Source organism: Nicotiana sylvestris, chromosome 4 (genome assembly GCF_000393655.2).
Source record: "Nicotiana sylvestris chromosome 4, ASM39365v2, whole genome shotgun sequence".
Taxonomy (NCBI): Eukaryota; Viridiplantae; Streptophyta; class Magnoliopsida; order Solanales; family Solanaceae; genus Nicotiana; species Nicotiana sylvestris.
In genome coordinates this window covers 130024434-130096522 of record NC_091060.1, presented here as the reverse complement: position 1 = coordinate 130096522, position 72089 = coordinate 130024434, and the positions used below count along the sequence as shown (strand labels likewise).

At 37.5% G+C, this 72089-nt stretch overlaps 1 protein-coding gene across 3 annotated transcripts; it reads right to left on the bottom strand.

The window, feature by feature from the left end:
- Positions 1-41001: 41001 nt before the first annotated feature.
- On the bottom strand, positions 41002-48920 carry LOC104240048 (probable protein phosphatase 2C 9). 3 transcript variants are annotated; one of them, XM_009794835.2, is made up of 6 exons: positions 48529-48909; positions 48319-48367; positions 47475-47714; positions 47092-47368; positions 41833-41987; positions 41002-41413 (listed from the first exon to the last, which is right to left on the bottom strand). In XM_009794835.2, exons 2-6 carry the CDS (start codon positions 48355-48357, stop codon positions 41276-41278), a joined length of 849 nt encoding a protein of 282 aa, XP_009793137.1. In that variant the 5' UTR covers positions 48358-48367; positions 48529-48909; the 3' UTR covers positions 41002-41275. The 3 variants fall into 3 exon arrangements, 2 of the variants coding, with proteins under 2 accessions (XP_009793137.1, XP_009793138.1); XM_009794836.2 differs by having other exon boundaries at positions 41363-41495; positions 48529-48917; XR_714290.2 differs by lacking the exon at positions 41002-41413 and adding an exon at positions 44601-44751 and having other exon boundaries at positions 41900-41987; positions 48529-48920.
- Between the last annotated feature and the right edge of the window lie 23169 nt (positions 48921-72089).

Here is a 72089-nt window from a genome sequence, read left to right as displayed (position 1 = left end):
CGAAATTGAGAATCAGAGGACTATAGATTGGAGCTCAAATTTAAAAGCGTGGTCCGCAAACATATTTCACGGCCGCGGTTAAAGATAGAGCTAAGGCGGTGGCTTTTCTGCTCCCAGCGGAATCAAATCCAGATCCAGCTCAGAAGAGAAGAATCGCGGTCCGCGCTTGCTTTTGCACGACCGCAAAAGTCCAAGCGCTGAGGCGACCAGTTTTTCGCTGTCAGCGGAATCTCCGAAGGTGAAATTTTGTCCGAAAAATTTAGTTATGTATAAATAGTTCTTTTTCAAATTTCTATGGTGTCTGTTATTTTGTGGAGCACGTGAAATGCCGCTTTTTGCTTTTTAGAGTAATTTTAGAACATCTTTAGCAATTAATTTTAGAATTTACTCTTATAATTACTTTTTATGGCTTATATTTCATCTCCATTTTTGATTTCTTCCATGATTATGAGTAGCTAAATCCATTAGCTAGGGTTATGACCCAACCCTAGTGTGGGTATTTAATGGGTCTTCAATTTTAGGGTTTAAATATTTATGGGTTAATGATATTTAGCTTGATTCATGTTTTAATTGTTGAATTGGTGGTTGCAAACACTGATTTGTGCCTTTTTGACTTAGACTCTTCTTGAGAAAGAGAGACTAAGTCTAGAAAATTCAGGCTAACAAGGAATTGGAGTGCATTCAAGAGATTGGTAGCCCCAATTAAAGGGTTAAACCTAGAGATAGTAATACCCGACTTGAGCCAATTTTGCTTGTATTGTTTGAACACCCAATTGGGCTTGAGAAAGCCAATTAGGGCAAAGTCGCTCAAACTACCGAGAGGTATAGAGTGGGTAATTATGTGCAATGGTTATATCATGACCCCAATTATAATAAGTTTGCCCTAAGTTTTAGACCCCGTTAGATATTCACCAAGGTGTAAGCCACTTCCCTAGTGCTTTTTTACCAATTGAGAAAACCCTTACAAAAATATCATACGTAGCTTATTTTCATTTTTAATTTGTGTTAAAAGTAGAATAGTAACCAAAACAAAGCATGATTGGAAGTGCAATTAAGAATTATATATGTCATGAGGTGCATTGGGAGCATCAGATCCGTGGAATTTTGGCTACTGTTATCAAAGGATGTTGTTATGGTCATGTGCGTTATATAGTGTATAGGGTGAATTCAGCAAAGGTATGCAATCATGTATCGGTGCATTGTGTAGTGATTGATACGGTATTCTGGATGTTGGGATTGGGCTCTAATCTTATTTGTTGGAATAGGAGAGAATATCTTCAGATTTTCTCGAGCTAATGTGCTCAATTGAGTGGTGGTAGCAGGGTAGGTGCATGAAGTGTTAACCAGTGATTTCAGATAACTCCAGCACAGTTCTCAGCATGTTTGTCACGACCCAAACCGAAGGGCCGCGACGGGCACCCGGTGCTTTACTCAATCGAGTACTAACGTAACATATCTTTCTTATCATGTTATCAAGAGTAAATGAGCTAGAAAACCCATCATGAGATAACAAGAATAAAACATAAGGGAATACTTAACATATGAAGACCCAACATGATATACAAACTAATATATGTGACATACGGGCCTATAAGGCCGACATGACCATTAGTAAACTCGAAACATAGGCCGACAAGGCCATACAAGTATCCATACACCTGACATCTGTCTACAAGCCTCTAAGAGTACATAAAATCATAAAGGTCGGGACAGGGCCCCGCCATACCAATCAATACATATCCAAAGCATACTGACCAAATAGGCAACTCCGGAGCAAGTGGAGTGCACCAACACCTTCGCTGAGCTGATAGCCTACTAGGAGGACTGTCAACCTATCAATCGGGACCTGCGGGCATGAAATGCAGCGTCCCCAGGCAAAAGGGACGTCAGTACGAATAAAGTACCGAGTATGTTAGGCAGGAAAGCATAAACAAGAACAGTAATGTAAAGAGAGAGATAGAGGAGATACAACCTGTAACATCAGAGTGCCTCTGGGGGTTACTGATATGAAATGCATAATACATATATATACATAAACTTTTTAAAACATTCGCCTCTGTGGGCATCATCATCATCATATCGTACCCGGCCTCAAAGAGGACTCGGTAAAAGCGTACCCGACCATCATAAGGTTCGGTAGAATCGTACCCGGCCACGTGGAGCTCGGTAAACCCAACTGATCAGTGGTTGCACAATAGGTGCCGTACCCGGCCGACTATAGCGCGGCTCGGTAGAGTAAAATAGATACTATATATAATGCATGCTAGACTCATGGAATCATCTTCTAAACCTTTTGGAGTGACTTAAGAACATTATGGACATCCCTACCATCAATATGAACCTTAGTAGGATTTAAGGATCATACACACTTGTTTAGAATAATTTTATAAGGAAAGAACAACATGGACAACCTTAGTTGCTAGGAGTAGAGTCATTATGAAATAGCGTATCGTTTATGTTCATTTCATTTTAGACCATGCCAAAAGAAAGAAGAAAGTGCCTTAACATACCTTAAACCCGTTGAGTCCTTAATCCCTTCCAAGCAACTCTTCAAACAAGTCAACTCAATCTATCATAGTATAAGGAGATTCAAAATCAGTGCTGAGCAAAGGCTAAGTCTATAATTTAAGCTAGTAGCTCGTTTACGTAAATTTGGGCAGCATCTCTCTTGTAACAAGGGCCTCCTCCAATACCATATACCAACAACAATGACCAGAGCAATCCATCAATACATAATTATCAATATCAAGACACCATATAACCACAACAAGTCACAACTACATTACGACGAGCGGCAAGCTCCGATTGGAATCCGTATACCCCTTATCAATCCTTATAGACTTCTTACTTCAACATAAAAGTATCATTAACTTGATAATGAAGTCATTAATCAATGATTCCAGCCTTATACCATATATTTATAACAACGAAAATAATCCACAACTTCAACTATCCCCAACTAGCAACTTTATTCACTAGTTCATGTCTAGCCCATCCATTTAACTTAATCAATATCAAGATAACCTTAGGAACAAGCAAGAACACAATATACATACCTCCTACAGTAACTTCACGTCAAAATCCAAGTTATATTCATTTTACAACAACCCTTAATAGCAATACAACACCATAGAAGTGACTTAAGCTAGTCCAAGTATTATCTTGTAGTTTATCATCCTAACAACTTAACCAACATACAAGCAAGATTAAGCACAATTAGTAGGCTGTTATACTCACCTTAGACAGCAGCAACAACTTGGAATTTCATCCAAATACAGCCCACAACAATCCTCAATGACAACACAACCTCAAAGAGGTGTTGTTCTTCACTAGAACTAAGTTTTGATGTTGAAATATGGTGTAATCACTTTGGAATCACTTCAAACCCTTGTGGTATATGTTTAGGAGGGTTAGGAGAAGTTTGGAGACGAATATTAGTTGAAAAATGAGCAAAAATAGGCGTCCAAATCGTTTATAAATTGAAGTAGGTCAACCACCGCCTAAGTGGGTCCCATTGGGAGCTGCTTGCGCGGTCTCGCGAAAACACGAATATCTCTCTACTACGATGTCATATTGACAAATGGTTTAATGCGTTAGAAACTAGACTCGTAGATATTCAATTTGGTAGGTAGAACACCCCATGATTCCAAGTATATTTGGAGAAATTCTCAGATACATTTGACCTAAATTTCAGCAAATTTATGAATGTAACTTGTGATGACCTTTGCCAACTCTTGTTCCACAACTTGCTTGCCTTCAAAATGTAGAAAATGAATATCATACGACTAAAATAACTCATAGAATAACCTCCTTATCATGTAAGAACCCTAGTCTCACCCCAAAGTACATGTTATAACATTCCAAACTTGTCGACTTTTGACGAAACTTATTTTCTTCAATTGGTTTAGCTTCTAAGATTTCCAACCCTCTTGGTACTCGTTATTCATGATCTTAAATATTTGTAACCTCCAAGGTAACATGATTAACTTACTTTATTTGCTTCCAAATAGAATCTCATTTCCGAGCTTACATCAATGACTTACGACGTACTCTCACGTATGAAAACTTGAGGTGTAACATTATTCCCCCCTTTGGAACATTCGTCCTCAAATGTTGACTGATGCGCTTATCAGTTTCATAAACTATGGCTCTTACGAATACTTTAATGCTCATCTTTCCATCTAAGCAACTGTTTTGTGAATAAATCCAAATACTTGGGCATTCCTCCCTTTTAGGCCTCTTTGTCACACCATAACATATGGTTGGAATTCTTCCAACATCTTAACATTTGATACCTTATTTCATGAGTATGTACGACTGTGTCCTTGTATGAGCGCCTAGAAACTCATCTTCTCTTTTTCCTCCATCATTTAGCCAATCTCTAAGCCTCACTTTATGAACATATACAGAATTATGACAAGCTGTCCCTCTAGGCATCTATAGGTGTACTGATGTCTTTCGCTTGGTACTTTATCGAACTTAAGACTATTTCTATCTCTTGTTTCATACCCTTGTATATCTATCCTTATGGATTTACTACATCTAGGTAGGTTATACTATACCATAAAACTTACTTCGGTTTATTATTACTGAGGTTTGCTACCCAACTCCAGGTTACTCTCTCGCTGCTTATCCTATATGTATAAATCTAAGTCCTTTAGTGCTTCCTCATTATTATTCATCTAAGAATAACAAACAAATATCATCTCGAACTTTGGAACTTGTACCCATCTATTGTTTATTCACCTTAATGTTGATCTATAATCTATCACTGATAACTTGCAACCTCTTATGTAATACACTGTCACTAGGGCTCACATCTTATCGGGGAACATATGAAGTGATTTTCCTGATCCACCTAGGGATAATACTATACTTCAATAACCGTATTTCATTGCATCCAAACGCGATTCATCTTATGGGGGTATTCTAATCTCGTGCAATTAATGAAATCCCATTCTCGTTAAATCATTACTCAATCAAAGGCCTAAGAATCATCCTCTTATCTATCACAATTACACCCTTATTCTACCGCCAGGGCAGCATTCCATCTCTTCTAAATGCACCTAGTCTCAGACTCCTCTGTGTTCATTCAGGTTGTACCGAGCTTTTTATTACATATGGAAATCATCAGCTCCCTTGTTTTGATGGGTTTAATCCCGAGGACATACATATTCTCGTCACCTTCTCACTCACCTTTTCATATCCTTACTCCTATCTACCTAAAACCTTGTTGCTCTACAATACTTTACCTTAGGACCTACACCGATCTATTTATACTACTCGCAACCTTCCTTCAACTTGCTAGCACCATAAATTTCCTTTCGTGCCTTCTCAATTGTCCTTAAATGTAAGCAATTACTTTTGTTGGTCGTTCTATCACTTGTTGCATGAATACTTGGCTTGTCATTTTTCCCACGAATACTATAATTTCCTGTACCTCATATGATTTCAAACATCACCTTTGATGGCTTTTTTTTTACCATTCATTAGCCATGATAGGTGCCACTTTCTTATGGAGTGTATACAATATTGTAGTGAGAATGTTGTTACAGGATCATTTACTCTTTAGCTCACTATGCTTAGGTGGAAACCTTCTTCCTTATTTCCTCAACTAGCCTTTCATTATAGTACTTAGGGAGACCTTCTGGCTCTCGTAAATTTGCGAGCTTGATATATCGTACACCCGAAGGTAATTTTCGTTATTCTTACTCGCCTATAATAATCCTTAGTTACATAAATTTATGCCTTTGTTCTCGTAGGGTTACTTCTAAGCTCAAATTTTTATTGTCTCCTTAGTGTCACTCTCTCTTATTTTCATAAACCTTAAAAATGGTACCTTTAACTGCCTCAACTCCTATCTGAAATTTTTTTCAAATGATTGTGATCTCGTATCTGCGAGACTGAATTCACTATGTTGCGATTCACTACATTTATATTGCATGATCTATTGATTTATCTGTGACCTCTTGTCTAGCCATAACTGGGCTCTTCCTGAATCAACTACTAATTATATATATATATATATATATATATATATATATATATATATATATATATATATATATATATATATATATTTATTCTGCATAATCCCTCTTGAGATATATCCTTTGTCTTAACTTATCTCTCACCACTAGCTCCTGATGTATCAAGTGTCCATTCACACTTATTTATCAATAACATCCTGGCCGGAAACTTTTATTGCCTCTCCCCGGTGTCGTGCTTGTATAATGTTCTGGAGTCGCAACATATCTGCAGGAACTGAATAAATGCAACATCATCCCTTTCTCCTTTTTACCACATTCTACCTTTACCATTCCATAGTTAACTGAACCGCTTAACTCCGACTTAATATCATATCACATCATATTCCCCCTTTAGGGGAGTACTAAGATTTAGTACTACGACGATCTACCTATAGTTGTTTTACCTTTTCATATTTAGTGTATTTTCACATTATCAATGACTTCTGAACTAGGGATAACTAAATTTCTTACGCACGAAGGTGACACCTACGGTAACTGGCACACTTAGTCCCTTAAGATTAACTCTGCTCAGAGTGCTTGATTTAGGTAAGCGACTTCCTAAATAACCTTTAAAGGTTATTCGTCTGTTGTTTATTCTATTATTTTTGGAGCACGATCTTTGAAATTCTCACGATGTCGACCATTATCAAATCCTCCGGTCCCTAATTCATGTTCGGTTTTATCTTGTTCACCAGCCCATACTGATTTTTATTACTCTGGGGTCTAACCTTTCCTCCTGGTAATCACGTTGAAGTCACCAACTCATTTCTCGAAATAAGAATATGATTTTATGGCTTATACTCTTTTATTGCCTTAAGGCTTGTCACCTCTTGTATTTTCCTTCACTTTGACTATAGACTCTGTCATCGTGTCATATTTTGATTTACTGTTATCACCCCTATATCACATCTTACTCATGATGCTTCATTTATTTTCTTCTTATTCTCCGGATAATATTCTTTTTGTCTATCACTTTATTCTGAAAACCTCAACAAAAAGTTCTTTCCCTATAAGCTCCCCTAGCTTCATCTCACTGGCTCTTGGGAATGCCTAACATTCTTTTTTTTACTCGGGGCTAGAGTCATACTAAGGTAAATATTTGTCCCTTCTAGGATCCCACTGCCTATCTTCTGAAATTTTTGAATATTCCAGTATTCGTATCTGATTGTACTACTCTAGAGTTCACCATCTGGGTGTCTTAGAAGGAGATCTATTACCACATTTGCACCATCTTTCGGAAACGTTAGTTAATGATAACAACCTATCCACAATTTTTGGGTTACTCTAACTCCAACTGGATCCTGATATCCCATCTTTCTCTTAAATAATATATGTTAGCTCCCATAGAACATAACTGAGATGGGTGTGGCCAATTGTACTTACCTCTGTCATTGATGGAGGTACCAAAATGCTTATATTTCTCTGCCTGTTTTGAAAATATTGATAATCTTCATTATCTGGGTGCCTCGTACCCCTTCACTTTACTTCTTTTACTTGTTAAAACTTGTATCTAGCTTCTGAATTCCTCATAGATTTTCACCATATTCGTGAATAGATATCCGTGCCTTAAGGCTCCTTATTAAGAAGCATACACATCTTAGTACACACATGATCTGTTGAAGACCTCATATTTACTCATCATAAGCATGATGTGAAATCGAGTTCCTCTGACTCAACTCTTCCACATCCACATGCAATCTCTTACCAACTGTCTTTGTGGATGTAGGTATCGTTGTATTACGACTAAAGTCGAATTTAGGAGTTTGAATTCTTACAACTGAGCTCTACTGCACGATCTAGAGTAAGAAGAAAGAGTGACAGACCTAAATGCCCTGTAGCCTCCTGCTTATAAGTGTGGTGCACAACACACCCATAAACAAGACTCTACTAGACACGGCTTGTAGACTCCCTAGGACAGAACTGCTCTGATACCACTTCTGTCACGACCCAAACCGAAGGGCCGCGACGGGCACCCGGTGCCTTACTCAACCGAGTACCAACGTAACATATCTTTCTTATCATGTTATCATGAGTAAATGAGCTAGAAAACTCGTCCTGAGATAACAAGAATAAAACATAAGGGAATAGTCAACATATGAAGACCCAACATGATATACAAACTAATATATGTGACATACGGGCCTATAAGGCCGACATGACCATTAGTAAACTCGAAACATAGGCCGACAAGGCCATACAATTATCCATACACCTGACATATGTCTACAAGCCTCTAAGAGTACATAAAATCATAAAGGTCGGGACAGGGCCCCGCCATATCAATCAATACATATCCAAAGCATACTGACCAAATAGGCAACTCCGGAGCAAGTGGAGTGCACCAACACCTTCGCTGAGCTGATAGCCTACTAGGAGGACTGTCAACCTATCAATCGGGACCTGCGGGCATGAAATGCAGCGTCCCCAGGCAAAAGGGACGTCAGTACGAATAAAGTACTGAGTATGTTAGGCAGGAAAGCATAACCAAGAACAGTAATGTAAAGAGAGATATAGAGGAGATACAACCTGTAACATCAGAGTGCCTCTGGGGGTTACTAATATGAAATGCATAATACATATATATACATAAACTTTTTAAAACATTCGCCTCTGTGGGCATCATCATCATCATATTGTACCCGGCCTCAAAGAGGACTCGGTAAAAGCGTACCCGACCATCATAAGGTTCGATAGAATCATACCCGGCCACGTGGAGCTCGGTAAACCCAACTGATCAGTGGTTGCACAATAGGTGTCGTACCCGGCCGACTATAGAGCGGCTCGATAGAGTAAAATAGATACTATATATAATGCATGCTAAACTCATGGAGTTACCTTCTAAACCTTTTGGAGTGACTTAAGATCACTATGGACATCCATACCCTCAATATGAACCTTAATAGGATTCAAGGATCATACACACTTGCTAGAATAATTTTATAAGGAAAGAACAACATGGACAACCTTAGTTGCTAGGAGTAGATCCGTTATGAAGTAGCGTATTCATTTCACTTTAGATCATGCCAAAAGAAAGAAGAAAGTGCCTTAACATACCTTAAACCCGTTGAGTCCTTAATCACTTCCAAGCAACTCTTCAAACAAGTCAACTCAATCTATCATAGTATAAGGAGATTCAAAATCAGTGCTGAGCAAAGGCTAAGTCTATAACTTAAGCTAGTAGCTCGTTTACGTAAATTTGGGCAGCATATCCCTTGTAACAAGGGCCTCCTCCAATACCATATACCAACAACAATGACCAGAGCAATACATCAATACATAATTATCAATATCAAGACACCATATAACCACAACAAGTCACAACTACATTACGACGAGCGGCAAGCTCCGATTGGAATCTGTATACCCCTTATCAATCCTTATAGACTTCTTACTTCAACATAAAAGTATCATTAACTTCATAATTAAGTCATTAATCAATGATTCCAGCCTTATACCGTATATTTATAACAACGAAAATAATCCACAACTTCAACTATCCCCAACTAGCAACTTTATTCACTAGTTCATGTGTAGCCCATCCATTTAACTTAATCAACATCAAGATAACCTTAGGCACAAGCAAGAACACAATATACATACCTCCTACAGTAACTTCACGTCAAAATCCAAGTTATATTCATTTTACAACAACCCTTAATAGCAATACAACACCATAGAAGTGACTTAAGCTAGTCCAAGTATTATCTTGTAGTTTATCATCCTAACAACTTAACCAACATACAAGCAAGATTAAGCACAATTAGTAGGCTGTTATACTCACCTTATACAGCAGCAACAACTTGGAATTTCATCCAAATACAGCCCACAACAATCCTCAATGACAACACAACCTCAAAGAGGTGTTGTTCTTCACTAGAACTAAGTTTTGATGTTGAAATATGGTGTAATCACTTTGGAATCACTTCAAACCCTTGTGGTATATGTTTAGGAGGGTTAGGAGAAGTTTGGAGACGAATATTAGTTGAAAAATGAGCAAAAATAGGCGTCCAAATCGTTTATAAATTGAAGTAGGTCAACCACCGCCTAAGTGGGTCCCATTGGGAGCTGCTTGCGCGGTCTCGCAAAAACACGAATATCTCTCTACTCCGATGTCGTATTGACAAACGGTTTAATGCGTTAGAAACTAGACTCGTAGATATTCAATTTGGTAGGTAGAACACCCCATTATTCCAAGTATATTTGGAGAAATTCTCAGATACATTTGACCTAAATTTCAGCAAATTTATGAATGTAACTTGTGATGACCTTTGCCAACTCTTGTTCCACAACTTGCTTGCCTTCAAAATGTAGAAAATGAATATCATACGACTAAAATAACTCATAGAATAACCTCCTTATCATGTAAGAACCCTAGTCTCACCCCAAAGTACATGTTATAACATTCCAAACTTGTCGACTTTTGACGAAACTTATTTTCTTCAATTGGTTTAGCTTCTAAGATTTCCAACCCTCTTGGTACTCGTTATTCATGATCTTAAATATTTGTAACCTCCAAGGTAACATGATTAACTTACTTTATTTGCTTCCAAATAGAATCTCATTTTCGAGCTTACATCAATGACTTACGACGTACTCTCACACATGAAAACTTGGGGTGTAACAATGTTCGAGGATGAACGTATGTTTAAGTGGGAGAGAATGTAACGACCCGACCGGTCGTTTTGAGCTCTAGCACGTCGTTCGGGGGTTTGAGACCATGAGCAGCTTCACTTTAGGTATTATAACTTGTACGCATGGTCGGAACTGAATTTCGAGAAGTTTGGAGTTGATTTGGAAGAAAATTCTTATTTCGGAAGCTTTAAGTTGGAAGAATTGATTAAGGATTGATTTTTGAGTAAACGACCTCAAAATTAGGATTTGAAGGTATCAGCATGTTCGTATGATGATTTTGGACTTGGGCGTATGTCCTGATCGGGTTTTGGTTAACCCGGGAGCATTTTGCCGCCTATTGTAGAGGTTAGCATTTTTGGAAGAATTCCACAAATTTGGGTTGAAGTACATTTCAGTGTTATCAATGTCTGTTTGAGATTTTGAATCCGAGAATAGCTCTGTATGGTGATTCTAGTATTGGGAGCGCGAACAGAAGTGGATTTAGAGGTCCGCAGATCATTTTGGAGTCATTTGGCTAAAGTTAGAAATTTGAAGGTTTTTGAGAAATTTGACCGGAAGTGGACTTTTTTGATATCGAAGTCGGATTCCGGTTGCAAAAGTTGGAATAGGTCCGTAATGTGAATATGACTTGTGTGTAAAATTTGAGATCAATCGGACGTGATTTGAGAGGTTTCAGCATCAAATATAAAAGTTTGAAGTTCTAAAGTTCATAAAGCTCGAATTGGGATGTGATTCATGATTTAGACGTTGTTTGATGTGATTTGAGTCCTGGAGCAGGTCCGCATTATGTTTTGGGATTGGTTGGTGTGATTGGACGGGGTTTTGGGGGCCTTGGGTAGATTTCGGATGGTTAATGGATCAATTTTGGAATTTGAGAAGAAGTGGAGCAGCTGCCTTCTGTTGTAACCGCACCTGCGGGACTTGGGCCGCATGTGCGAAGCCGTAGAAGCGGCCATGAGGGCCGCAGATGCGATTTTGGGCTGGAAGAAGTGCAGAGACCGCAGGTGCGGTCATCTCGCCGCAGAAGCGGGACCGCACCTGCGGAAGGGGAAGCGCGGAAGCGAAAACGGGGCAGCTTGTAGAGGATTGCAGAAGTAGTACTGAGGCCGCACCTGCGGAAACGCAGAAGCGGTCAAGTGACCGCAGGTGCGAAAATGCTGGAGGCAGTGAGGTTTCTTTAAAATCGAGGTTTGAGCTCATTTTCACTCCATTTCTTTCATGATAGACGATCTTGGAGCAACTTTTGGGTGCTATTTTCATCACCAAACATGAGGTAAGTAATTTATTCTAGTTTTGAGTTAAATACATGATTTAGATACGGATTAAAGTATGGAAATTAGTGAAAATTTGGTATTTTGAGGAAAAACCTAGAAATTGGTATTCTTGAATTTTGACCACGATTTTGGACATAAAATTGAGAGTAAATTATATATTTGAGTTTGTGGGGTAATGCATAAATTTTATCTTCAAAAAATTTCAGAATCCGGGCATGTGAGCCCGAGGGCGATTTTGTCAACTTTTTGATCGGGGTTAGAAATTGTTATAAATTGGATTATAATGAGTGTTTGAGCATATATTAATGGGTTTGCATAATTATTGGCTATTTTTGGAGCGTTGTGCATCGATTTAAGTCTTTGGAAGAGCGTGGAATGCCGGTTATGAAACTTCGGAGCGAGGTGGGCCTTCTTTCTAACCTTGTAAGAGGGAATTAACCCCATAGGTGAAATAATTAAATATGTGCTCCTATCTGTGGGGGCTACGTATGCACGAGGTGACGAGAGTCCGTGCATAGCTACTATCATGCTTAAGTCCGGATAGTTTAGGACCCAAAAGCATGCCTTACTTGTAATATTTGAAATCTTGTTGCCAATTAAAAGACTTAAAACATATCGAAAGTGTATATAAATTTCCAAAAGGCTAGATATCGTTTTCTTGGTTTTTAAAAGAGAAATTTCCTAATCTTAAATAATTGCTCCTTGGTGAATTCTTGATTGACTATTTGAATGTGTTTATCTATTGTGGGACAGGCCAAACGCCTCGGTAGATTAAATAGATGCATCTATGTTTCGTGTCATTCGACCCTCTATCAGTGCACATTTTAATATTATATTGGATCGGACCGTACGACTTCGGCATGATTTGTGCATGCTTGTATTTGCTCAACTTGCAAATTTATAAATGATGATATTGCCTTCCTGGCTTGAGATAATTGTATAAATGATGAAAATGAATTTGAAAATTCCCTATTAATAAAAGAATTGTTTACTTCCTTCATGCTATTGAGTTACATCCATTTTTATAAAAATCCTCGATTTACTATATTATCGGTATATTATTGGACCACTAGTAAGTGTCGAAGTCGACCTCTCGTTACTACTTCTTCGAGATTAGACGGGATACTTACTGGGTACGCGTTATTTTCGTACTCATACTACACTTGTTGTGCATTTTTGTTGCACAGGCACATGTATCTCTAGTGGCCTAGTGGGCATAGTAGCATGGTTGATACGGAAACTTAGGTGAGCTACATCTCTCGAGACGACTTCCAGCCAGCAGAGTCTCTTTTAGAATATTGTATTTACTGTCTGTCCAAATTTGTATTCCGGACAGTTATTGTACTTCATTTGATTTCCTAGTGATAGCTCATGCACTTGTGACACCGGGTTCTGGGGTGATTACGGGATATTCAGTATTGAAAATTGTAAATACTTTTATTTATTTTGTGAATATTACTTTTACTAGTTAAATTAAAGAAAATTTATGATTTCAAAAATATTAAAATGAGAGTTTAATTAATTATTAAGTGTTGGCTTGTCTGACAATGGTGTCCGGCGCCATCACGACCCTTAGTGGATTTTGGGTCGTGACATTATTTTTCTGCCATTTTTTAAGGAAAAACCAAGCAAGTAAAACTCTATGTTGCCTCTTTTCATTCTTGTCCTCTTGTAATTTTATTTTTCTTGTTCTCGTATTCGGAACCAGAATAAGAGCAAGAGTAGCCCGTGTTGTAGCTGGTTGAAGTGTGGCAAGGAGAGAATATTTTGAATAAATATTGGATTTTAACCGGGATAGAAACTGCTAATGTCGTATATTTGCCTAGAATCGAAGTTGGCCTTTAGGGGATCTTGAGCAGGTTTTTATTGTATATTTCTCGTGTCGAGAGCTACTTCCTCGAATATCAACATAGGGAACTGCAAGGTGAGGACTTCCAAGGTTCGATATACGGTTGCGTACTGTCATTTGGTAGAATAGACACTTTCAAGAACAGTCTACACACACATCCAATCTTATTTTCTAAGGGTTAATGGTGATACTATGTTTAAATTAACTTCCCCTCCCCTTCGGCTTAAGTACAAAAATAAAGTGAAAGGCATCTATGTTCAAGACAAAACCTTTTTCCCAAATGACAAGAGCTGCTAACTAGCATGATTGGTCATGCTATATGTAAAAACACATTCAAGCATCTTTGGAAAAAGAGGCTTCTTTTAGAGCTACAATAAGTTAGATGTATGTCAGAATTAGAAAGTTAGTTTGATTCAATCTACCTAGAATTTGTTTTGGTCAATAAGAGTCAAATAACAATCGTCATAACTTAAGTCTTCCCTCTCTCTTTTTTTGGTGCTTTTTGAAAAAGCTTAAATTATTACATTAAAGTGCTTTATCCTTAATGTTTACCTTTCAAAGTAAGTCTTCTTAATGCGAATCTGAATTAACAAACAAAAAAATTATCACCATAAGTTCTTCTAAATTTACATAATTTTCAATCTCCAACTTTAATTTTGTATATTTTGTATTTGTTACATGTTGACCCATTGAATTATATTATGAAGAATTAATCTAAAAAGAGTCTATCTTATATCTAAATTAAAAATAGCTCATGAATTTTTAATAAATGTATAATGAGCACCCCGATTTTCCGATGGGTCAAACGAAGCAAGGACGTAACTACATGGAATCGAATCCAAAGCTGGAGCCTCTCGTATCAAGGCCCAAACAAAACACCTGCACTCGGAGCCATCGAAACCATGCCCCCCGAATCCGTTTTGAGCTCCAAGACATCGGAAAGTATTACCAAACATCCACACACGATTAATAAAGGGTTGTGATATCCGTGCCCGACCGGGTATCCAGGCGTGAATCTCGGCCTGTATCGACAGCAGATTTGTGATTAACAAAAATGAAGATTTTTACCTTTCTTAGAATTGTAATAGGCGTGGAACTTTCTTACTATATAAAGGAGATAATTTTATTCAGGGGATATGTAACACGCAGACCAAGGCAAAGTAATATACATTTGTTTTCTCTGCTTCCAAAAGTTATTCAAAGTTCTTATTTTTTCTCATAGTTCTTCATAAATATGTGGCTCCGAACCGAGGACAGAACAATTACTAAGCTCATACTTGAGCTCGGACTTAACAACACTACTACTAGTTTGTATCTTTAATTTGCTCATGTAACATTATTAATTACTTGTATTGAATTAGTCCACAAATCCTTAAAAGCGCGTATAAATTCAATTCTTATCCATTTTTAAGGGTAAACAATTTGGCTCCCACCATGGGGCTAAGGATAATAGTGGTAGCTAGATACAAATTTCCATAACATACTCTATTTTACGCTTGTTCTTTGAGATTTAATTTCAGATTTACTAAGAATGTCAAACTCTCAGTCTGCTCACTTGAACGTTGATGCTGAGTCTGTCCATCATGGAAAAAACAATTATATAGTACCTAGCAACGAGGTGCCCTCTGTTGATCCCAACAGAATCCCAGTTGCAGACCCAATCGATGCCAACCTGCCGACCGACCCTGAGAACATCATTCGCGGAGGAGCTAGGCCAACGACTTGAGGAACGCTCGAAAGAGAAGGTGACGGGATCAATTGCGGATGATATTCGGAATGTAAAGCCCAATAGGCGGTGATAGCACAGCTCCAGAATCAAAGCCACGCCACCACTAAGGTTGAGCTCGAACCATCCAGAGAAAACACCAGAAGAAATGAGCAAGTCAAAGAAAGGTCTGGTGAAAATGAGCCAGGGACCAACCCTGAAATAATAAAAATTCTCGAGGAACTGACAAAGCAAGTGGAATCGGGGGAGGAGAAGATTGAGGCCAACGACAAAAAAGTGGAGACCTATAACTCCAGAGTTGATCAAATCCCATAAGCGCCCCCGATATTGAAAGGACTGGACTCCATAAAATTTGTCCAAAAGCCTTTTCCTTTGAGTGCGGCACCAAAGCTAATCCCGAAGAAGTTTTTTATTCCCGATATTCTGAAGTATAATGTAACCACGGATCAAAATGAGCATGTGACCTCGTACATGTGTGCTATCAAGGGAAACGACTTTGAAGAAGATGAAATCGAGTCGATTTCGTTAAAAAGTTCAGAGAAACCCTATCAAAGGAAGCAATGATATGGTATCCAACTTACCCCCAAATTCAGTTAATTCATTTGCTATGCTTGAAGATGCCTTTATGAAAGCGCATGCCGGAGCCATCAAGGTTGAGACTAGAAAATTAGACCTTTTCAAGGTAAAATAAAGAGACAACGAAATGCTCGGGGAATTTGTATCGAGGTTTCAAATATAACAGATGGACCTGCCTCCGGCAATAGATGATTGGGTCGTTTAGGCGTTCACTTAAGGACTTAACCCCCGAAGCTCCTTGGCTTCATAGTAGTTGAAACAAAATTTGATAGAGAACCCAGAGGTAACTTGGGTCGACGTCCATAATAGGTACCAGTCAAAAATCAGATTCGAGGGCGATCAGCTCGGGGGCCCCTCCGGGTCCATTTATCCCATCAAAACTAATGACAGGTCTAAGAGAGTAATCGATCATGAACCAAGACCGAATAGAGACCGGTACCAACCGTATAGCGGAGAACGGAGGGGTAACAGATCTGGGCGTAACCCTACAAGGAATGAGAAGTGGAACGATCGCAGCCACAGTAACCGGGGACTCATGAGCAAAAATGGTTTCGACAGACAACTCGGGACTAGGGATGCACCAAGGCAATCGGAATATCTTCAATGTTGATGTTGCCAGCATCGGATCTGCCATCGGGTGCATTAAGGATACCAAGTGGCCTCGACCATTGCAGTCTGACACAGAAAGACCTTAAGTAATTAGCATGGCATTCATGGCCATAGAACCGAGGACTGCCGATAGTTAAGAGAAGAAGTTGCCCAGTTATTTAATAACGGGAATCACTAGGAATTTCTGAGTGATCGAGCCAAAATTACATCAGGAACAGAGACTCCAATAAACAAACTGAACAAGAGAACCTCAGCACGTCATCAACATAATCGTTGGAGTAGTCGATGTCCCCTAGGGACCAGTGCTAAAGCATACTAAGGTGTCTATATCACAAGGAAAAAATGAACATGAGATTATATTCCATAAGGAACCATTTCATTCAACAATGAGGATGCTGAAGGCATCATACAACCGCATAATGATGCACTAATAATATCTGTACTTTTAAATAAATTTCGAGTTAAATGTCTGTTGATTGATCTAGCTAGCTCGGCCAACATCATTAGATCGTGGGTCATGGAGCAGTTGGGTCTACAAAACCAGATAGTGCCAGTCGTTCAGGTGTTGAATCGATTTAACATGGCATGTGAAATTACTAAAGGGGAGATAACCCTATCGGTGAACACTGCCAGAACCATCTAGGAAACAAATGATCAAGGGGATATGAGATATAATGCTCTATTCGAAATACCATGGGTTCACAACATGAGGGCAGCACCTTCAACCTTGCACCAGGCATTAAAGTTCCTTACATCGGGAGGGATCAAGACAGTGTACGGAGAGTAGCCGGCCACAAAGGAAATGTTCGCAGTCGATGAAGTACTCCTAGTACCCACTGTTTCGATGTTAAAAAGTAGGGAGCCGGCTAGTAAGGCCAAAGTTAAATAGCAATCATCATTGTCGGTCCCGACCAGATCGGAGGGACGAGAAGTTGATGAGGAAGATGATTATAGAGTTCCTAGATCGTTCATAGCTCCTGATGATACTGACGCCACCAAATCTATAGTCGAAGAACCGAGAGCAAGTTATATTGACCGAACACCTGCCGGATCGAAAGGTATACCTTTGCAAGTGGTTGACCCCCGGGCTCAGGAAAGAACTCATTAGTTTCCTTAAAATTAACATATTTTATTTTGCATGGTCCCGTCTTGATATGACAGGGATCCTGCCGGAGATAACCACTCACAAGCTAAGTTTAGATCCGAAGTTCCACCCGATTAAACAGAAGAAGAGGCCTCAGTACGAAATCAAGCATGCATTTATCATAGACGAGGTATCTAAACTCCTTAAAATAAGTTTCATTCGGAAAGTTAAATACCCAGACTGGTTAGCTAATGTAGTGGTAGTGCCTAAAAAGGGAAATAAATTAAGAATGTGCGTAGATTATAAAGACCTGAACAAGGCATGCCCTAAGGACTTTTTTCCTTTTCCTAACATCGATCTCATGATCGATGCGACGGTCGGGCGCGAGATACTCAGCTTTCTCGATGCCTATTCGGGATACAACCAAATTTGGATAGATCCGAGCGATCAAGAAAAAATTTCCTTTATCAATAACTTCGGTACCTATTGTTATAACGTAATGTCGTTCGTACTAAAGAATGTTGGTGCCACTTATCAACGCCTAGTAAACCGGATGTTCGAAGAACAGATAAGAAAATCAATGGAAGTTTATATTAACGACATGTTAGTTAAGTCCTTACGAGCAGATGACCATTTGAAACATTTGCAGGAAACCTTGACATGTTCAAGAGACACAATATGAAGTTGAACCTCGAAAAATGTGCATTCGGGGTCATATCTGGAAAATTCCTTGGGTTCATGGTGTCCAATCGAGATCAATCCCGATAAAATCAAAGCTATAGAAGACATCACCGTAGTGGGTAGTGTTAAGGCCATTCAGAGGCTAACCGGGCACATTGCCGCACTAGGCCGGTTCATATTGAGGTCCTCAAACAAGAGCCATCGGTTCTTCTCGCTATTGAAGAAGAAAAATAACTTTTCTTGGATTTCGGAGTGCCAACAAGCTTTTAAAGAACTCAAACGGTACCTTTTGAATCCACCCCTGCTATATACTCTGAAAGCGGATGAGCAGCTGTATTTACTTGGCGGTATCCAAGGTGGCGGTAAGTGGAGCCTTAGTCCGAGAAGAGGAAGGTACGCAATTTCCTATTTACTATGTTAGTAGAACTCTAGGCGATGCGAAACGAGGCATCCTCAATTGGAAAAATGGCTCTCTCTTTTGCTAAGCGCTTCCAGAAAGTTGAAACCGTACTTTCAATACCACCCAATATGTGTCGTAACCTCTTACCCACTAAGGAACAGTATGCACAAACTTGAGCTCTCAGTTTGGTTGGCCAAATGGGCCGTCGAAATTAGCGGGTACGATATCGTATATAGATCTCAAACCGCCATCAAATCACAAAGTTTGGCACTGACCAACTTTACATTGGCCTTAATACCCGAAGTCGAAAAGGAATTATTGTTAACCTCAGGGACTTCCTGGGGAATCTAGACCCTCGTTACTTACGGTGCTTCGAACGCAAAGGGGTCCGGACTCGGCATCATGTTGAAGCCATCTACGAGAAACATAGTTGGGCAGTCTATTAGAACCGTGAAATTGACTAACAATGAGGCCGGGTATGACGCCATGATTGCAGGTCGTGAATTGGCTAAAAGCCTTGGGGACGAGGTGGTCAAAGCTAAGTGTGATTCCCTCCTTGTGGTAAATCAAGCCGATGGAACGTTCGAAGTAAAAAAGGAACAAATGTGAAGGTATTTGGACAAATTGCAGGTAACACTGCATCAATTCAAGGAATGGACCCTACAGCACGTGCCCCGAGATCAAAATAGCGAGGTCGATGCTCTGGCTAACTTGGGATCAACCGTTGATGATGATGAATTCAGTTCAGGAACAGTCGTACAGCTCATAAAATTGGTGGTAGAAGAAGGCCATGCCGAAATAAACTCAACAAGTTTAACTTGGGATTGGAGGAACAAAAACATAGATTATTTGAAGACTGGAAATTTGCCCTTGGATCCTAAAGAATCAAGAGCTCTGTGCACAAAGGCGGCCAGGTTTAGCCTGTCCGGAGGGACTCTCTTCAGAAGAACATTCGATGTCTCGCTCACCATTTACTTAGGGAAAGGAGATATCAAATATGTCTTAAGAGAAGTTCACGAAGGCACTTGCGGAAATCATTCGGGGGCGGAATCTTTGGTTCAGAAGATAATCATGGTTGGATATATCTAGATTGACATGGAGAAAGATGCGAAAGACTTTGTATGAAGATGCGATGGCTTTCAGAAACACGCACCGATGATCCATCAACCAGGATAGCTACTACATTTGATCTTGTCCCCATGATCGTTCATGAAGTGGGGAATGGACATCGTTGATCCCCTGCCATTGGCACCTTGTAAGGCCTAATCCATACTATTTATGATCGACTATTTTTCTAAATGGGTCAAAGCTCAAGCGTTCGAGAAAGTCCAGGAAAAAGAAGTCATTGACTTCATTTGGATCCATATAATATGCCGGTTTGGGGTACCGGCCGAGATAGTGTGTGATAATGGGAACCAATTCATCGGCAACAAGGTAAACAAGTTTTTCAAAAATCACAAGATTAAAATGATCTTATCAACACCCTATCACCCTAATGAAAACGGATAGGAGGAATCAACAAACAAGACCATACTTCAAAACCTAAAGAAGAGATTGACCGATGTGTCATGCCCCGAACCTGGGCCTGGACGTAACACGGCACTCGGTGCCTGACTACATGTAACCGAGCGAACCAACTGGTTGGCTGAATCAACATGTGATATCATAACATACTGAATGCGGAAGATAAACTAACACATGCTGATATACTGAAAGTCTGGATGATATAAATCAAAGTGCAGAAATACTAATACAATTTTGAAACATATTTGCAGCCAACATGACTTAACATGAAAAGTCTGAGACTTTGTCTAACTGTTACTCTAGTCTATGAAGCCTCTATTGACGCACTGAAAACATTGACTGTCTGAAAATACCAAAGAACTGTAAAGTAATAATAATGCCCCGAAAGAACTGGGATCACCAAATAGCTGGTACGAGAATCCTAGCGCTCGGAATCATCAACCTGTAAATCATTACCTATATTGTGAGATGCAAGCCCCAGGCAAAAAGGGACGTCGGTACATTTGAATTGTACTGGTATGTAAAGCAACTGAAAGAAAGAATTATAAATGCTGAAACTGAAACTAAGCTGATAACTGAGATTTGATAATTGATAACTGAAATGATAACTATTGAAACTAAAACTAAAATGATAACTGATAACTGAACCGATAACTGATAACTGAACTGATAATTGGCTACTGAAATGGTAACTGATAATTCAACTGAACAAAGGAAGTAAAGATATGAATACTCCCTCGTCTAAATGATGAACAACCTGTTTATCTGAATATTAAACTGCAGCCTCAAGCCCATATATATATATATATATATATATATGTGTGTGTGTGTGTGTGTGTGTGTGTGTGTGCACAAACTGCGGCCTCGGGCCCAAGTATACGTATACATAACTACGACCTCAGATCCAAAATGCATAAAGCATAAACTGCGGCCTCAGGCCCAAAGATGCATAAAGCATAAACTGCGGCCTCAGGCCCAAATACAGGTGTTCGACATTCAGGGATTTAAAATTAGGAATTGAGAATCATACTACAATACATAATAGTGAAATACTAAATCACGCTGAGTTACATGATACTGGAATACTGGATCACCTGGAATATTGAGTCATACTGAGTTACATAATACTGGAATACTGAATAGGACTAGAATGAGACATGTATTCTTGAACTGATTATGAACACTGAAACTCCAACTATTTATGACATGTTGAGTAAGCTATACTGAGACTTAGGGACATCAAATCCAAGTCTATATTAAATACGAACTGAGCTCACAACGTTCAGAATGAAAGTCATGAACAAATTATGAAGCTAAAGAATAGAAGATCTACAACTATTCAAGGAACTAGGATAAATTAAATTTCTGAGGCAATTAGTAACGTCGTAAAAGAAACGTAGTGTAGGGAGAATCCTTAACATTCCCAAACATAGAGAGTTAGCCTCACATACCTGAATTTCGCCCCTTAGTGATAATAAAATGATCCACAATACTAAGAAACTTCAATCTACAATAGCAACATCCAACGGAACCAATATTAGTAACAAATTCCATAACTTAAGCCATTTAGGCATATTATCAAACACCTTGTAGGCATAAATCTCTACATCTCATCACATAGTTAGTTCATCTAAATACCACCATTCATCAACAATTTATCCCACCATCATGATTAACCAATTTATAACTTCCAACATCACATGTATGACAATCCATCTACACCCAACCAACAAAATTCCATCAAATAATCACCTTCCAATCTCTACAATAATTATGTATTTATATTGGGAACTTATGGCTTCTAATCACCACACCAAGAGTCCCAATACTTAATTCACACTCATATACCCATAATAAATTCATACATGTAAGTCTAAGGGTGTAGGATTAACCTTTTGGAAGAAATCTTGCAAAACCCTCCTTTGAGTTCTTGAAGGAATTTCTTGAAGATCTATGTGTTTTATGAGTAGATTTCATCAATACTAGTGTAAGAATGATGGAATTTCACAGCAAGTTAATGGAGATTGCTTACCTTGAAGATGGTAGGAGTTGGTGCTCTTGAGAGGGTGAAGGAAGACCCCAAAGTTCGGCCAAGATAAATGGGTAAAAATGAACCCCGAATTGAGTATATAGTGTATCAGGCGCCACAGGTGGCGCTGATTCCAGTATCTCAAAAATTTCGGGCGCCACGGCTAGTGCCCGGCACTACCTAGGGCGCTGGCGATGGAAGGTACACGAAAATGGGCATAACTTTTTGTATACACCTCCAAATGATGAACGGTTTGATGCGTTGGAAACTAGACTCAAAGAGCTTTAATTTGATAGGTTGTGCATCCCACAGCTCCTTATATAAATGTAGATATGCTCGTCCAATGTGAGGTCTCGTGCGTACTCATTTGGAATTTTTAGTCTATCATGTAATTTCCCACTTGGCTTAGACTTAGGTCTCTCCTTGGACCCCAAATCACTTATTATATGTTTAGTACAATTATTATCATAACCAATCAATTACCATCACGCTAATACTCATTTAATGCATCCACAACTTATTCAAATTTACGGGGTGTTACATTATCTCCCTCTTGGGATCATTCATCCTCGAATGATTTTCCTGGCTGTATATTCGGCTAACTCCGGACCTTAAATGGGTCTGGTGGGAACATGAACTTTCATTAACACGTGCATACTAGACTAAATGAATAGACAGTTACTGAACTGATGAGGTACTAGACTTAATGGCTACTAAACTGACTAAATACTGAAATACATGGAGATTGTAATATAAGGCCTGAATGAGAAGGTTAGAAACCTTCGGCATTTCTCCAAAATACCTTTCAGGTAATCGAGCATAACACTAGCTTTATAGGGCATAATAATACGCATAACACGATACATATACATGAACACTTGTCTGTTATGGATACGTGAATTCTGAACTAATGTGGGTATATGAATACTGAACTGGCACGAATAATCAAGTGCTGAACTAGATGATCACTGAACTCACATCAATATTTGAGTACTAAGCTGGTATGAATATCTGAGTACTGGACTGACATGAGTATCTAAGTACTGAACTGACTTGAATATTTTAACATGAGATTTGAATAATGGAAACTTGAATGTTATAATATGACACGTGAAATACTGGTGTACAACCTCCAATTCTGGTGAAAACTCTAACTCATAAGCTACTTGCATGATCCTTCATAGGATCCTATATGGCCCAATGTATTTGGGATTGAGCTTTCCTTTCTTCCCAGATCTTATAACACCTTTCATAGGCGAAACTTTTTGAAACACCCAATCATCAACTTGAAACTCTAGGTCTCTATGTTGCATGTTCAAATAGGACTTCTGGCAACTCTGAGTTGTCTACAAATGCTCTTGAATCAACTTGACTATCTCCATAGACTAATTGACCAAATCTGGTCCCCGCAACTCCGCTTCGCCAACTTCGAACCAACTAAATGGCAATATACACCTTCGTCCATAAAAAATCATGCTTTCAAAATGAGCGAGATAATCCTATTATAAGGTCCTTATTTACCATCTCCACTAAAGGATGTGTGTGTTCTGAGATTAACACTTGAGTTTCTGCTGCTCGACTTTCACTTGCTAACAATTCAAACACTTGGCCACAAAGTCTGCAACTTTCTTTTTCATGTCGTTCCACCAATAAATCTCCTTAAGATCATGATACATCTTTAGGACACCCGGGTGGATAGAATACCTGTAGTTGTGGGCTTCTGACATAATTCGCTCTATGAGCCCGTCTACATCTGGAACGCATAGTCTGCCTTTGTATCTCAAAGTACCATCATCTTCCCCTTTTTCAAAAGCCATCGTCTTATGCGTGTGAATTACCTCTTTCAGCTACACTAAGTAGGGATCATCAAATCGTTTCTCCTTCACTTCGGCTTCTAAGGAGGAACATGTCTTGTTCTACACAACAACTCTGCTATCTTTGGTGTCCGAAAATTGAACTCTTACCTTGGCTAAGCAGTGGACTTCTTTCAACATAGTTCTCTTATCTACCTTTTTCATGAGCTATACTTCCCACACTTGATTATCTTTTTAAGTACTTCATGAAAACACTTACAGTATTGTTGTGAGCTAAGTCACTGACCACTACTCAGAATATTAGAGTCTCGTGCAATGGCAATACATAACTAGGCATGATTTTATAGCTTTTCTGTGACCACTTTATTATCAATAACTAAGCTCGGTGATCATTCTACTCACTTTGTGTTTCTTAAACATGCTAGACATATTTCTTGTGGTAATTATACAATTCCCTCATTATTGAACTGATTTTCTTTTTTCATAGCCCATGCTAACTATTCGGGTTTCTAATCTCTAACTGGACTTACTGAAAATTTTCACATCACCCTTTAGACCAAAGATCTTATACATGTGGATCCTTCTCTTTTTGTTGGATCCAAATAACTCTCCTTATTTTCTGCAATTCTTTGCACTCTATGTCAATGACGGCTCATCTTCCAACTTACTTCTGAGCTAGGAAAACTAAATTGTTCATATATCGGAAAGCTAATGTATTCACAACTATTATACACAATCTTAATAATTTAAATATGCTCACACTGTCAGTCTTGGAGAAACCACATTTCGATAATTCCTGAAGGCTATTCTTCTATAGCTTGCTCTCTCACTGTTAGCTAATTCTCTTTTTTCCCACTGTCACTGTACTTCGGGTTTAACTTAAACTCTTTGGGTTCTAACACATGTTCAATATTTCAAACTGTCATCCACTCACTAGAGTTAACCTGGCTAAGTGAATCAAATCTTACCTCTACTAGCTCTGCTGAAATTGCTAATTCACTGTATTTGCTCGAAACTTATTTATTATTCCTTTACTAACCACCTGCTAGCATCATGTTTTCTTGCTCTGCTTTGAATAACTAAAGTGAAATATAAGGTTTATCCTAACTTCCTTCATTATCTGACCATATTCTTTTGATGTACACTATTATTCTTTTTGAACTATGCACATGGATCACACTTAGGGAAATTTCATCTATCTTAAACAAAATTGAGATTTCTAACCCCGAACTTTCTATACACTTCAAAATCACTTAAGACTATAAACTTCCGGCCTAAACACATATTCACATCATGTGAAGGGGAACTGTCATATCCTTTATCTCACAATAATACCTAATTCTTGTAGTAACTTACTATGGTGGTACTTTCTAGTTCTAATACGAATAAATATGAACAACTTAAAATTATTCCCTCAAATTCAATATCGCCTGTTCTTGGTTCTCATTTTATACATCATATTATTCTTAGCTATATTTATCTTAGGCTATTTTCTGTCCAAAACTATAGTGATCAATTCTATGCCTGTTGCGGTTGAATTCTTAACCTGTTATACCGTGAGGTCTGACATGCGGATACACTTTCCATACATACCTGATAATCACTTCATGCACCATCCAGTGAGTCTTGGGTCTTAATCCCTAAAACATGCGAAGATTTCGCTATAATCAATGTTACTTACATTTTTTTGAGCATCCATATGCATCACTGTATACTCACAAGTCTCCATAAATTTTGATACACTAAAAATTGAGATTTGGTAAACTTATAACTGAATATTGGCGTACTGAATAACCATAAACTTGCTAACTGAAAGACTGTATAACTGGTAACTGAGGTAAACTGATAACCATAAGACATGATAACTGCTTTTGTACTTTCTGATGAGGTTATGCTGTAATCTACATTACTATCCATTGCATCCCACTTTTAACATCCTCTCAAGTCTCATACTTACCAACCTATACTCCATAATTGTACCCTAATGGGAAATTATCCTCTCTAGGACCTTAGGTTTCTCCTGCGCGTCGCTTGGGCATCCAATATGTTTGGAATTCGATAGGAAAAGAAGGTTAACTATTGCTCTAAGCTTCATGGCACAATCTAGAGTAGAAAGAAATGAGACAATCCTGGATGTCTTGGTAGTTAACCATTTATATGAGTGGTCGGCACACACATATAAAGGAAACTCCACTAGACATGGCTTCATAGACTCCCTAGGACACTTGAACCTAGTGCTCTGATACCAAGCTTTGTCACGCCCCGAACTTGGGCCTAGACATAACACGGCACTCGGTGCCTGACTACATGTGACCGAGCGAACCAACTGGCTAGCTGAATCAACATGTGATATCATAACATACTGAATACGGAAGATAAACTAACACATTCTGATATACTAAAAGTCTAGATGATATAAATCAAAGTGCAGAAATACTAATACAATTCGGAAACATATTTGCAGCCAACATGACTTAACATAAAAAGTCTAAGACTTTGTCTAACTGTTACTCTAGTCTATGAAGCCTCTATTGACGCACTGAAAACATTGACTGTCTAAAAATACCGAAGGATTGTAAAGTAATGATAATGCCCCGAAAGAACTGGGATCACCAAATAGCTAGTACGAGAATCCTAGCGCTCGGAATCATCAACCTATAAATCATTACCTGCATTGTGAGAGCAGGCCTCGGGAAAAAAGGGACATCAGTACATTTGAATTGTACTGGTATGTAAAGCAACTGAAAGAAAGAATTATAAATGCTGAAACTGAAACTAAGCTAATAACTGAAATGATAACTATTGAAACTGAAACTGAAACTGAAATGATAACTGATAACTGAACCGATAATTGATAACTAAACTGATAACTGGCAACTGAAATGGTAACTGATAATTGAACTGAACAAAGGAAGTAAGGATATGAATACTCCCTCTTCTGAATGATGAACAACCTATTTATCTAAATATTAAACTGCGGCCTTAAGCCGAATATATACATGTGCACAAACTGCGGCCTCGGGCCCAAGTATACGTATACATAACTGCGATCTCAGGTCCAAAATGCATAAAGCATAAAATGTGGCCTCAGGTCCAAAGATGCATAAAGCATAAACTGCAGCCTCAGGCCCAAAGATGCATAAAGCATAAACTGCGGCCTCAGGCCCAAATACAGGTGTTCAACATTCAGGGATTTAAAATTAGGAATTGAGAATCATACTGCAATACATAATAGTGAAATACTAAATCATGCTGAGTTATATGATACTGGAATACTGGATCACACTGAGTACATAATACTGGAATACTGAATCATACTGAGTTACATAATACTGGAATACTAAATAGGACTAGAATGAGACATGTATTCTTGAACTGATTATGAACACTGAAACTCCAACTGTTTATGACATGCTGAGTAAGCTATACTGAGACTTAGGGACATCAAACCCAAGTCTATATTGAATACGAACTTAGCTAACAACGTTCAGAATGAAAGTCATGAACGAATTATGAAGCTAAAGAATAGAAGTTCTACAACTATTCAAGGAACTAGGCTAAATTATATTCTGAGGCAATTAGTAACGTCGTAAAAGAAACGTAGTGTAGGGAGAATCCTTAACATTCCCAAACATAAAGAGTTAGCCTCACATACCTGAATTTTGCCCCTTAGTGATAATAAAATGATCCACAATACTAAGAAACTTCAATCTACAATAGCAACATCCAATGGAACCAATATTAGTAACAAATTCCATAACTTAAGTCATTTAGGCATATTATCAAACACCTTGTAGGCATAAATCTCGACATCTCATCACCATATAGTTAGTTCATCTAACTACCACCATTCATCAACAATTTATCCCACCATCATGATTAACCAATTTATAACTTCCAACATCACATGTATGACAATCCATCTATACCCAACCAATAAAATTCCATCAAATAATCACTTTCCAATATCTACAATAATTATGTATTTATATTGGGAACTTATGGCTTCTAATCACCACACCAAGAGTCCCAATACTTAATTCACACTCATATACCCATAATAAATTCATACATGTAAGTCTAAGGGTGTAGGATTACCTTTTGGAAGAAATCTTGCAAAACCCTCCTTTGAGTTCTTGAAGGAATTTCTTGAAGATCTATGTGTTTTATGAGTAGATTTCATCAATACTAGTGTAAGAATGATGTCACACCAAGTTAATGGAGATTGCTTACCTTGAAGATGGTAGGAGTTGGTGCTCTTGAGAGGGTAAAGGAAGACCCCAAAGTTCGGTCAAGATAAATGGGTAAAAATGAACCCCGAATTGAGTATATAGTGTTTCGGGCGCCACAGGTGGTGCTGGGCGCTGCCTGTGGCGCTGATTCTAGTATCTCAAAAATTCTGGGCGCCACGGCTAGCGCCCGGCGCTACCCAGTACGCTGGCGATGGAAGGTACACGAAAATGGGCATAACTTTCTGTATACACCTCCAAATGACAAACGGTTTGATGCGTTGGAAACTAGACTCAAAGAGCTTTAATTTGATATGTTGTGAATCCCACAAGCCCTTATATAAATGTAGATATGCTCGTCCAAAGTGAGGTCTTGTGCGTACTCATTTGAAATTCTTAGTCTATCATGTAATTTCCAACTTGGCTTAGACTTAGGTCTCTCCTTGGACCCCAAATCACTTATTATATGCCTAGTAAAATTATTATTATAACCAATCAATTACCATCAAACTAATACTCATTTTTAATGCATCCACAACTGATTCAAATTTACGGGTTGTTAGACGATGCTAAAGGGAAATGGATGGAAATTCTATCCGAAGTCTTGGGGGAATACCGTACAACTTCGAAGTCTAGTACCTGGGACACCCCGTTTTCGTTAGTCTATGGTTCTGAAGCATTGATACCGGTCTAAATGGGGGAACTAATCTCAAGTCCCGATATGCGACCGAAGAATTGAACGGTGTGGCCATGTGAACGAGTTTCGAACTATTGGATGAAAGGCGTGAGACCGCCCTAGTTCGGTTGGCCGCCCAGAAACAGCGGATAGAAAGATATTACAATTGAAGAGCCAATCTCTGGAACTTCAAGATAGGGGACTTGGTGTTAAGTAAAGTAACACTGCATACTCAAAATCTGAACGAAGGGAAGTTGGGATCAAATTGGGAAGGACCACAAAGGCTCGTACAAACTCGATGCAGGAAATGGTGTATGGCTACCGAAATTGGAACGTGAAGCACTTAAAGTGGTACTACTTCTAAGGTACGATCTCATTTACTTATTTATAATATTATGAATCGGACTAACACTTGAAGGCCGCCAAGGGTGAATGTGACTATTAGGTCTTAAATCATGCGTTGCGCTCTTTTTTCCTTGAACCGATTTTTCCCAAATGGGTTTTTCGGCAAGGTTTTTAACGAGGTAACAGTAAGTCGTGCTAACTTAGATTCGAAGGCCGGTCTTAATTCAAAGTCAATGGGCACATCAACAGTATCTAATCCCCCTCAAGATCGACCTCGAATACTAGGGGCCATCATCCTCGAGTTAAGGTTCTTACTAAGGAAAGAAGGAAACTTTATACTTGAATAGCTTAGGCTCGGTGGTTAGGACTTATTGTAAGGGCCAACTGGTCAAGTGAACCATGCCTACATAGTCCACCTTAGCCGTGATACAAACTTTTTCACGCTTTCGATCATGTACTTTACACACATAAATGAAAGAAGGTTCCACCTTTCTATCACACATTTTTGCCTCTTAAAAACGTAAGTCATATCCCTATTCGAGGACTATTGGGCCCAAGGGATACCCCTATTGTGGGACTAACGAGCCCAAGGGCTACCCCTACTCGGGGACTGTCGTCCGAAAAAAGTTCGGGCAACTCGGGATACCAAATCCCGAAGGCAAAAAAACTATTAGGTAGTGCCTAAACAAAAAAGGCTACGGCCACCCTAAAAAATAGCTCAGAGACGTCTGAAGCTCATGATCAAAACATAAGGCCTTCATAAAAATTCAAAACTTACTAAAAGGTTACCCTCGACAAAAGCATCATCTAAAATCACTTAAGCATCTTGGGAAAAACTTCCAGTCACTTCGAGTTTTCAAAGTCTTGAGGAAATAAAGTTGCATCGAAGTTAGGCTCTGTTTGGACCTCCGAAAAACGAACAACTTATTAATACATTTGATTCTACGCTAGAAATATTTGCAAGAATAGAAATTATGAGAAGATGCTAAAAAAGTAGAGATTCAAAATTGCCGGTGTTACAATCCATATTCGCGTACGTTAGTTCATGCCATAAGGTAGTCGACGTAAATCCATGAAGAGATTATCTTTAAGATGATAAGAAGTTAATCCTATTGGTCTTAAATGATACAAAGGTGTATAAGGGTGGTTAACAAATATTAGAAGTTAAACGAATCAAGGATGTTGTCAGCCGTATTTTCGGGTAAACCTAGAGGTGCTTAATACACTCAAGAGATTGTATTTTAAAGTTATTTTAATCATATAATATACATATCATAAGTCTTGAAGTGAAACGAGTTATGAAACAAAAGTCGACAAAAGTTGTCGCAACTTAGGTTCATAGTTTTACTTAAATATTAGGTCAAATGTTACTAAGCTTTTCTCCCAATTTACACAGAATTACGGGGTGATATACCCTCAAAATTAAAGATCTATGAGTCTAGTTTCTAATGCATTAAATAGTTTGTGGATACGACATTGGAGTAGAGAGATATAGGCATTTTTGCGAGACTGCACAAGCTGCTAAGTGACAAGTAGGTGTGTCACCTACTTGGTTAAATGATAGCCCAAAAATAGGAAATTTTGGGTTGGCCAAAGAGCCCATTTAAAGGGTTATCTCCTGTAATATATCCCTCATTATATATTACAAATAACCAGACCTAAACCCCTGCAAACTTCCTCCCAAAAATTATCCACAAACCATAATCGGATTTCCCTCTCTTTCAAGTTCTAATTGGGAGGTAAAACCTAGAGTTTGAAGAACCGAGGGAAGGGATGAGTTATCCAAAAAGTAAAGTAAGTTTACTGCTCTCTTTCATACATTTTTTCTGATGTGAATTCATGGTAATTCGTTCTATACATGTAAGAACTCACGGGAAGGTGATCGGAAGCCATGAGTTCGAGTTATTCACTTGTAGCGGACTCTTTTGTGGATTGTTTTGTGTTGTTGTCGGGCTGCATGTTTTACTACTATTTTGTGGATTTTTGGAGGAGGAAGGGTGTGGAGAAACACCATATAGATGTAGGGTTGTGGGCTGGTAGTTCTTCATAATATTTCCGGGTCGTTTGACACGACTACGGTGGTCGTCGTATGTATGAAGTGATTAGGTTGTGCGTGGACTGTTTTGGGAGGCTCAATATGATTATTATTGATGTTTTTTGGGTTGTTTGGTGATTTTTTGGAATTGTGTGAAATCTCATATATAGGGTAGGTGATGTCCGTTTCATCGTAAAATAGGCTGTGGTCGATACATAATAGTTATGACGCTTGAATGATAACGATAGTATCGTTTCTCTTATTGTAGATTAAGGAGTCGTGATAATTGCATAGCTTGAGATTGGGGAAGTTTATACAATGTATGTGAGGCTATCCCTTTTCTTCTTTTGCACGACCCCGATTGTACATAATGTAATGAACGAGCTTCCAAAGATACTCTACTCTTAGAAGCTAGCAGTACTTACATTGTTTCCCTTCTTATGGAGGGATTGATGTGGATGTTGCTTCTCTTATTCTTATGTTATCAATGTTGTTGATACTTCCTGATTCTTATAAGATTCATGATGAAGAGTTAGTCCTAATAAGTGTACAGAGGATACCGACCTTAATCACTCCAGAAGGTTCAAAATATTATTCGAATGAGTCCAGCATGCATTGTATATATGTATCTATTTTAATCTATCGAGCCGCGCTATAGACAGCAGGGTACGGCACCTATTGTGCAACCACTGATCAGTTGGGTTTTACTGAGCTCCACGTGGTCGGGTACGATTCTACCAAGCCTTATGATGGCCGGGTATGATTTTACCGAGTCCTTTCTAAGGCCGGGTATGATATGATGATGATGCCCACAAAGGTGTGTGTTTTAAAAGTATATGTATATATATATATTTGTATCATGCATTTCATGTCAGTAGCCACAGAGGTACCCAGATGTTACAGGTTGTGTATTTTCTATCCTTATTCATATTACTATTCATACTTATGCTTTTCTGCCTTGCATACTCAGTACTTTATTCGTACTAACATCTTTTTTATTTGTGGACGCTGCATATCGTGTTGCAGGTCCTGATAGACGGGTAGATGCAGCTCCCCCACCACAGTAGGCTGCCCAGTTCAGCGATTATTGGTGAGATCCCTTTTCCGGACTTGTCGTGGTCTTGGTATGCATTTTTGTTATAGACATTATGGGTATGTTGGGGCCCTGTTCCGGCTATGTTGCAGCACTTATGTTCCTTTAGAGGATCATAGATAGGTGTCGACACATGTATAGTTTGGTATGCCTTGTCGGCTGGATTTTTGTTGTATTGTCTTTCATGGCAGCGTGGTAGCTCGTATCTTATATATAGTTTCTTGATTGTCTGGTCATCCCATGTTATGTATGTTCATGCCATCATATTTTATTATTAGTTGTCCATGATCCATGTCTACCATTCACATTTATCTCGCAGCCCTAAAAGATAATAAAGAAGGTTAGATAAAATGTACATTGGTGCTCGGTAAGTATAGTCGGGTGATAGTCATGGCCCTCCAGTTTGGGTCGTGACAGCCAGAAAGGGAAAATTTATATATTCTAGCATGTATTTACAAAGGCCTAACAAAAATGGCCTCAAAATAAACAAAAAATATACACAAGACAAAAACTAAAAAGGCTCTAAGGCATTCATGTCTAGTCTTCACCGGGGCCTGATTCGTCGCCAGAACCCTCGAAGCCTTCTGCACCTTCAGGCTCAAAAGGTTTCTTCGCCTCGGCGTCAAACTTTTTTTCTTCCTCGATCTCGGCTGACAGGTCGAAGCCTCGGGCGTAGATCTCTTCAAGGGTCTCTCTTTGAAACAATCGCCTCATATATTTGGCATTGGACTTCATGTGGGCCTTGGCTGCTTCGACATTGTCCTTCTACTAGGCCACCATCTTTTCGGCATCGGGCCCGATTCGTCGCCAGAACCCTCTGAGCCTTCTACACCTTCAGGCTTAAAAAGTTTCTTCACCTCGGCGTCAAACTTTTTTGCTTCCTCGATCTCGGTTGATAGGTCAAAGCCTCGGGCGTAGATCTCTTCAAGGGTCTCCCTTCGAAACAGCCGCCTCATATATTTGGCATTGGACTTCAGGTGGGCCTTGGCTACTTCGACATTGTCCTTGTACTAGGCCACCATCTTTTCGGCATCGGTGGAGGTTGTGTCCAACTTGGACTTTATTGTTTCATATTATCTAGCAAGGGCGTCCCGATCTGCTAGAGTCGAGCTCAGTTGTGCTCAAGGATCGCTATTCAACTGGGATCGCTTGTCGGTTTTCTTCTTCGCCAACCGAAGTTAAACCTCTACCGATGCCAGCTTTTCCTGGGCGGTTTCCTTCTCAGAAGCCAGTAGGTCCATTTTGCTCTTCCATCCGCCATACATGGCTTAGACCTCATTCATCTCGATTCGGAGTTGGTCGATCTAGTCGATCTTCTGTTGGACCTGCGAGGTTTTGTCGTTAGCCACTACGACTAGTTCCTCATTTCTAACCTCGAATACCTTTACCTTTTTGACCAGGTCAGCATGTTCCCACCTCAGGGTCGAAGTTTCCCTCTAAGCCCAATACAGCTCGGTAGTCCATGACGGCCCTGTCTTGTTGCTCGCTAAGGAGCTTGTATGTATCCTTCTTTTGAACATGCTCCTTAAGCATGGCCTCGAGCTAATTGACGTCGACACGGTACTGAAGGAATCTCTCGTGGTGAAGTACCGAGGCCTGCAAAACAATGAAAGTCGTGAGAGATATCAAAACCTAAGTAAAATTCAAGAAGATGTAATAATGCCTTACTCGGTTCAGCGCCTTCTGCGCCTCATTGAAAAGATAAGGCACGTCCAACTCGTTCATTTTCGCATGGTCCTCCTCGGTCAACAGGCATCGAAGGTAGCTGGCCACACCCACTGGAGCAGATAGAACCCGGGTATCCTCAGGGACAGTAAGAATAACCTCTCTCTTACGACCAGGGTCCACGCTCGGAGCGGAAAATTGGTTAACCAACTTTGGGCTTGAACTCGACCCACCAGCTTCCGAGATACGACCTTCTTCGGAACTTCTAGGTTGCCCAGCCTGGAAAAATCTTCCAAAGCAGACGAATCACACCGTCGAAGAAAGAATGAAGGGGGTCGTTCGCACCGTGGACTCCTTCACTTGATTTATCTTTTCCTGCTAAGGCCTCCTCGAGCATGGAATTAATGTAAGATGGTTGTGTAAGAGGGCATTCCCATAATTTTTATTATATTGGTTGCTTCCTTCGGTGCAGAACCGGCTTCATGGGGGGTCTCAGCTCCCATCTCCATCTCGACCTCTTGAGTCTGAAGGAGGTCGGTCTCACAGCCTGCCCCCTCGGTTGTTACCTTCTCCCAACCGAGGGTCGGTCTATGGGCAACAATATTATCGTCTTCTTCGGATTCATCCCTGAGCCGAAGAAGCGAATCAGAATCCGGCCCCTGAAAGCTGGAGCTCTTCTTGAGCATGAGCCACTTTTTTCTTTGGCTTCATCTCGGAGCTCGGGGAGCCCTTTTTTTCTTCTTCTTCTTCTTTTCCCCCGTGGTAGCCCTGGGTTGTCCCGTAGTGGAGGGATCAATAGATAAGGACACTCTTCGTCCACTTCCAAAGGCCTAAGTTTGGTGGCCTTGCAAACCTGCAAAAGAAAGAAGAAAGGTCAATATGATGTGAGTTAAGAACAAGGCAATAGTTATTCAAAGGAGAACCTTACCATGAGAACGGGCCTCTCATCGGCCCTTCAAAAGCTTGCGCCATGAGCACTCAAAGTTTGATATCTGCTTGCAGATGCCCTCGATCCACTCCTTAAGCCAGGGGACCGCATTTGGATGACGGGCAACATCTCCACAACCACAAATATGAACGATGAGAAAGAAAATGAAGAAAAATTGACACTTGAGGAAAGGCTGCACTTACGAGATGCATTCCACTTCTCGGGGAATGGCATAAACTATGGAGGGATCAGATCTTCGGTCTTCACCCGAACGAAGCGTTCCTAACAGCCTCGGTCCCGATCCTCGTCAATGCTCGAAAAAGGGGCCTTGTTGGACCATGGAGTAAGCTTGATTAGTCCCCCTCAAAAAATTTGGGGACTGTATAGACGGAGCAGGTAGTCGAGGGTGAACTGAGGAGACTCGGTTTTATCCACAAAATAACGAAGAAGGATCACGATCCTCCGAAGAGATGGGTGGATTTGCCCCAGGCACACCTTGTATCTCTTATAAAAATCTAAAATGACTGGGTCCACCGGGCCCAACGTGAAGGGGTAAGTGTAAACACTTAAATACCCCTTCACATGGGTAGTGATATCGTCTTCAGGCCTGGGGCTACCACGTCCTTATCTCCCCATTTACAGTCCTCTCGGATAGTGGGGAGAGTATCTTCAGTGATAGAGCATATATATCTCGATGCCCATTCACCTTGGTCTTGTTTGGACGAGGCCTTCTCGGCCTTGAAGTCATCTGCAATTGAACAGCCCCCGGGAATAAACATTTTCAAGGGGTGCTCAGGGGCCGGTTCGGTGGCCGCCGACCTGGTGGCATCCACTTCGGGAGCAACCGTCTTGACAACTATTTCAGGAGCGATCGCCTCGGTATCGACGGTCGGTTGGGAAGATTAAGAGGCAGCCTGTTAAGGAACTGATTTAGACGTTTTAGCCATTTCTATCTGGAAAATTTGAAAATTTAAAGAAAAAATACGATAGTTTGAAGGGTGAAGAGCTGAGTATGAAGATTTGAAGAAAATCTGGGTAAGAACCAAATAACAACTATGAGAATTTGAAGATTAAGGATGAAGATATAAAGATTTGAGAGAAGTTGGTGATAGCTAGAAAACTCGAAGTTGGAAGTTTGATCGGAAAGTGGAAAAAGAACAGAGGATGGAAGCTTTTATAGAGGAAGTATGCAACACTTCGCATTCGAAGACAACCAGTCGATGGTTGACACGTGCCCGAAGTCAAAATGACGTGACTGATGGGACGCTTCGACTTCTTCGTTATTTCGATTGTAACGTACAAAGAAAGGAATCGGAGAACATCTATCATTTCTCATCGTTTTGGCAAACCTACTCAGAATGAGGGGACTATTTGTATACGGGTAAAACCGAGGCTAATGAGCACCCCGATTTCCCGGTGGGTCAAATGAAGCAAGGATGTAACTACAAGGAATCGAAATCAAAGTTGGAGCCTCTCGTATCAAGGCCCGAACAAAACACCTGCCCTCGAAGCCATCGAAACCATGCCCCCGAATTCGGTTCGAGCTCCAAGACCTCGAAAAGCATTACCAAACCTCCGCACACGATTAACAAAGGGTCATGATATCCGTGTCTGACTGGGTATCCCGGCGTGAATCTTGGCCCGTATCGACAGCAGATCTGTGATTAATGAAAAAGAAGATTTTTACATTTCTTAGAATTGTACTAGGGGTGGAACTCTCCTACTATATAAAGGAGATACTCCCTCTGTTCCAGTTTATGTGAACCTATTTCCTTTTTGGTCCGTTCCAAAAAGAATGAACCCTTTCTAAATTTGGTAACAATTTAGCTTAAATTTACAACTCTACCCTAAATGAGAAGCTTTTATAACCACACAAATACTCTGGGCCCCATTTGGACTTGTTTAGGACCACAAATTCCAAAGTCTTCATTTTTTTCTTAAACTCCGTGCCCAGTCAAATAGGTTCACATCAATTGGAACGGAAGGAGTAATTTTTATTCAGGGGTGATTAGGTAACACGCAGAGTAAGGCACTATGCATTTGTTTTCTCTGCTTCCAAAAGTTATTCAAAGTTCTTACTTTTGCTCATAGTTCTTCATAAATTTTTGGCTCTGAACCGAGGGCAGAACAATCACTAAGCTCACTACTACTAGTTTGACTATTTATTCTATCTTTAATTTGCTCATCTAACGTTATTAATCACTTGTATTGAATTAGTCCATACATCCTTAAAACCACGTATAAATTTAATTGTTATCCGTTTTTAAGGGTAAACACATATATAATTTATATATATCAACTAGAAAAGATAATAGTGAATCCAACCACCTTTGAAACTCCACAATCCATGGGAAATCAGCAATCCCTCATCCTATATTGTTCTTATAGGTTCGAGGTATTGATTATTACTGAATTGTTCTATTTTATTTTTCCCTTTTGTGCAACTGCCAAATATATACTAAGAAATGAACTCCCTCTAAATTATAACTTCCATAAACACTCATAATTACGAAATGGTTTTTAGCCTTTGCAAAATTCACTTTATGATCACGATGTTTTATTCCTGTCTTGTGCCAAATAAACCCAATCAGCAAATCCACTAAATGTTCTTTCCATCAACAAATTAATATCAAGTCACTAATACAAACTTACTTTCACTAAATGACGTCTTCTTTTGCCTTCACTAAGATTAAGCAAAATATATAGATTGCTACTTGAACTATGAAATAAATTTCTGTTATACACATTCTAAAAACGGAAATTATTTTATACTCTCAATATTTTAAAAGTGTGTCTATGACACACCAATTTTAAAGTTGACCAATTTCACAAAATATGTCTATGTCATGCACCAATGGGGTTGCAACATGTGTTGCTACCCTATAAAAACTTAGAATTACAAATCTACCGTCGTCTTCTTCCTCCTCAGGTTTTTGTACGTTTATCTAGAATTCTACTTCTCTTTTAGTTGCTTCTTTTTAATTCAAAACACCCCTAATCAATTTCAATTAATTCCAAACATCAACTTTTGCTTTGTGCAAGTGTTTTTACTTGAATTAGAACATAAAATTTCATATTCAAATGTAATTTCGACTTCAACCTTCGAAGCATTGCCGTCAATGGTGATATGAACTTTAATCCACCCAAATCTCATCCCAAACAGTGATTACAATTCATTTTCAATCTCAAACCACACATTTTTAAAAAGAATTGTTGGTTTTAAAATAATTGACTTAAGGTTTGGTTTCCATTGTTCGAGCCACAAATAAAATTCAATTTCTAACTCGAATTTGTAGTGGACATCAATGGATAATAATTGTTTGGGTTGAATTTTCAAATCAACCGCTAATTTCAAAGACTTCATTGATGAGCAGAATGCAAAAATAATTTACTAAGTTGTGGGTTGATGTAAATCTAAGATCTATAACTTATGTGGATTGTTTGTTGTTTGGAATTGGTTAAGAACTTATTCTTTGAGCTTAGAAACATTTGAACGAATTGATTTGAGGAGGAATTTTTTGAATCCACTAATCAAAGTGGTATGTCATAGACATACTTTTAAAGGACTGAGTATGTAAAATAATTTTTGTTGTCAATAAATGTGTCATAGCAATTTAGTCTGTAGTTTAGATGGTAACTTATTTCACCACAGGACTACAAAATATTCTATATCCAAAGAACTAGTAAATTAAATTGGTTTGGTACAAAGTACAAACATCTAGTATGAATAAATATTTATTGGTAAGGTAAAAATTAACTCGAATTGATGTTTATATCAAAGCAATAAAAACATGACATACATTCGCACATAGATTATATTAATTAATCATATTTAAGTAATGTATATTTTCAATTTTTATATAAATTAATCATGATAAATTAAATAAGTTTGATTTTATAGTAAATTAAATTATAGTTAACTAATATAGATATATTTTTAATTTATTACACTAGTTAACTATGGTAAATTAAATTTGTTTGATGTAAACATCAAGTGCAAATAAATATTTACCAATAAGTACTTACCTGCAACCAATATTTATATCAAATTAATTTAATTTATTATAACAAATTAGTATAATTTATTTAACAAATACATTAATTAATTTCTAATATAGAAGAAGAAAAAAAATCAAAGAAAAGGATCTAATTAAGAGAGAAATATACCAAGACGAGGGAACCCAGAAAAAGAAAGGAAACGAAAACTGGGCAAAAAGAAACCCTCGAATTGAAATTAAATATATGCCCCCAGAACAAAGCCACAAGAAATCGATCCTCAGATCTCTGCCCTTGTAGCTGAAAGAAGAGGCATTCTAATTACACACCAAAAAAAACATTTTTAACTTACACAATCGCATTTTTTCAAAATCTATACCCAAAAATAATAAGAAAAAAAACAAACAGTAAAAAATGAAAGAAGAATAAGAATAAAAATCTATTTCAAATGGATATTGATCCCACTGCTTCGCAACAAGTTAGCAGCTGCTTTCATCTAAACAGAGAAGAAGCCCTTATTTATAAGGTGGGGCTAGGGTTTCTATGGATCAGCTTTGATAGAGAGCATCCTCAGTTGTTGCTGTAATAGCAAACTATTCCCTCAAGTTTCTATAATGTCAGAAATGTACATCACTTAATAATCATGGTGTTATTCTCAAGGAGAATGACAAAATGGTCCCTTATGTTTGGAGGTAGGTATAAAATAGTAAAGTAATTTTATGTTAATTTATGGGAAACTACCAGTTATGTCTTTATAAGTAGTTTATTATAAAAATTGGTCAATTCATAAAATATTACTAATATTAGCCAAATATTATTAATATTAGCCAATTTAGTTATTTGTAGCCAAATAAGGTCAATTTTTTGAATGATTGTTATTAGAATAGATTCGGTACATTTTAAGGAGCTTGAATCTCAATTTTTGAGATGATTTGATGGAGTTTTGAGGTGGTTTGAATTAAAAATTTGAAATAGAAGATGAACATAAAAAAAAAGTTAATAAAAAAAGACATGTATATCATATTGTGTATCATTTATGTATCACATATGTATCATATTTGTATCAAATGTGTATCACATGTATATCTGCGTGATGCATATTTAATACATGTATCGCAGAAGAATTTTTTAAACTCGATTTTAACTACAAATTTCGATATCAAATCAATCCAAATCACCTCCAATCTTTCTCAAATTTTGTATACTGATTCATCTATATGTTTTCAATAAATTTCAACCATACCCATTGAAAAAGATCATTTTTTGCATATATATATTCCACTTAAAAAATAAATAACCAATGGGTTTAACTTCTATATTTACAAAGACTCAATTTGGAAATTGCTCAAATTTGTGAGACTAAAAATCCTCCCAAAAATGATAATATTCAAGAAGTCATGGATAATATAATATTCATATTACAGTTAATTCATTTTCTATCCGTATTAAATATGGGCCGAATAGGATATTTTACTCGTTTTTTATCCGACCATATCCGATCTGACTCGCTCCTTTGCCACTCCTAGCCAAAGATTTCCACAAAAACAATACTATCAAAGATACCCTTCACTCTTCAGTCAAAGGAGGGAACTCTAAATGAATATAAAACTGTGACTAATACCAGAGGCATAAACGAAAAAGAAAATAAACAAAGATCGTGAGTATCACACGCGCATTCATTACTCAGGCAGCTAATTACAGCAATGAAAACGGCAAAAGCTAATTTGAAGGTTGTTTCAGTTGTCTAGAAACAAGCACCAGATGTACAAACCCAGAGAATATGGTCTGATGAAGTTAAAAAAATATGTACTTCAAACGGTCTGCTAACATAGCTGTATACTTTTAACTTTGACAAATATATCATACAATGTAAATATCCACTCAGATTGTTCAAACGAACAATGTGACCAGATGCCCTTTCTTTATGTCTTAATGGTACTGTCATTCAATTCCACCAGCCTTTTCGCAAGCTTTACTCTAAGCTGTCACAAATTTAATATCCTTTGTACATTTCTAGATTACACGGCGTGGAAAACACACTTGTTTCTCCGAAACTAGGAACATATGGTATGAGAAGCTTATCACCTAAATCTGACGACGACACAAGATATATCATCTTTGCTGTCTCTCTTCAATGCTTCCGCTGTTAATTGCTTGGCTGCTTTCTGGGGATCTTTAACTCTTCTGGCTATATCGACTGCCTCTTGATTAGACATCACCTGAATTAATCAAGTCAAAAGATGCAACTCGTGATCACCAGGGGCGGATGCACGTGGAACGAAACAGTGTCACGCAACACCGCTTCATTGGGAAGTTTTACAAAACATATGTATTAATATTGTGCGGAAACGAATAACAGAAAGAAAATAACACCACTTAACACAGATTGTTGCTTGGCACGGTGGTTATATTCTTGATTTTGCTCTTAGAGGTTGGAGGTTAGAATTGAACTTTAGACCTCTTCTAACTTAAGACTCAACAAAATCAATGGTTTAAGGCTACTTCTTGTCTATAAATGTGATAAATAATGTTATTTAATTCCCACTCTTTTATAAATATAAATATCGACACCGCTTACGAAAAATCATGCGTACGATTATGGTTCATGCAAACATAAATCTACGGAAAAGATGTGTACCTTCCAAAGACCATCACTTGCAAGGATAAGAACTTCACAATTGACATCAACGTAGATATCTAGAATATCAGGATCTGATCGCAAATGTGATTTAAGACTCTTATCTCCAAAAGCACGAGAAACAGCCAGCTGCCCATTCACTCTTGCAACATCCCCTGATAAAAAATGCAGCAAAATCATCAATACAAAATACATCAGGTTTTCCCGAAGAAACAGAACCCATTTTTGGTAATGGAACCTCCAACCTATTGATATATATCAAGATACATAAGCTTCACCTACACGCCCTTTGGCCATCATTATACAAAAAACAACCAAGTACTACTACTAATAATAATAATAGCTAAAAAGAGCTCTGCACATAAGGTGAAATGGATCCACATGAAGCTACCTACTAATGGCAAGCAAGTGTAAGCAAATAGTTCAGAAACATAGGGCAACAAACACAAAGCTACTAATGGCAAGAAACTAAAGCAAAAAGGTCACAAGTATAGGGTACAATTATTAGCGATAAGTTTCTTCAAAAATGTTAAATGGTGCATCTGAAGTCCAAAGACAACAATCAACAATACTGGTGCAAATTTTAACCATAAGGACCTAGAGACAGATAGAAGTACTAGTGATTAAGCCAATAGGGATCGGAGTTGATGAAACCTGTTTGCCCATTGATATAGCCATATCCAGGATTTTAAGACAATGAATGCAAATTTTCCTAAAATCTCAGAAACATAGTCTAATGGAATTTTGATAAAGTTACAGACATGACATTGTGCAATTTATTGGCTCATGAACAACATCTCTTGGATTTAAAGTAAATTCTGAAAGCACCTAAACAAAGTAAAGGATAATATTAACTCAGAAAGATATCCTACCAGAAGCATGGTTCATGATTAAACAAAGCTATTATTTGGTAAATCTGATTTCATAGACATTTAAGCTTGACTATCAAGGTCAAACAAGGATGGTCAACTTAAAACACTAGCAATACTTAGCAGTGGAAATCATTAATAGCAGGGGCAAGATACAAGAAGAAAGGGGCAAAATATACAGAAAATGCTAACTGAAAACTGTTTACAAAAAAAAATATGAGGAACAAAGCACTTTCTCTGGAGTTACTTAAAATTTTCTGAAATATTGATAGATAACAATTAAAAAATGCAAATCTGCAGCGAGGGGGGTTGGGCAGGAAGTGGCAACTCTGCCATTGGGAATCATGATATGATGATGAACGTTATTATGCGTCTTAAGATATCATAAATGAAAATGCAAAGTTGGTGCCAGAAAAATATAATTAATCTTTCCCTCGCTCAAGCATGTTGCTGAGGCACTCCATCCATGGAGACCATATATTTTGAATGCTTGGAATGCAGTTTCCATATTTTAAATCTCTGGGGTTTGAAAATTATAGTCCATAAGAATAGAATCAAACCGAGTAAGCATTCATCTGCACACTCTCAAAACTACAGGAGCTTGGGATTAATTATTCAGAGAAGGATAAAAGGTTTTACACTAATCTCATGAAGCTTTTTCAAATAGTTGAAGGGACATTGTATGAGAGACAACTAAAAAGAGTAAATCCAGGGGTACTACAACTATACAAATAAAGACATAGATCCCCCGTTATCTAGGTGGGATAACCTACACGGTCATCCCGCTACAGCTAATATCGCATCCTGTCGAAAGTCAAAAGAAAAAGAAGAGAACTCTTTTGAAAATTGGTCGTGCTACAATCTAAAAGCCGAGTTCCTTATATTGGAGTCTTAGGTTACGTACAGTATAGTAAACAATTAGTTTGTACTCCTATCAAGGAAAGTAAATATTCTACAGTATCCCAAGGAATATTATGATATATTCTCCGGTATTCTACTACTTAAATTCAATGAATATACAGATGCTGCAAATTTAGACACTATTAACTTCATGAATTCTCTCGACTTTTAAAAGATCCTACTTTCCATTGACTGTAATTTAATTGGACAACGACATTGCAAGTTAATTGAGTTTGAAATGATATAAATCATTGGCGATAATTGTATGATGTTAGTTGATATTAGCTTTATGTAAATGGATTTGAAGTCATAAAACTTGTAGAAAGATGTATTGAATACTTTTGTTTATAGAAGCATGTCAAAAATTCTTTAATGTTACATAAGGAAATTTTCTCTCATAAAAGGAAGTTGAGAGAAGGCACAATACATCGACAGCTCCTTAAAGTTGTCAACACTTTTCACTTAGACATTCCATCTTAAGTTCATTCCATTTGAACACTCCAACCACATCTCAAATGTGTCATTTAGACACAAAATTGATAGGGAGTCAAACACCAAAGATGTGTGTAATTCACACGATTGACAAACAAAATGGAGACACGTGGATTTAACTTAAACAAATAAAAAAAATTGAAAAAAGAAAAGAATAAAAAGAAAAACAAGAACCCCACCCCACCCCTTTGTCATATTCCCCATGATCCCCCTCCTCTCCGTCTTCTAAAACAACAAAGGTACCCCATGTCGTCTTCTCCGCAAAATCACCACTTCCACCATTCTTTTCCTCCTAATCTCCACCCCCAACCATTTACAACATTAAGAACAAGCACGAAATATAGAAATTAACTAATATTTTCTCTGTCATCGAGGATTAACCTCAGATTGCCATAAAATAATCCACCAACAACGAACATTAGTGGTTTGTTTCCAATGGCCAAATCTGGAGCTTCCAGTGATACCCATGTGCCCGAACAGGGCCTGTAATGAAGATTTTAGTGATACCTCAAGGTAAAAGCACTAATCCAGCAAGCTCGCCGGTGCCGGGACCTATGTGTGTTTCAGATCTGAAGAAGCTGTTCAAAAAAGTTTCTGCGAATATTGACCTCGTATCTGAAGGGAGAAGGGTCGGAATTGTGTGGGAAGCACGAATGACCTGCAGATTGAATCATGGGCTTTAATTTCTGATAAATTTAGACAACGGGTCTTTAACAGTAGCTAATTGGAGAAAAAAGAATTTGAGTTGAGAAAAGAGGAGAGAACGAAGAAGAATAAATGTGTGAGATTTTTCCGGCAATGAAAACTTAAGCATACCATGATGCGTGAAAAAATAGAAGAAAAAAGAAGGAGAAAAAAGTTTAAAAAGGAAAAGTAAATCTTTCACGCTCTAAAAAATGGTGTAATACACGCACTATGCCACAACACTAAATTGTGTCTAAATGACACAGTAGATGCCTAGTTAAAACGTTCAAATGGAACATACTTAAGCTGGTTTGTCAAAGTGAAAAGTGTGGACAACTTTAAGGGGCTGTCGATGTATTTTGCCTGCCTTTTAGAAAATTTCCTTATCTTTCATAAAACTTGTAGAAAGATGTATTGAATTTATAGAAGCATGTCAAAAATTATTTTATGTCACATAAGGAAAAATTTTTCATAAAAGGAAGTTGAGATAAAAAGGCAATAGATATAGCAAGCATTTCCCTAATTGAAGTAATAGAATGGATAAGTTCAAATCACTGTAACCACAAGCAGCTATAGCATGGAAGCATGGGCAATTATGTATTTTGTGGTAGATTTTGGTTTCATGCTATCTCCACTCCATATTTAGTCGACTAATTTATTGTTTTTGCCATTTCCAATTCATGTAACTCTTGCTTAAGTAGAGTCTTCCACGTACAAAATCTGACACTAACCTTTTAGTTCCGAAAGAACCTCTCTTGAATGTTATTTAAATAATTAGTGATTATCTGAGCATCTCTATAACTCAGTCTAATTGAGTCACCTATTTAAACTTTCATTCTCTATCTCTGCATTGATCAATTGAAGTTATCAGTATCCTTCCCTTTCTTCTTAAGGAGACGCGATAGAAAATACAGCACAAAAAGTACAAAGATTACTACCACATCAAATTGTGTAACTTTTTTGCACTGAACTAGAGGCACATTTCAAATCCAGCAAACTACTGAGAGAAACAAAAGAAATGACCCGGAAAAAGATTAAAAAAGAAAAAGACGAAAAGGACCGAATAATGTTGATAAGCAGGTTAAATAATTCCCCAATCCAATTTTACATGACAATATTATTATCTGGGAGTCACACAACTTTTTCTTGGACTGTGACTTGCTTGAACTTTTTAAGATATTTTTAGAATTCTAGTTTCTGATACTTTTTCTACAGTTTCCGAATATAGAACTCATATTTGATTTTACTAAATGAATTGATGTCCACAAACCCAAGATTGGACTATTTCACCCTCAAGCTTTGAATAGTGTCAGTCATTTCAGGATGGATAGTGTACCTATACGTAACAAAACTTTGACTCCGTACGCTCTAATATAAAAGAAATTGACAGCCCAACAGTTGTAAGGATGCTATAGTAATATGATTACTGGAACGATACTGAAAACCAATTGGCGTGATGGAAGCTAAAAACAAAGAAAGGTTCAAAATCATAACGAAAAGTTAATCCGATCGTATTTCTTTCAAAGTTTGACTTATCGAGCATGACCTAGCTCTAATAGATCCGCCCGCCTGAGTATGACCAGCTATCCAGTGCCAAAGGAGGAAATAGAGTTTGAATGATGTACCAAAAAGAGAGGAATTTTCCCCCTTTGTTCTTTTTGCTGCTGGAGTTATCTATTGATAACTACTTTTGGTGGATGATTAATTCTCGGTATTTACAAAAAGAAGTAGGAATATATTTCCTTTTTCAGATGGAAAATTGTGATAATATTTCATGAAACTTTTAGCATAAACTGATTACCTTCAGTCTGAAAGAGAGGGCCAGAGAGAGGAAACCAAGGTAGCTAAGAGAAGAAAGAAGCAGACATCCAATGAACAGGCAACAGTTTAGTTCATCGCCATAGTATTAAACCCTCAGGTACTAAAATTTCCATTCCACCAAGGGTCAAAACCAAAGGAATTAAAAATCGCAAAAAGATTATTGATTATTGTAATGTAGCTTTCAGAAATTTAAATAAAAACTGCAAGTGGTTCGACAAGCACAAAAGGTGGTGGCAGTGCAGTACATGAGTTCATCCAAAGCATCTACGCAGCGGAGTAAATTAATACAACAGCTTTATTGGATGATACAAGTCTTCTCAGTACTCCTGGAAACACAATACAAGACAGACAAAACAATAAACCCTGCCCACTATAAAACAATAAATCAATGAGTTTTACATGTTAATTATTAGGAATGTCAATCACACCAAATAGTATCTTGGACAGACATATTTCAATCACTGACTACATTGCTCAGATTTCAGGAAAGCACCTGGCATATTTGAGACAAAACCTCCTCTATCCTCAATGCTGGCTCGTTCTGTATTTGGCTCATGTTCTATCGTCATCTGAATAGCTTGACCACCCCGAGAAAGAACAGCTCGTGAATCTCCCACATTAGCTACCCACAATCTTAGGCTATTTATCAGAATAGCGGTGACAGCAGTGGACCCACCTCGGCCCAAATTAGAACTATTTGAAAGTATTGCCTGGTCAGTTTTTTCGTAGGCTTTTGTGATTGCTCTGCGTGGATCTACCCAAAACTCATCCTAGTAAAAGACGAATCCAAAGATGAGATGCCAACTGCTCTAATTTTTTCACTATATTATATGTTTCAATGCAGCATTGCAAATTCAGGATGCATAGAAAACCTACCTCCTTTAAGATATTGGCAAACAGATGTTTCTGCAGATAAGAAGGAACCTCATCCCCCAAATGACCATCATAAATAGCAAATAAGCCAAGCTCATGTCCTTCTATCTGTACAAATTTAGCGACATGGTAATCTTCCATCCGATGATCAGCCTTCCCCTTCACTAGGCTGACACCATACTTAGTATTACCCTCATGGCTTCTTCCTCTACCAGAGCTAGAAGAAGACTCTCCACCTACGCACTATGGTAGTAAAAAAGTTAATAGAAACAAATCCATAATGGTGTTAAGAATAATGAAGATTAAAGAAGATTAGCAGGTATATAACCTAGAAAGTACAAGACTGGAGCGCGAAATAATCAACTTCTAAGGAGCGAATTCAACCAAAAATATTTTATAACTCCGTTTAGTTCCAATTAAGCAAGGCTGCATCATCCATTCACACATCATATCGATATAGTTGACCAGCATAGTTCAACTTCCCATCAGAAGTTCTGTGGCATGCAAATTAAGAAAAAACCTTCTACAAACTTTTTCCTTCTCTAAGAAGGAACCTTATAGGAAACTTTAGTCATTGCACTCAAGTAATTCACTAACTAGACATTAATGAGGGACAACTTTCTCAGAATTGTCAATTACAATTAGTATAGGGAAATGAATAAGTATGAGGCAATAACTCTCAAATTCATTTGCAACATCAACTGAGTGTTGCTTCTGAGTTCTGCAGGATCTCTCTCCAAAACTCACTTCTTTTTAAATCAGTGTAAAGGAACACAGGAAAACACCACCAAACAATATCAACAAAAAAACAAGAAAAATAAAAATTGAAACAAAAGAATAATATTACCTGGCCACAATTAGCATTAAAACAGCTTAGCTTAACCATCCTTAAAAATCTGCCACCAAAGTTAAAAATCGAGTCTTGAGAATTTGTAAGAAACAACCATAAACCTCATGAAAATCACATCTTAAAAGGCCAGAATTTTAACCACTCATCACAAGCCATAAACCAAGAAAAGGGAGAACAAACATATATCAAGAATTCAAGCAAACCTACCTATTTTAAAGATAAAATAAAAACAAAGGATGGATTAACTGGCTGATTGCATCACCAAGAATTTATCTCTTCTGTGTTGGCTGAAGCAATTATTAGGCTAAAGAATAACAGTGAAGAACAAGGAAGCTAAGCTAGCACTTAAATCCCTCTTGGCTTCCCACTCACTCAGAAAGGTAAAAAATTCATCTCAATTTTTATGCTAAGAAAATGAATTATTGATTTGGAAAATTCTTTGTGAATCCTTTTTTCTCTTTCCCCTAACTGTCTTGAGGACAAAGTCGGGGAGTATTTTTGGCTTGTTTAGGAAGAGACAAGCAAGTGCAAAATGGGAAGATTAATAGTAATAGTAAAATGTTTACTTCCCCGGTTTGAACATGTCAAGGTTTGTCCCCTCCTTTACGGTTTTATATATACCACAAGGCACAAGTCTCTGCCATTTCTCTTTGAAGCATTCATAACAAATCCCATAAAAATTTTAGCAATTATGTTCTGCATTTTATAACTTCAAGTACCAAATTTATATATTTTTGGAGCATCTATCTAATTTTAAAATATACTTTCTCTGTTTCAATTTAAATGACATATCTTTTTTATTAGTACATTTTAAAAAGAATTAACACATTTTTATATTTAGAAATAAATTAAATCTATACTTTTTATTTTACCTATTTATTCTTAATGAGAAGCTTTTATAGTCACACAAATATTATGGTCCAACAAAGCTTTTGCCCCTTAAACTTCTAAGGTCACGTATATCGAATGTTTTTTGTTTTCCTTAAATTCTTTGTCAAGTCAAATTACATCATCTAGATACGAAATCACCGACTAAAAAATCACAATTCAAATCGCAGTATACAAGTTTGAACGTCAATAATATCATGGTTATTACGGTCCAGTTAACTCCTTGATTTTCTATATTATAATATTAATTATTTGTGAAATTCTATTTGGTGTTCAAAACTCATCGACCCAATTAATTAAGATTCAATATAAAACTACTAAACGTTAATCTACTAATGAGGCAACATGTGAGAAATAAAAATGCGAGCAAGCAAAGTTAAAAGATCATAGTACTCGGAGATTCAAAGGTCATTCAACTATTCGAAATTATCTAGTAAAATCATTTTTTTTTTGTATGTAATAAAAAAATTATTTAGCTATGTCTATAGCACTTAAAAAGTTATTCACCAAATTTTACAAACTTTTGATGGCTAAATACGTATTTAATAATCTAAATTGTCAATCATTGTCTTCTTCTTTTTTTACTTTTTAAATAGTATAGAATCATTTTTTGAACTTGTTTATATAAAAAATAAATCTTATTTATAAAGTAAAAAAGCGCAAAAAATAATTTTTAATTATATATAATGTTGAAATAACAAAATAATGAGTTTTTTTTTTGTGAAAGAGTAACTATTCATGTCTTATTTGGAACCGAAACTTCTTCACTTACACATCTGATGTCCCATTGCAGGAGAAATTGCTGCAGCCAGTCCGTGCTGTTTCTTGGATAAATAAAAACTTTTTTTTTGGATCCAATAAATAAAAACTTCAAAAAATACGGATATATGCTTATGTACTCCACACAAGGATCCGTGTTATAAATAGAATTCTATTTAAAGTGAATGTCTATATTTCAGAGAGATTTAGAGTTTGTTACTTGTGGCTAAGTCACTTTTCCCCTATAAATAGAGGGTTCTATTCCATTGTAATTCATCCAGATCAATAAGAATTCTCTCTCCCTACTTTTCTCTGCAATATTCTTCTTCTTTTATTGTTTAATAACACGTTATCAGCACGAGACTCTAACCAATTGAGTAGAAGCTTTGGGATTAAGCATAATGATTGTCAATTGTTCTATGAACTTCCTTCATAATTAAATTTTGGATTTAAGTAAATATTTTATTTTTCGCTTTTATTCTGTAATTTAATTTTAAATGCAAGCAAAGACAATAATTTTAATTATCTTTAACGGAGTTAGTAAGAAATTATATCCACTCGAAGTGGTAAAATTTCTATGTCTTGCCATGATCAAATTCATACATGATTGTGAGCACAAGAAGTGGAAACTCGTCCCATTGAATTTGCTTCATTCTCATTCCATTAAGAGAATGTGATAGCAGTATGTGATAAGTCTAAAAGAAGATAAAATTATTACTATGAATGTATAAATGGATGTGGACGTGGCGATAGACGAAATTATAATCGTCATCACTGTGGTAATGGGAATTAATAAGGATTCTTAAAATAATCCTTCACTCTGTGAAAGTAATGTTTGTCATCGATTTGACATGAAATTTTGTAAAGCACATATAGATGATTATAATCTATTCATGGTGTGAATGTGATAACATGTGATTTATGAATACATATTCACTCTTGAAAGAATATGAATGTGCTAGTGGTAGTGAATATACCACACTCGCATCTAAAAGGAGGTTTGAGATGAAATAAGAAAATAATTTCATTATTATGGCATAAATGGTCATTGATCACATACCTATTGTGATTATGCCAAAATATTATGGCAATGTGATTATTACAGGGCAAAAGTAATAGAAGCAACATATCTTGCCTATAATAATTTTGACCATGACCATAATTATATAACTTTCTCCTTGAAAGAGATATTCACTGTATGGATGCTGATGAATATTTGACAATACAAAATTAATTGAAAGCTCTAGAAGAGCCAATTATACTATTTTGGAGAAACACAATTGATTACCAATAAGATATTGTGTTGTAGTAAGTCTCAAAGAAACTTATTCAGTTTCCAAAGTATACGCGAAAGCAATTGGTTATATTGAGACTATAAATAAAGGAAAGATTTAATATCTTTTAGGATAAAGGGCAAGATATATAGCCCTCTACTTTTAAAAATTATTCATATTTAACCTCCGTTATACTTTACGGACAAAGATACCCCTGACGTTAGTAAAGCTGATAAAAATATCCATAAGGGGTCGTTTGGTAGGATGCATTAGATAAAATAATGCATGCATTAGTTTTGTGAATAATGCCATGTTTGGTAGACATTTTGAACTTATGCATTAGTTATGCAAGCATTACTTATACATCCTATTTGGTATTATCTTATGCATAACTAAGCATAGAAAACCATGGTATTAGCAATGCAATGAGTTTTAATGCATGCATTAGCTTAGTTAAAGACAAAATTTTCCTTCAAAATTTATGCTTGATTAAAATATGCTAGTTATTATATTAAATGCAAGTTTAAAATAATCAAAGTAGTGAGAAATAAAATTATAGCTCTAGTAAATAAATAAATACTTAACATATTCCTTTTATTATAAATAAATATTTAGTTCTATATTACAATATATGTAGACAAATCAAATAATTTTTTAAAAACTTTTTCATATAAAAACATTTCTCAAAATATGTTTCTTTTAAAAAGTTAGAGTGATGAACTGGTTTTGAGGACATTTTTGTAAACAAGCAACTCTTTTCGAAATTGTGCAATACTTTAATACATCAAATCAAATAATGGATAAGAAATATGTCAGCATAACTAATACTAGCATTACTAATACACCTTATTCAGCATTATTCTCATGCACCCTACCAAACGTCCCCTAATTGTTAACGGAGGTCCACCATGGCAAACTAAAATACACGTGTCATCTTCTAATTGTTAGTCTTTATTTAAAAATATTTCTTTTTCATTTGAGATTTTTATTCTATTTCCTTTTCTTCTTTTCTTTTTTCCTTGCTCTTTCTTTCTTTCTTTCTTTTTTTCTTTCTTCCTTTCTTTTTTTTTTAAGTGTTTCACTGGTTGTTCCATTCCGCCATTTTTCTTTACAGGTTGAAGTAAGTTAAATGTTGAGAGAAAATTTGGTTGGTCGGAAAGCTTAAGGTCCGGCGATACCATTTTTTCCGGAAAGATTTAAAGTGTTAAACATAGATTTTTTTCTCATTTTCAAAAGAAACAAGATTTCAAGTATTAAATGGCATTCGTTAACACCCAATAAAAATATCTAGCAAAATGTATTAACACTTGTCTTTGACCAAGAGTTTAACTTGTAAATTGCAGCAATTGCTCATAAAGTGCGAGCCCCAACTTGGTTAATGCCATGTTTTTTCAACCGTACTTCTGATATCATAGTTGAGATAGAGAAAAAAAGATAAAAGGAATGAAAGAAGAAAAGAAAAAAAATGGTGGAAGGAGAAATGGCAGTGACAAAGGACTTGGAAAAGAAAGAAAGAGAGAGAAAAGGAAAAAAAAAAAAAAAGAGAAGAAAAGGAAATAGAATAAAATTTTCAAACGAAAAAGGAATATTTTTAAATAATAGCTAAATATAAATATCAAATTAGAAGATGACACTTGTATAGTTTGAGCTTAAAATTTCTCTCAGCTTGCCACGGTCGATCTCCGTTGGAAAATAAGGGTATTTTTGATAATTTTACTAACGCCGAGGGTATTTTTGTCTGTAAAGTATAACGAAGGTTAAATATGAACAATTTTTAAAAGTAGAGGGATATATTTGGCCATTTCCTGTGACGACCCAAAGGGTCATCACCTGTTTTTTAATTGCATTCTATGCTTCCGAGGCCTTGAAACCCTCATTTAGAGTCGCCTTGATTTGCGTGCGCAGTCTGGGCGCGTAGCCAGAAAGCTTAAATATGAAATTCTGTAAAAAATGATGAAATTTGAGTTTACAATGAATAAATTTGACTTCGGTCAACATTTTGGGTAAACGGACCCGGACCCGTGATTTGACGGTCCCGGAGGTCCGTAGGAAATATGATACGCTTGGAATCGAATTTCGAGGTCCCAAACCCGAGAAATGAATTTTTAAGTAAAATTGTTTTCTGAAAATGTTTAAGGAATTTTGAAATGGAATCTGATTAGAAAGTGATGGTATCGGACCCGTATTTTGGTTCCGGCGCCCGGTACAGGTCTTATATATGGTTTAAGTCATTTATGTAAAATTTGGTTGAAAACGGAGTCCGTTTGACGTGATTCGGACCTAAATTGCTAAAGTTGAAGTTTTATGAAGTTTGAGAAAAACCCTTTGATTTTTAGGTTTGATTCATTGTTTTTGAGGTTATTTTGGCGATTTGATCGCATGGATAAGTTCGTATGAAATTGTTGAGTTAGTACATGTGTTTCGTTAAGAGCCCCGAGGGCTCGGGTGTGATTCGGATGTGTTTCGGAGGGTTTCGGACTTAGAAAATGTTGCAGGTTTGTCAGCTGTTGAGTTTCTGGTACTTCCTTCTTCGCGTTCGGGGGAGTACCCACGCGAACGCGATGGGTTAATTGTTGCTGAAGGAATTTCCATCTACGCGAACACGTAGCTCAGGTTGCGAACGCGAGGCTTTGGGGGGGATAACCCTTCGCGAACGCGGTCCTGGCCACGCGAACGCGAAGGCCAAATGGGTCTGGGCAGGGGGTGGGGTAGTTGTCTTACGCGAACGCGAACCCTTGGACGCGAACGCGAGGGCTCGAGGAGATTACTCTCCGCGAACGCGAGCCCATGTACGCGAATGCGAAGGCTCACCCAGCCTGACCATCGCGAACGCGAAGGGCATTTTCGCCCAGTGATTTTAAAAAGGCCAAAAACAGAACACTTTCGGATTTTATAAAAATTTCACAAACCTCTTCTTCTCCAAAGCTCTTAGGCGATTTTTGAAGCTTCTCTTCACCATAATCTCTTAGGTAAGTAATCTTTAACTTGTTTTCTTCATTTTTCATCAACACCCACTAGATTTTTAGGCCTAAAACATGTAATTAAGGGTAGAAATTAGGGATTTGGGTAGAGTTAGGGCTTTTTGATTATTTATGTTTTAGACCTCGTTTTGGGGTCGGATTTGAAAATAAATTATATATTCGGGCTCGTGGGCGAATGGATGATCGGGTTTTGGTCTGAACCTCGTGTTTTGACCAAGCGGGCCCGAGGTCGATTTTTGGGATTTTGGGAAGAATGATTGGAAAGTTATAATTGAACGTTGGAATTGGATGTTTAGCACTTATTGATGATATTGAGTCAATTATGTATAGATTCGATTGGGTTGGAGCCGAATTTGAGAGGAAAAGCGGTGTTCGAGGCTTGAGTTGGCCGTGAAAGTTCGAGGTAAGTGTTCGGTCTAACCTCAGCTTGAGGGATTAGGAGTTGAGTCCTATTTGCTACTTGCTTCTTGTTGAGTGCGACGTATAGGCATGGTGACGAGTATCTATACGTTGCTGTCGAGCATGACCGTGAGTCTTAAATTTGAACGTTGTTGTGCTCTTAGATGGCACTTCAGATGCTTTAATTAATGATCTCCTATATTGAGTAAAGATTGATTTTATCCTCGTAGATCTTAGTTATGATTGAGTATTGTCATTAATTGAGCTGAGTAAAAAATGAGTTAGGATTTGGTTATAGCTGATTCTCTCTTGTCGGGATGACTGTTTCGATATTGTTGTTCCCTTGCCGGGAAGTTATTATATTATTTTTGTTCCCTTGCCGGGATTTCTTGTAATTTTGTGATGACTTGTAAATAGGAGCGGGTGGTATGCCTACCACAAGATATAATGGAATGGGAGCGGGTGGTACGCCTACCACAAGATATGATGAAATGGGAGCGGGTGGTACGCCTACCACAAGATCGATAAAATGGGAGCGGATAGTATACCTACCACGAGATATAATAAAATGGGAGCAGGTGGTACGCCTACCACAAGATATAATGAAATGGGAGCGGGTGGTACGCCTACCACAAGATATAATGAAATGGGAGCGGGTGGTACGCCTACCACAAGATATGAGAAATGGGATCGGGTTACACGCATGCAACAACATGAAACTGAAAGTGAAAGTTGCCTTATTTCTTTTTATCCGTGGTAGAAGTTAAATTGTAGTTTCCTTATTATTCTTTGATATTTTGTTTTATCTGCTACCCCCGAAGCATGTTCCCCTTCCCCAGCTTTGATTGCTTATTACCTGTTTATTTTTTCTACTATCTATTATATATCTGCACAGGTTTATCTGGAGTCTGGTCCTAGCCTCGTCACTACCTCACCGGAGTTAGGCCAGACACTTACCAGCACATGGGGTCGGTTGTGCTGATGCTACACTCTGCACTTATGTGCAGATACCGGAGCAGCGTTTGAGCAGCAACATTAGCTCGGGAGCCAACCTTCAGTCCACCTGGACACCGAGGTAGCCTTGTAGGTGTCCGCAGGCCCGGCGTCTACTCTATCCTATTTTATATTTTGTTAGACAATGTTATCTATCTTTCAAACTGATGTATGTAGTATTCTTAGTAGTCCGTGGATGATGTGACACCATGTTCTGGGTAGAGACATGTATTGGTTTCTAGATATTTGGGTTTCATATTTATTTAAGACTTCCGCTAAATTTTATTTTTCGCTGTCATTTAAATGCTTAATCATTGATAATTTAACTGGCGAAACTTGTATAAAAACGAATGAGTTAGTGGTTTCTAAGTTCATGGCTTGCCTAACTTCTACGAGTATGCACCATCACGACTCCCGAGGGTGGGAATTCCGGGTCGTGACATTTCCCTATCTTTTAATACCAACTTGTAGGGAGTAATATGCATGTGAAAAGTTACCCGCTTTATTCTCCAGTTTGTACTACACAAACAAAAGAATGCCACAATAAAATGGATATTTGTTGATATAAAAATCCATATCATAATAAACTTGGAGTTTATTGATAATTCCACACGTCATGGTATAAATATGAACTTTATCAATATTGATAATTTATTCAGTTGGCATAATTGATTTAGCCATGTTAATTAAGTATGAAGTGCATAAATAAAAAAGAATTCACGTGGGTAAATATTAAAGAACTAGAAAGTTCTTTATGAATTCTCTTATGTTGCATGTTCTCATTATTTATTAATAGACCAACTAAAATTGAGATTGAATACTGGAAATATCAAAAGTGAATATGGGTCCATTCACCTGCCATGTATACCACATAAGATGCATCTATGAGATGATTACATGTGCGATTATTATTAGCCAACAACCTGATATTTGCGAGGTAACTTGCTCAATAATTCTATTTAGAGCATAACTTCCAGATTTTCTATTCAAGATAGTTTATCTTGATTAGTTGGTTTACATCACAACTGGTTTAACAAGATGAATTATTGAGTGTCTTCACTTAATAGTAAAACTATTGCTTATGAGAACAAAGTTATATACATATATATCAGTTTGATATACGTTATATACGAAAGTATATTATTTTCTCCCCTCACAAGTGGTTCAGGGTCAGGAACCAAATAATTTCATCTTATTATTATTGATGTGCGGTGTATATTTGATCAACACCATAACGCACAAAGGTGAGTTTTCAAAGTTGAGGAAGCAAGTTAGTTTTTCTAACATGAGGGGGAGACATAATAAATAGTTGAGAAAAAGTTACGTGGAATGAATTATCATTTGTACATCTAGATCCTCGAATAAGATAATATGAACTTAAAGTTCATAAAAAGATAATTTATTTGCAATATATTGCAAAGCATGCCACTACATTTGCTGACCCAAAGAAAGTAATTATATATTCACCGTATATGCTCCTATTACATTAAGTTCTAGAAGGACAAAGTCTATGGTACACTTAAATCGTATAGACAAATCAGTTTCAAATAAACTTCTTGATAAAGAAGATGAGCAAATGATCATAATAAGGAGGCAAGTGATCTAGAAGATCACATGACATAACACTTCATAAAATCTCAGGAGAGATTCAGGTACCTTAATATATGAATGAAGAAATCTCTATATTATGTCTATATGAAAATAAGGAGGTTAGAACCGATATAAAATGTTCGTTGACGACATTTATGATAGCGCTAAATATATATGAGGATCTTAAGTCTGGAGAAACAATTTGAATAGAATTAGTTTCATATGAAAGATATGTAGATTTGAACATGTAGTTCAAACACTTGAAAGTATAAATCAATGGTATGTACAATCAGTTTCGATATCTTATTTGGCTAGCATGACATGAAAACTTGATATGCATCTAACTAAAGTCTATTATATGACTTAACTTATATGACAATCCTTGAAGGATTTAAATCGCTTGAGGCATATACAATTCTTGGTCCTGAAGTACCATATCCTAAGTGCAATTTGTGCACATATGTATCTTGTTATAACTATAAGCATGACAATATGATAACGGGAATTTTTACCTCTATGGAGATATTGAAATGTCATTCCACAATATTATATGAAGACATTATGTATCTATCCAGAAGGATGCTTTCAAGGTGCAATATTTTCATTCAAGTTAATATGGCTCATTTGATTCTTAAATCTCTATAAACAATCTTTAGAAGATGTGCACAAGATTGGAATGCGAAGGTTGAAAGATGTGAATTGATGCTCTCATCAGGGGGAGTTAATACACGTTGTACTCTTTTTTCCTTACAAGGTTTTGTCCCACTGGGTTTTCCTTGCATGATTTTTAACGAGGCAACCAAAAGGCGTATTGTTAGATATGTGTACTCTTTTTCCTTTACTAGAATTTTTTCTACTGAGTTTTATTTTATTAAGGTTTTAATGAGGCATATTATCTGTTGAATAGACATTCAAGGGGGAATGTTATAAATAGAATTCTATTTAAGGTGAATGTCTATACTTCAGAGAGATTTTAGAGTTTGTTACTTGGTGGCTAAGTCACTTTTCCCCTATAAATAGAGGGTTCTATTCCATTGTAATTCATCCCAAATCAATAAGAATTGTCTTTCCCTACTTTTCTTTGCAATATTTTTCTTCTTCTTTTATTGTTTCATAACAGTCCCGAAATAGTTTATGAATGAAGATAAATTTAAGGGGTCGTTTGGCAGGGTGTATAAGAATAATGCGAAATAAAGTGTATTAGTAGTGCTGGGATAGTAATGCACATGAGCGAAGCCACGTGGTTAAAGGTGGTCACTTGACCACCATTCGTCGAAAAATTACAGTATGTATATAGGTACAATATTACGTATTAGAGGTATATAACACATATTGAACACCCTGTATCGAAAATTTTTTCACTTTTTTTTAAACTTGAACACTCTTGAAAAAATTCTTAGCTTCGCCACTGGTAATGCATGCATTAGTTATGTAGATATCATTTCTTATCTACTGTTTGGTATGGTGTATTAAAAATTATAATGCATTGCATAATTTTTAAGAAAAATAGTTGTTTATAAAAATGTCTTCCGTATTCTCTAGCTTTAAGGGACTTTAAATATAATTTTATCTTTAACCATATTAATGCATGCATTAATAGTCTTAGTATTACTAATATCATAGTTTTCTGTGCATTACTTATACATAAGTAATACTAAATATGATGTATAACTAATATAAGCACTAGTTATACACAAGAAATGTTCTATCACTAAACTCCCAATATTAATATATGCCTCCCATAACTCAAATAAACAAAGGAGTTGTTTATTTGGGATTATGAAGGCATTAAATCACTTGTCTAGGGACAAAAGCTAAGAAGTTAAGTTGCCTTACACATAATACTTACCATAACAATACAATAATACTTCATTTGATCCACTTTAATTGATTTTTCTGATTGTTTTCACACGTATTAAGTGATCCACCACTTTACATTAATTAACAATATAATTGACTATATCAATCTTAATTTATTTATTAAAAATATAACAAACTTTTTAGGCTCTTTATTCCAAGGACAACATTGGAAAAAAGAAGTTAACTTCTTCTTGATATCTGAAAAAAGTAAATATTGTGGACCACAAAGAAAATACTAAAAAATTAATTAAAATGCACCGAAAGAAATATCAAATTAAGTAGAGCTTTTGACAAAATTAGCCGCTCGGCAAAAACTATAAACAATCTCCGAGCCCACAATTGCACATTACAACTCGTAACCAAAAACAAATAAATTATGTTAACCACTATGCCGCCCCGAGCCTCAGCTTTCTTATACATAATTATAATTTAGTGTTAGGATAATTCCAGAGATTAACATCCTTTATAATAGTTTTTAATATTACATTTACTTTATTTATTATAATTTTTTGTGTAATAATTCTTTCAACTTATTTTTTAGTAATGTAGAAAAATAGGAGTATAAGATAAATGGGTCCTTTTCTATATAAATTCTATCAAACTATCGTTATTTAACAAATTCTTTAAGGATAAAAATCACAGTAACAGTCCAATCTATCAATACTCAATATCTGTCACCCACCAACGACCCCCCCCCCCACACACACACCAAGAAAAGAGGAGAAAACAAAACCCAACAAACAAAAACATAAATTTATGGAACATAAAGATCTGAACTTTTGAATCCTTTTCTAGATAAGGGAGACAATTTATACTTATAATTATATAAAATAGATTGTTATTATACAATTTATATATAATAGACTGCCACTATATAAAATATATACAAAATAGAATGTCACTATATAAAAAAATTATACAAAATAGACTGTCACTATATATATATATAATAGATTGTCACTATACAAAAATATACTAAATAGACTGTCACTATACAAAATATATGTCACGACCGAGATTTTTCTACCCTCGGGGGTCGTGATGGCGCCTACTAATGTGAGCTAGGCAAGCCAAACCTTTAACGACTTACCTCATTGTCCAATTATTTCTGGTTAACAATTATAAGGCGATAACGTGATAACAACGGAAATTCAAATTTAAGCGGAAGGCAACAATAAAATATATGAAAACTGTATCTATTACAAATACTTAAGCCTTAACCACCCAAAATCTGGTGTCACAGTGTCACAGACTGTCTAAGATTGCTACATACAAAGTCTGAAGAAATAACAGTACACTGTTTCTGAATAAAAAGAAAATGAAACAGGAAATAGGGATAGATGGAGACGCCAGGGTCTACGGACGGTTGCAGGTCTACCTTGGATCTCCGCGTGGACTGAAGGTAGCCTCCACACTACGGTCCAAAAGCTGCTCCGGGATCTGCACATAGTGCAGAGTGCAATATCAGCACAACTGATCCCATGTGCTAGTAAGTGTGTAGCCTAACCTCGGCGAAGTAGTGACGAGGCTAGGACCAGACTACCAAATAAACCTGTGCAGTTCAAATATATACATCGGAAAAGAAGTACAGAAATAACCAGACAAAATGGGAGGGGGAGCATGCTGTGGGGGAGATAACAGTTCCGAATAGAAAGGTGTTGATACCCAATCTTTCCCTAAGTATTTTTTTACACTTAAAAATACTTTCAAAATAATATATATGTGCATACATAAGCATGCCCAAGTGTTTTGGTATTTTTCCCAAATTTTTAAAGATTTTCAAAACCAATTTATTGTCTATTTTAGCAGCGCAAAATCCATAATTATTCCCAAAATTATCATTTTGGTGAATAATTTTTTATTTCTCATATTTACACCAAAATATAATTAAGGTGATTTTTTGCATATTTTTACAAATTTATTTGGTATTTAAAGGCTAAATTGCATGTAATTGCAATTATAGCCTATTTTACAATTAACAGCATTTCATAATTATTAAATTATTTTTAGTATTTTTAAATTAATACTTATACCTTATTAATCAGTTCAGTGCTTTTAATTTGTTTTAAAAATCATTTTAACTATTTTATATAAAATAAAAAGGAAAAACTGGCTATTTGACATTTAGCCTCATCTCATTGCAATTATAGCCCATTCAGATTTCAATTTTAGCCCCCAATTTACCTAGTCCTAACCCCAATTAGACCGACCCATATTTTGAACCCGGCCCAGCTCTGATTTAATCTGAGCCATTGATCAAATGAGATCAACGGCCCAGATTTGCTTGCCTTAATTAAATCCAATTACCCCCAGACCCTTCATTTCCACGAGATTCTCTATCTCTCTTTATATCATCTCTCACTCTCCCTTCTCTCTAGAACCTTCTGGTTCTCTCTTCTTCTCCGATGAACTCACCGCCTCTCCGACCACCTCCAGCCTCACCCCTTTCGACCACCAGTCGCCGTGAAACCTTACCTCATTGATTCCCTCTATCGGTGAGACCCCAGAAGCCTCCTCCATACAAGATGGTCACTGAAGGCTTGGTCTGGTTTGTCTCTGGCCTTTCTCCGATGGGTTTTGGTCCGATGGTGCTATGGACACCATTATTGTTGAGTTGCACAACCAGGTTTCTCTTATCTCTCACTGGTTTTTTACGAAACCCTAATCTCGACCCAAACCCTTAAATCTCTATATTTTTAACGATTTTTAACTCACACCTTTATGTTTTACACTACTCTCTACTCGATCTTTACGATTGTTCAAGTTTTAAACGTTTTCGTTCCCTTTTTCAAACTAGGGTTTCTGAACCCCTTTTCGAAATCACTTTATCTTTCTGATTTTGAGTACTATATGTTTGTGTTTGTATTATTTGCTGGTTTGTGGGATCTTCTAGGTTGTTCTCCGAGTTCTATGCTTTAATTTTTGTTATTAGGGTTCCAACCTTCTACTGTTTCTGTGATTTCTTGCTTAGGGTTCTCTGATTTTCATGTCTATTGTGTTTTATAGGTCTAATTATTCATCGTTTACCAAATATTCTGCTGATTTTGTGCATCTTTTCGAATCCCCGATTTGTATATGTTTTCCTTAGAAGTTTTACACTGATTTTTTAAATCACTTCCTTATTCGTGAAAAGCTCTCCTTACTTAGTACTGATTCCCTGTGACTTTCAATTTCATCCGTGATTCTTTGAACTAATTTGTATGCACAATATGCTGTCCTTATACTTTCCTTACTTGAAATATTCTGTATTCAGTCCTTATCACATGCATCATACTCTTACTACTCCTATTATGGAAATACCAGTCTTGCAAATAATAATTTCCTTATTTGATACAATTTGTACCCGTTTGAGCTATGACTCCCTAATTGAAGGGAGTCCGAAGCTTTAATTGATTCTAATAGGCATTATTTCCATAACTATGATCAGTCTATACGTGTTACCTTATTTTCCACTTGTTTTCAAAAACTATAAATAGTCTACCCTCTCTTTGGCATAAGAGGGACAATCACTGCTCTGAACTCTCTCTTACACACATAAGCATCTTCACTGCTCTCTCTCTCTTATTTTTTCTACACATTCTCTCACTTCTACTGGTTACCCAGTCGGCTGAAAGCCAAGATTGAGTAACTTGTTACTCTACTGCTGAATTGCTCTGCTTCTCTTGGTCTGCATACACTCCTGCTCTACTTCCCTGCACACCACTGCTCTATATTATCTTACTCTTGACTGGTATGTCTCCTATTTGATTTACAGTTCCCAAAACAACATGTTTTATGTGTATTGCACTTCCTCTTGTTCCTTTTTATGCTTCTACTTATGGTTCTGCTGTTCTCATTGCAATTAACATGCCTCTGTGTTAATTGATGTGTCTATATTTCCCTTAATTCAGCATGCCTACTACTTCCTTTATTTGTCTAATGCATGTTTTTTCTTACCCCTGTACAATTATCAGCATGTAACCCTGAACCTCTTTGGTAAAAAATGTTGTGACTACCTAAGTTCTGAAATGCTTTTCTCTGATGACTATGTATGTGCAACTGTGCTCTTACATGTGAACTACTTGTCCCCATGCCCCCTTGTCCCCTATTTGTGTTTGTTTCCCTGAACTATGTGTGATGTTTTGATTCTGAGATTGTCTTACTCATCTCCTTACAAAAACTGTCATACTCTTCTATTTTTTTCAAGAACTGATCCTATATGGATCATGTTAAACTGTTTTCTCCTCTCAACTCAATTTCTTTAAAAACTCTATCACACACTCTCACTACTCTTAGAGATTAGGTCCTACCCCTTTCGTGTAAGCATTGCTTTGGGTATCTTTGAATACCCACTGAACTTTGATGCACAATGTCGCACCTCCTTTAAAAAAATCAGAAAAGTTCCATTAAAACTACTTTTGAATACTTTAAATCCTATTGAGTGCTATTATCCTGTTTTTCAGCAGCCCATTACCCTTTGTTTTCCACTATCCTATTAAATTAAAAACCATTAACAAACCACTTTCAGCCCACTACTATGTCACATTACCCTTACTGTTTTATCCCAGAAATGCCCCTGACTCCTACTGTTATTACTGAAAAAAATCAGAACCTACTGCAAAACTGATTCTATAATCTGTATAAACTTGATTATTCTTCTGATTTACAGTTATAACCAATCCTATGAACCTCCTAACACAATTGTATTTGACCAACTTTTGTAAACTTGAATTCAAACTTAACATCACAACAATATTACACTGAGTTCAGTATAATGATTCAAACGAACTTTAACTTTGAACAAAATCAAACAAACACAGGAGCATTGTCAATATACTGACAATGCCCTGAAACTCAATGTTCAGAAATCAACATATACACACCATTGACAAACTTTCTGATTTATTAAACAAGAATCAATTAATTGGGAAGAACTAATTGATTAATTTCAATGATAATAATCAACTCCAAACAGATAAACAGGATATTACAAACAACATTTTCAGAAGCAAGATTCACAATACAACTAATCGACGAACTTAATCGAGTCGATTACACACATTGTACATAATCACAATTAACAGAAACAATTCACATTTAGAATCAAGTAGACGGGTAGGGGACAATATAACAAAATTGACTAGAAAATTATGAAAATTTAGACAAACTAATGAAATGAACATAGAATATACGTAGAATACACACAAGAAACAGAAAATTACCTCTGAACCTTCAAATTCAACCGGACTCAACTCAATTTGAATTTGGACTTTGTTTGAAATCAAACAGACCTTAGTCGAAGTATTTTCTATTGAAAATACTTTGACTAAGGTCGATTAAACCTCAATCTTTCGTCTGAAGTGAACAGAATCCAAAAGTCTGGTATTTCTAGGGTTCTTGAAGGTTCGATTTGGGACTTAACCATTTCTGGTCAGATTCGAGGGGGACCAAATACGACACAAGGGTGAGGGTAGCCTAGGGGTCATTTGGTGTCAGTTTAGAACGGATCTGAGTTTGTTCTTGTTTGGTCCGAATCTTCAAAAGAAGATTCGAGAAGCTCGGAACTGATTCGAGCCAAACAAACTTCAGATCCATAACGAGGCATGCTAGGGGGTACTATGGTGTTATTTTGGAAGCCATTGGAAAGGTTTGAGTTTTCAGACCCACCTTCGATTTAGTATTCGAAGAGTTGGGGTCTGATTCGAAGGAAACTAAGGTCAGATTTGTGTAGAGGATGTTCAGGGGGTTCTAGGGTATTATTTTGGTGACCGGCGGCGTTGATGCCACCGGGTTTCAGGCGGTGGGATTCTAGGACGGCTAGGGTTAGGGGTGGGGTTTGGGGACGATGATGAACAGTGAGAGGAGGGGGTGTTCAGTTAGGGGCCGGGGTAGGGGCTTGGGCCTTATATAGGGGTGAGGTGGATTGATCTCATCCGTTGGATCAATTAAGATGCACGGTTGAGATCAATCCACTTATCCAAACGACATCGTTTGATTTAAGTTGGGGAAAGGGGTCAACCCGGGGTTGAAATGGATCGGGTTTGGGTGAGTTTTTTAAGACCGTGGGATCAAGATGGATGAACGGTTCAGATCTAATTGCCCTTAAACGTCGTCGTTTCATTTATGCAGAAGCTGAACTGGACCGTTTGATTGCAATGAATCAACGGCTCAGATTTGAGGTATCTCATGCGGCGTCGTTTAGGCTTGTTCGAATTGGACCGGACAGGGGGATGTTGGATTGGGCTGTGGGGGGGGTAATTTGATTTGGGCCTGGATTTTAATCCAGGTCCAATTTTTATTTTACAACTTATTATTATTTTTTTATTCTATTTTATTATTTATCAAAAAAAAATCCTAACAAAAATTATAAAACAATTTTTAACCTTACACAAAATATTAATCACTTCATAACAACTATTCAACATACAGATAAAACATTAATCACACAGTGGAATATAAAAAATAGAACAAAAATGCATATTTATCTTTCAAATACATAATTAAATCCTATATGCATGCAACATGTATTTTATTTTAATTTTCATTTTATTATGACAAAGTAAACATTTATGGACATACAACAAATATTTAACACCATGCAAATTCAAGAATTACACAGTAAAAGAAATTTATTTTATTTTTTGATTTATTTTGGAGTAGTTTTCGTAAGGCAAAAATTACGTGCTCACAGCTGCCCCTCTTTGTGCGGAAACTCGAAGAGTTTTTGTGCAAAGATAAAGTGAACAGACACGAGCAATTTTTGCTCGTTCAAATACTCCGTGGGAAGCATTTTTTGAAAGATTTGACCGAACCTCTGCTTCAAAGGTTTCCTACATATCCTTGGCTATAAAGGAATCAGGTCAATGTAGTTCGGGAAGTTTTGGGTAGCTGGGACTACCGTGGGACTGTGATGTTACTGCTGCTTCGTGCTATTTTTACTGCTTGCTGACCTCCTTATTACACCTTACTTCAAAGGTAATACAAAAACTAAACTAGATTATGGTACAGGAATTAAAAAAATCTTATCTAGATCATGCCCTTGCGTTTCTTGTTGTCTTGATATCTTGGTGACTCTTGGGCATTTGGCTTATTCCGTATTCTTTATCATTATGTCCCGTATTTTCTTTTGGGACTCTTGTTGTTTCTTGCTGGGGATTTTGTTGGACTCCTCTGCTTTATTGATTCTAAATATGCTCCTTTATCATATGAGCGGGCTTTTGATTTCAACACTTCAATTGCATTCCCTCGTTCTCCAGGTGGGTGCCTTGACTGCTTCTTTTCTTTCTTCATCCTCATTCTCCAGGTGGATGCCTGACTTCTTTAATTCTTATCCTCATTCTCCAGGTGGACGCCTGACTTCTTCTTTTCTCATCCTCATTCTCCAGGTGGATGCCTGATTTCTTTAATTCTTCATCCTCATTCTCCAGGTGGACGCCTGACTTCTTCAATTCTCATCCTCATTCTCCAGGTGGACGCCTGACTTCTTCAATTCTCATCCTCATTCTCCAGGTGGACGCCTGACTTCTTTAATTCTCATCCTCATTCTCCAGGTGGACGCCTGACTTCTTTAATTCTCATCCTCATTCTCCAGGTGGACGCCTGACTTCTTCTTTTCTCATCCTCATTCTCCAGGTGGATGCCTGATTTCTTTAATTCTTCATCCTCATTCTCCAGGTGGACGCCTGACTTCTTCAATTCTCATCCTCATTCTCCAGGTGGACGCCTGACTTCTTCAATTCTCATCCTCATTCTCCAGGTGGACGCCTGACTTCTTTAATTCTCATCCTCATTCTCCAGGTGGACGCCTGACTTCTTCTATTCTCATCCTCATTCTCCAGGTGGACGCCTGACTTCTTCAATTCTCATCCTCATTCTCCAGGTGGATGCCTGACTTCTTCAATTCTCATCCTCATTCTCCAGGTGGACGCCTGACTTCTTTAATTCTTCATCCTCATTCTCCAGGTGGATGCCTGACTTCTTTAATTCTCATCCTCATTCTCCAGGTGGACGCCTGACTTCTTCAATTCTCATCCTCATTCTCCAGGTGGACGCCTGATTTCTTTAATTCTTCATCCTCATTCTCCAGGTGGACGCCTGACTTCTTTAATTCTCATCCTCATTCTCCAGGTGGACGCCTGACTTCTTTAATTCTCATCCTCATTCTCCAGGTGGACGCCTGACTTCTTTAATTCTCATCCTCATTCTCCAGGTGGACGCCTGACTTCTTCAATTCTCATCCTCATTCTCCAGGTGGATGCCTGACTTCTTCAATTCTCATCCTCATTCTCCAGGTGGACGCCTGACTTCTTTAATTCTTCATCCTCATTCTCCAGGTGGATGCCTGACTTCTTTAATTCTCATCCTCATTCTCCAGGTGGACGCCTGACTTCTTCAATTCTCATCCTCATTCTCCAGGTGGACGCCTGATTTCTTTAATTCTTCATCCTCATTCTCCAGGTGGACGCCTGACTTCTTTAATTCTCATCCTCATTCTCCAGGTGGACGCCTGACTTCTTTAATTCTCATCCTCATTCTCCAGGTGGACGCCTGACTTCTTTAATTCTCATCCTCATTCTCCAGGTGGACGCCTGACTTCTTTTTTCTTTACCAGGTATTTCCTGACACAAATATTGTCTTTGCCCCTGTTTTAAATCAAAGAAAACTTTGTTAGTTTAAAGCAGGGTGGTTAACTGGGGTATTCTTGCCGATGGTGAGGCTTCTCTTCGTCTCTTTTTATTGCCTTGGAATGGTTGAAAAAGACTGTTTTGTCCTTGTAATTGATCCTTGACTATAGGATTCCCCTCTGTATGTTTTCCTTCGAACCCTTTTAACTGTAATTATATGTCCCTTCTGACTTTGCTGATCCACTTTTGATTTCACTTTTCTTACACCCATATCTTTTATCTCCCGCCTTTCATGGCCGTATTTTGCATCATGTAACCTTGAATCTTGGTAGTATACCTTGACATTCCTTCTTATTTGTTTGGAATAAAACTTATCTCAAAGCTTTAGAAAAGTAAGATTATTAGTGACGAAACACGCTGATTTCGACAATTATAGAATGAAAAGAAAAATCCAAGTTTGGATGACTGTTGGAGAAAGAATAAAAACTTATCTGATTGGAGTTACTGGCACCAATGATCAGGGTATGCATTTCGGATTAATCAACCCAGTCTTTTAATCAATCTCCTCTCAATTGTCTTATTTTCGTTTTCCCCAAAATTTCCATAATCCAACTTCATTTTTCATTTCACAGACCTGTTGGACTTGCAATATCTCAAAGAGTTTTCACCGATAAACCTTCCTCATTTGTTCATTTCTCACTTCCTTTTCGCCTTATGGTGCCTACAAAGGTTTTCACCAATAAGACTCTCTCAATTTTACTTTTCTCTCAACTTCCGTCGCCTTATGGTGCCCGTGTGGGTTTTCACCTATAAGACTCTCTCATTTTTACTTTCTTTTCTTGTTTGTACCAGAGTGTTATGAACCATCTTCATTTGCTTGTCTCAGCATTTTTCTAAGATTGATCGAAAGGTCTTTTTGGTATGGGGTTAGAAATGGAAAAGGTATTAAAAGCTAAACAGTTCTTGGTATGAGTTAAAAATTACAACTATTGGAATCTTTTTCTTATTTGCAATACAGTTTCTTTGCCCCAGTTTTTGATTGGGGTCGCTTGACATAACTTTTTGTGCACATTATGTATATTGTGCACCCTATGACCGAGCCGTGAGGCGCCTACGTATCCTTCTTTGAGGAATCAGGTCAAACGTAGTTCACTAAATAATAATGATTTTCTCTTTTATTATTATTATTATTATTATTATTATTATTGTTCAATTTGATTTTCATTGATTCCAAGAGAGGGTAGGAACGAAACAAATATGGCTCAAAAGGGGAAGCAAAGGGTATAGTGTTTGGATAGCAGAATAAATTGCCTTTGTCATTCCAATCTTTGAAATAATGTTAAATACAAACATTCAAAAGTTATGCGTAATATCTCTTTACCGCGTCAGAATTGATCGCCATGTCCATGCATTTGCCTTCAATATCTGTTAAGCATAGTGCACCATTCGACAATACTCTGGTCACAATGAATGGTCCTTGCCAATTCGGGGCAAATTTGCCTTTCGCCTCAACCTGATGTGGAAGAACACGTTTCAGCACATGCTGACCCACTTCAAACTTCCGTGGACGCACCTTTTTGTTGTATGCTCTTTCTATTCTTCTTTGATATAATTGACCATGACATACTGCGGCCAATCGTTTTTCATCAATCAAGTTTAACTGTTCCAGACGGGTTTTGACCCATTCATCATCATCAATCTTTGCTTCGGCGATGATCCGAAGGGAAGGAATCTCAACTTCTGCAGGAATTACTACTTCAGTGCCATATACCAACAAATAAGGAGTTGCTCCTACTGAAGTGCGAACAGTAGTGCGATATCCCAATAATGCAAATGGTAATTTTTCATGCCATTGTTTTGAACCTTCTACCATTTTCCGAAGTATCTTCTTTATGTTTTTGTTGGCTGCCTCTACTGCTCCATTCGCCTTGGGCCGATATGGGGTAGAGTTGCGATGTGTAATCTTAAACTGTTGACATACTTCCTTCATTAAGTTGCTGTTAAGATTAGCACCGTTATCTGTGATGATCACCTTCGGGATTCCGAATCGACATATGATATTTGAGTGGACAAAATCGACCACAACTTTCTTGGTCACTGATTTGAATGTCTTGGCCTCAACCCATTTGGTAAAATAATCAATAGCTACCAGAATGAACCTGTGCCCATTGGATGCTGCCGGCTCAATTGGTCCAATCACATCCATGCCCCAAGCAACGAAGGGCCATGGTGCCGACATTGTGTGCAATTCGGATGGTGGAGAATGAATCAAATCTCCGTGTATTTGGCATTGATGACACTTGCGCACAAAACTGATACAATCTCGCTCCATGGTAAGCCAATAGTAACCAGCACGGAGGATCTTCTTTGCTAATACATATCCACTCATGTGGGGTCCGCAAACTCCCGAATGTATTTCAGACATGACAGCTGTAGCTTGTCTGGCATCTATGCATCTTAATAATCCAAGATCTGGTGTTCTTTTATACAAAACTCCTCCGCTTAAGAAGAATCCATTTGCCAATCGTCTAATGGTCCTCTTTTGATCTCCTGTGGCTTGTGCGGGATATATCCCCATCCTGATATACTCCTTGATGTCGTGGAACCATGGTTCACCATCAAATTCTTCTTCGACCATATTGCAATAAGCGTGCTGATCGTGGACTTGAATATGTATCGGATCTACATAAACTTTATCCGGATGATGCAACATTGATGCCAAGGTAGCCAATGCATCGGCAACCTCATTATGGATTCTTGGAATATGTTGGAACTCCACTGATTGAAACCGCTGACAAAGATCATGTAGACATTGTCGGTATGGTATGAGCTTCAAGTCTCGAGTTTCCCATTCTCCTTGAATTTGATGTACCAAAAGATCCGAATCTCCCATGACTAAGATTTTCTCGGATACCCATGTCTGCGGCTAGCCTTAACCCCAAAATGCAAGCTTCATATTCAGCCATATTATTGGTGCAATAAAATCGCAATTGAGCCGTAACAGGATAGTGATGCCCTGTTTCAGAAATGATTACGGCTCCTATCCCGACTCCTTTCATGTTAGCGGCTCCATCAAAGAAAAGTTTCCAGCCAGGTTTTTCAATTCGCTCCACCTCGTCGATATGCATTGTTTCTTCATCAGGAAAATAGGTTTTCAACGGCTCGTATTCCTCATCGACCGGGTTTTCGGCTAAATGATCGGCCAGTGCTTGAGCCTTCATTGCAGTTCGAGTCACATAGATGATGTCAAATTCTGTGAGCAATATCTGCCACTTTGCAAGTCTTCCCGTTGGCATAGGCTTTTGAAAAATGTATTTCAATGGATCCAACCGAGAAATGAGGTAAGTAGTGTAGGATGACAAATAGTGTTTCAATTTTTGAGCTACCCATGTTAGGGCGCAACATGTCTTTTCCAGATGAGTATACTTAACCTCATAAGCTGTGAACTTCTTGCTAAGGTAGTAGATGGCCTGTTCTTTTCTGCCAGTGAGGTCATGTTGCCCCAATACGCAACCAAATGAATTTTCCAAAACTGTTAAGTAAAGAATCAAAGGTCTTCCTGGCTCTGGCGGAACCAACACGGGTGGGTTCGATAAATACCCTTTTATTTTATCGAACGCTTCTTGACACTCATCGGTCCATTTGACCGCAGCATCCTTTTTCAACAATTTGAAAATTGGCTCACAAGTTGTTGTGAGCTGAGCAATAAACCTGCTGATATAATTTAACCTTCCCAACAAACTCATTACTTCAGTTTTGTTCCTGGGAGGTGGCAATTCTTGGATGGCTTTGATTTTTGATGGGTCTAGCTCGATGCCTCGTCGACTGACTATGAATCCTAGCAACTTTCCAGATGGAACTCCAAATGCACATTTGGCAGGGTTAAGCTTGAGGTTGTACCTGCGAAGTCTTAAGAAGAACTTCCTCAAATCCCCAACGTGGTCGGCCTGATGCTTTGATTTTATGATCACATCGTCCACGTATACCTCAATCTCCTTGTGTATCATATCATGAAACACTGTGGTCATTGCTCTCATATAGGTTGCTCTGGCGTTCTTTAAACCGAATGGCATTACCCGGTAGCAATAAGTTCCCCATGGTGTGATGAATGCCGTCTTTTCTGCGTCTTCTTCATCCATTAGAATTTGATGATACCCAACATAACAATCCACGAAAGATCCTATATCATGCTTAGCACAATTATCGATCAAAATATGGATATTGGGTAATGGGAAATTATCCTTCGGACTGGCTTTGTTGAGATTGCGGTAGTCGACGCATACTCTAATTTTGCCGTCTTTCTTTGGCACAGGAACGATATTAGCTAACCAAACAGGATATCGAGTGACTCGAATGACCTTTGCTTCCAATTGTTTGGTGATTTCTTCCTTAATTCTCACACTCATATCAGGCTTGAATTT

Bases quoted from the DNA above. Each gene is read 5' to 3' on its own strand.
- LOC104240048 (XM_009794835.2), bottom strand. From the start codon at position 48,357: ATGGTTAAGCTAAGCTGTTTTAATGCTAATTGTGGCCAG. The intron at 41,988-47,091 runs GTGCTTTCCTGA...ATTTTTTATCAG, and splicing joins TTTTGTCTCAAATATGCCAG to GGGATGTTGCAAGAGTGAAT. The intron at 41,414-41,832 runs GTACACATCTTT...TGATTAATTCAG, and splicing joins CAAGTGATGGTCTTTGGAAG to GTGATGTCTAATCAAGAGGC.